The sequence below is a fragment of the Prionailurus bengalensis genome, chromosome D1 (genome assembly GCF_016509475.1).
Source record: "Prionailurus bengalensis isolate Pbe53 chromosome D1, Fcat_Pben_1.1_paternal_pri, whole genome shotgun sequence".
NCBI classification, from domain to species: domain Eukaryota; kingdom Metazoa; phylum Chordata; class Mammalia; order Carnivora; family Felidae; genus Prionailurus; species Prionailurus bengalensis.
Window position 1 is genome coordinate 10301662 of NC_057346.1, and position 71438 is coordinate 10373099.

The 71438-nt window shown below is 44.9% G+C and overlaps 1 protein-coding gene and 1 long non-coding RNA gene across 2 annotated transcripts; one reads left to right on the forward strand and one right to left on the reverse strand.

The window, feature by feature from the left end:
• Positions 1 to 6197: 6197 nt before the first annotated feature.
• Positions 6198 to 17913, reverse strand: PLET1 (placenta expressed transcript 1). Its single transcript, XM_043579340.1, has 4 exons — positions 17701 to 17913; positions 12016 to 12217; positions 9113 to 9174; positions 6198 to 7175 (listed from the first exon to the last, which is right to left on the reverse strand). The coding sequence occupies exons 1-4, from the start codon at positions 17879 to 17881 to the stop codon at positions 6883 to 6885; spliced, it is 738 nt and encodes a 245-aa protein (XP_043435275.1). The 5' UTR covers positions 17882 to 17913; the 3' UTR covers positions 6198 to 6882.
• A 10832-nt stretch (positions 17914 to 28745) lies between these two features.
• Positions 28746 to 55855, forward strand: LOC122482967. Its single transcript, XR_006297264.1, has 3 exons — positions 28746 to 28931; positions 29184 to 29281; positions 55728 to 55855. It is a non-coding gene; the product is annotated as an uncharacterized LOC122482967 (long non-coding RNA).
• Positions 55856 to 71438: the final 15583 nt, after the last annotated feature.

Below are 71438 nucleotides of genomic sequence, written 5' to 3' on the forward strand. Positions count from 1 at the left end.
TTTTGTTTTAGTCCTTGACTACTCTTTTAAGTAAAAACAAGCTAGACCATGCCCATGAAGGATCTTTTAATAAGCTGCTGTCCTCACGACCACACCATCGTTGGGTAGCAGCCCTTATACAGGTGTGCACCGACAAGTGCTCCCTTTATAATAAATTCAAGACTGGTGGGTAGTCATTGTCCCAGCTTTTGGAGAGTAGGTTTGCCCCAGGCAGAGAGAGCCTCAGCTAGTATTGCAAAGAATGCCTCTTATCTTTCCATCTGTTTGGCTCCTAAGAACAGGGTTTTTTGTAGAGCACAGAACTTAATAGATCTGTGGCAACACTGAGGCAATTACCTGTTTTTTAGCAAACAAGGGCCCAGTTTTGTTGCCATAATAACTTTGAGTAATTCCCAGAGTACTAGGGAGAAAGTTAAGGCTCCATTCTTTTTTTTCTTTTAAGTTTATTTATTTATTTTGAGAGAGCTAGTGGGGGAGAGGCAGAGAGAGAGAGAGAGAGAGAGAGAGAGAGAGAGAGAGGTGGAGAGAGAGAATCCCAAGCAGTCTCTGCACTGTCTGTGCAGAGCCCGATGCTGGGCTCAAACTCATGTAATGTGAGATCATGACCTGAGCAGAAACCAAGGGTCACACGCTTAACCGACTGAGCCACCCAGGTGTCCCACCATTCTTTTGTTTTGTTTTTTTTTAAGTTTATTTATTTATTTTGGGCAGGGGAGGGGCAGAGAGAGAGAATCCTAAGCAGGCTCCATGCTGTCAGCACAGAGCCCAACGCAGAGCTCTATTTCATAACCCTGAGATCATAATCTGAAGGCTCCATTCTTTTTTTTTTTTTAATTTTTTTTTTTATTGTTTATTTATTATTGAGAGAGAGAGACAGAGCTTGAGCAGGGGAGAGGCAGAGAGAGGAGGAGACACAGAATCAGAAGCAGGCTCCAGGCTCCAAGCTGTCAGCACAGAGCCTGATGCGGGGCTTGAACTCACAAACTGTGAGATTATGACCTGAGCCAAAGTCAGACACTTAACTGACTGAGCCACCTAGGCACCCCTGAAGGCTCTATTCTTGAAGGAGAAAACTGTGTTTAGAAGAGGAAACAAATGCAACCTGACCAGATTATGGCATATAATGTTTTCCACCCTCATTCGAGATTGGGTAGTTAACTAACTTAAGGTTCTTGGCATGTGTTGACTTATTGTGAATTAACATCATGCCTACTGCTATGTGTCCAGCATCTCCATCACTGGTGGCCCTTCAAGGCATGAGTCAGCTCAGCTCCAGTTCACTGTGAGAGATCTGGGATCTAAGGAGATTAAGGGACTCTTGTTCAGAGTCACTCATTAAGTGAAGGAGCTAGGATTTGAACCTAGGTTTGTTTGTCTTAAAAAAACAAAAAAGAAGGAAAAACATACTCAATTAAAATAACTATTCAAAAAATTTCCCAAGGTTTTTAAATGTGCTCTGTCTACATATTTTGTTAATTTAGCCAAATGCTTTTTGAGTTTGTTGGACTCAAGCATCTGAGTCTGAAGTTATTTTTATATACAGGTTATATGCATATGCATAGATAAATGTGTAGTTTTTGCATATGTTAAATTATTTCCTATTTCTACCAGGTATATATATTTAACCTCATTCTATCTATATACATAGATATAACTTACATAAAAGCAGGGCTGGGTGCAGGGTGAGTCCATATGTCCCAGTTTCACTGCTGGTCCAAAGTCAAAGAAATATATTCCAGCTATCAGAAGTAAAATAATTCTAATTTCCACTTTTTTTTCTTTAATGTTTATTTATTTTTGAGAGAGAGACAGACAGAGTGTGAGCAGGGGAGGGACAGAGAGAGAGGGAGACACAGAATCTGAAGCAGGCTCCAGGCTCTGAGCTATCAGCACAGAGCCCGACGTGGGGCTTGAACTCAGGGACTGCGAGATCATGAACTGAGCTGAAGTCAGACGCTTAACCGACTGAGCCACCCAGGCGCCCCTCTAATTTTCATTTGTATCTCTGGAAGGACATTAAGACAGAAATGGTTTGTAACCAAGAGCAGGTGTTGGGAAATCCCTTGGCCTCTCCGTTCAGCCTCCAGAAGCTCCTTTCTGTGCCAATCCTTATGATACTCTTGCTTTTTCTTCTCACCTTCCCTCCTAACTCTTTATTATGTGGAGTAATTCAATTCCTCACCCATTGTTTAGTTTCTCTAGAAGAAAGGAGCTGACCCAGTGCGCTAGGAGACATTTTACTTAGAAGCTTGAAGTGTGAAGGTGAAGGTGGGGCTGGAGGGAGAAAGATTGTGGGAAGTCAGACATTGGCCATTTCTTATAAGAATTACAAGTTAGTACTTTTAGTCCTTGTTATAGGTACCGTTTTATTTGTACAAATTTATATTGGAATAATACTTGGCTTTCTTGTACATCAGTGTATCATTTGTAATGCTTTTTCTAGGCATTAAATAATTATATAGTGCTTACTTTGTACCAGGTACTGTTCCAAATGCTTTGTATATGTTAACTGATTTAATCTCCACAACAGCTTATGGGTAGCTACTGTATTTCACCCTATTTTAACAGATGAAGAAACTGAGTCACATAGAAGGTGAGTAACTTGTACAGGGCCTCACAACTAACAAGGGGTAAAATTAAATGAAATTGAACCCAGGCAGTCTGGTCTCAGAAATTAGGCTTTAAGGGGTGCCTGGGTGGCTCAGTCGGTTAAGCGTCTGACTTCAGCTCAGGTCACGATCTCGCGGTCCGTGAGTTCGAGCCCCGCGTCGGGCTCTGGGCTGATGGCTCAGAGCCTGGAGCCTGCTTCCGATTCTGTGTCTCCCTCTCTCTCTGCCCCTTCCCCATTCATGCTCTGTCTCTCTCTGTCTCAAAAATAAATAAACGTTAAAAAAAAAAATTAAAAAAAAATAAAAGAAATTAGGCTTTAAGACAATTGCTGAACTACCTCTCGTGTGAAATAAAAATGTTTCAGTTAATTATGAATATTTTAAACATTTATTTTAAAAAGTAACGTGGAGGTTGATAGATAATAAGGTAATATCTGAATGTTCTGCCTGTTCTGAATTTTCTTCCCGCTCTGAATAGTTGCTGTGGTACCTGGACCACTGACCAGGCTCGGGACTTTTTCTGGTGTGTGAATGAATGTCTTTGAGGTAATGGGATTTGGAAGATAGCAGTTTTCTCACCTGCTTCCTCAGAAATGAATGATCACTTCCCTTAAATGGGTAGTCAGTTGCTGCTTCTAACACAGGATAAGAATGCTTTGAGGGGTGCCTAGGTGGCTCAGTCAGTTAAGCATCCGACTTCAACTCAGGTTATGATCTTGAGGTCTGTGAGTTCCAGCCCCGCGTTGGGCTCTGTGCTGACAGCTGGGTGCCTGGAGCCTGCTTCGGGTTCTGTGTCTCCCTCTCTCTTTGCCCCTCCCCTGCCCACACACACACACACACACTCTCTCTCTCTCTCAAAAATAAATAAGCATTAAAAAAAACTTAAAAAAAAAAAAGAATGCATCGAGTCCACAAAACACGAAGCCGCAAACAAGAAAACATAAAAGTGGAAGAACAAGGTTGGGCAAGTGAGTGTGGGAGTGAAAACAGTCTATCTTTTGTTCACCTCTTTATTCTCTGCTTGAGGTGCCACCTGTGGGCTTCCTTGGAGTTGCCTGTATGCCTTTGTTTTCCTTGTGTGAGTCACTTCCCTGGTAGTGACGATCAGAGTTAGCTGTTCCTAGACTGAATGTACGTACTTGATCATCCCTTTACTCTTGTTCTGTAGCCACTCACTGGATTCACTTTAGGGACTAAGGACGGCAGATACCTGGGTCCCCTGACACTCAGTCCTGCCTCCTGAGCCCAAGGAAGATAATACCTGTTGAATACGACACTATTTCTGAGCCTGGCTTTTGCTTCAGAATCCTCCTCAACAGTGCTCCCAGCAGTGTCTGCCAATCAGTCAGACGTGGCATAAAGCATCACTGACCTAGCACCAACTTACCATCTCCAGCTAGATAGACCCTTAGAACTAGGTCTGGATGTGACAGAGAAATCAAAATGGAGACCTACCTGCAAGAAGGCTCAGATACCACCTGGGCAACCCTGTGTGTAACAGATGCAGACCGAAGCAAACGAGGGTAAAGCCACTTACCTAAGGTCACTTTTTTACTTAGTAGCCGGACTAGAATTTAACAGGCTTCCTGCCTCCGAACCCAGTGCTCTCGCACAGCTACCTCTGTGTTGCGTGTCTGAGTTCAGCTCTTCCCAGACCTCTTCGAGTCTAAAAGTTTTCCAACTCAAGAGAATATTTTTGCTGAGCCTCCAGTTGTTGTCACACCTTCCACACCGAACCTGAGATGAGGCCAGGCTGGCCCACGACAGGTATATATGAAACTTGTTGGGTCTTGGGTCATCGCAGTTTATCTTACAGGTGGCAGCAGAGAGTGGGGCGTGGAAGACTGTGGGAACACGCAGCCTGCTTGTGTCCCTGAGAGACACACATACCTTCCATACCCTCTTCTTGTCATATGACCCTGGGGAACCAGGTGCCCTGGAGGATGCCAGGGCATGTAGAAGCCGCACAGGGGGCCCTTTGAGTGTCCTTGTTTACGGTGCAGGTTCCAAAATGGTAGAAACCCAGCTTCATTACTTATTCAGTGAGTGACTTTGGGCAAATTATTTCTCTCTCTCCGCCCGAGTGTCCTTATCTGTGAAACAGCTCTGTCTCATAGGGTTCTTGTGACGATTATCTGCGATGATGCTTTTAAGGTGCTTTAGCACAGCGCCTGGCATATACTAATGGTGGCTACCCAGTGATGTCATAGAAAGTGGCAGAATGGGGAGCTCCAGAAATTGGTCTATCCACTGCAGAAACCATTCTGCTGGCAAAAACTGTCAGCGAACTTTCTCTACAAACTCTAGGATCTAATATAAAAAAAACTTCCAGCTATTAGAGGAATGCTTAATGAAGAAAGAGGCTGCTAAATTTTGACATGTAAGAAAATCTATGAGGTTACTAGTTGACTGCTGAGATAATATAGCAGAGATGTCAGTGACCACACTCAACAAAGAGCACAGTCTGTGGGGTGCATGGGTGGCTCAGTCAGTTAGCATCTGACTCTTGACTTTGGCTCAGGTCATGATCTCATAGTTCGTGGGTTCAAGCCCCATGTCGGGCTCTGCACCAACAGCACAGACAGCCTAATAGCCTTCTTGGGATTTCTTTCTCTCCCTCTCTCTCCCAGCCCCTTCCTGGCTTTCTCCCCCTCCCCCCTCTGACTCTCAATAAACAAACAAACAAACAAACAAACATTAAAAAAAATTAAACGGGCGCCTGGGTGGCGCAGTCGGTTGAGCGTCCGACTTCAGCCAGGTCACGATCTTGCGGTCCGTGAGTTCGAGCCCCGCGTCGGGCTCTGGGCTGATGGCTCAGAGCCTGGAGCCTGTTTCCGATTCTGTGTCTCCCTCTCTCTCTGCCCTTCCCCCGTTCATGCTCTGTCTCTCTCTGTCCCCAAAATAAATAAACGTTGAAAAAAAAAAATTTAAAGGCCCTTCGCTCCTATTCTCGGGCCACAGCTTAAAAAAAAAAAAAAAAGAAAAAGAAAAAAAAAATTAAACAAGTAAAAGAGTGGAGTCTGCCCAGAGGAGTTGAGAGATCCCTCAACAGATGGACGGAGGCTCTCAACAAGCAGCAGCATGCCCTGGGAGGGGCAGGGGAGTCTGATTTCCAGAGGCCCTGTGTTATAACCTTCACCACGTCCAGATTTCAACAAAAGTTAAAAACCTACAAGTAGGAAAGTATGGCCTATTCTCAGGGAAGAGGAAGAAATTGACAGAAGCTGTCCCCAAGGAAGGCTAGGTGCTGGATGTTGGCATCCTGGAATTTAGGATAATTATTAAAAGAAAACTTTGTTGCTTATCATCAGGGTACTATGGGAAACCCTATGCTTTCTTTTGGTTTTACATTGTGTTATGAATACTGTAAATATTTTGCCCTTTTCTTAGTGGAAATTACCATTAGGGGAAAAATGACCAGTTTGTAACTTGAGGAAAATAACCTTGGGAAAATTTTACCCTTGGATCTGTCTTTGAAAACATAGACACTCCTACTGTTCTATTAATTTTTTTTTTAATGTTCACATACATGAGTAAAATCAGATAGTATTTTGTACTTTTAGAGTAACCACTCACTAAAGACTTGTATTTGGATTTAACACATTCATTATTCTTGTTTGAAATATAGCTTATTTGGTATGACAAAAAGATAATGTATTTTATACCATAGTAATTCCCCATTCTAGGTTGCTCAGACTTTGTACATTCCTTTTTTCTAGCCCTTCACATGCTACTGGTGTGGCCAATAGCATCAGGGCTATTCCTTTCTCCTTTCCTTGTTGAGTGACATGAGACATAGAACCTCAGTGTAACCTGAGTGGGTTTGGTCAGAAATCTGAGATCATCTTGAAAGTGAGGAAAGGTTTTTTCCCACAGAGACTGGGGCGTGGAGAAATCATTTGGCAGCGAACAAAAGTTTACATTGGTCATGGAATTGGCTGTCAACATGTGAAATCCAAAGCCAGAATTCCAGGTTACACCCAGACCAGGTCTAAGTAGTTAACAACAACAACAACCAAAAACCACAAAAAACCCTAATTTGTGTCCTGAGAGATCCAGTTGAACATCTGTGTGCTACACGTCCACCAGTGAGTGAACTAGCTACCCTCCACCAAGTGATCCCAAGTCTCTGTTTTTTTGTCCAAAGCAGTGGCAGTAGAGTTGTACATTTGAGAATGTAAAGTCTTCATTCGCACACCTGTCAGAGCCCTGGCTTGGAACTCAATGTAGGAGATGCAGAGGAGGCAGGAATAATTATTTTCCTAGCTTCCTTCTAGGAGAGGAGTTTGCTGGTGAGAAAGACTATCAGGATCTGAATGGCACTTGTGATGGGGCAGAGGAAGGTTTTGTTGGCCAAGCTGGTTGTCCTTGGAGTCAGGCGTGGGGTTGTCCTGGTTGTGGAGATATGTCTTGTCATTGGGCTTGGCCTTGGGGTTGTCCTGGTTGTGGAGATGTGTCCTGTCATTGGGTTTGGGCTTGGGGTTGTCCTGGTTGTAGAGATGTGTCCTGTCATTGGGTTTGGGCTTGGGGTTGTCCTGGTTGTGGATATCTGGGAGCTGGTCGTCTCTGGAAACAAACAAACAATAGCATCACAATCTCTTTGTTGGGGGGAGGTGGTGGTGGGCCATAGAGAAAGGAGGCTAATCTGATGGAATGCTGGAGCAAATTTCAGTAGACCCTTCTCAGTTACCAAGTATTTGTAGAGGATGAGGAAAAAACTAGGGGTACAGAATGTCAAGGAACAAAATGCAAGTAAGAAAGATTCTCTACCCTTAAGGTCTACACAATCCTAAATGGGAAGGAATTTATACAACTACTGAATTTGTTGTTGGGTGGGTAGTCTGTCCTCCTATGTCTTTATGTCCTTAATGTTATATTAGATCAACCAGTGCAAATATCCAGAATGGCATGATTTTCTTTTTTTCCTACTAATTTCAAAGGTTGCATGTAAAGCTTGTAAGAATAGATAATCATTCAGACCTGAGGATGGCTACCCCTGCCCTAAAGCAAGTGCAAAGAGGCCCTGTACAAACCCCTGAATCTCTTTCTGTGGTTTCAGAGGCACTGGTCATTCTCAGATGTGGGGGTCTGACCATCCATGGGTTCTCTGAGGTTGCCTTGCAGAGAAGCAGAGAACCAGGCCCTGGGGGTAGTCTGATCCTGGAAAACCTGGAGTATTATAATGATGCCTCCAGGGGTCTATGGATCAAAGAGGACTATATAGAAGAATAAGAAGGGAGAAATCCTGTGATTTGCTCGGGCCCAAGCACTGTCCCCAGCGGGAGGGTGTCTTCCAGTTAGGAGGCCTTGTCTTATCTCATTTAGTGTTTCTCCAGGGCAAATGTTTCTCTAGTATCCCACTGAGCCACAAAGTCTGAACACAACTACTTGAAGGAATCCTGATTAGAAACACACATTTTTTCTTTCTTTCTTAGCATTTACATGAGTGTTCATCTTGAAAATACCCTTCAGGAAGAAAATAATACCCTGGTCTTTCCACAGAGGGGAAGCACCAAAGGAAGCCATGAAGGCATTCATGTAATAGTTTCCTTAGGCAGAATCACTTTAAAATCTATTGCTGAAAACAGATATCCCTTGTGACCACATTTGCAATGTACAGTCAGCAGGAAAATGAGCATGATACTGCATGTTGGGGGGCTCCCAAGGAAGACTTGTTATCTGGACATTGAGAAAGACTAATGTTTATTGTTCTTGGTTGAGCTTTGCATTTTAAAACTTCATTCGTAGTAAAATGTTGTCTTTCTAGTTTTGATGTAAGTCTAAGAAAAGTGGAAAAAAGTATAAGATGTGGACTATGAGTCCTAGTTTTGCCATTTGCTTTCTGTGTGGCTTTGGGCAAGTTACCTATCTTTCTTGGACCTCAGTGTCTCGAATTTGTTTTAGCTCCATAGAAGGAGGTAGGAGAGAAGGAAGAGGACAGAGAAGGGAGGAGAAGGACCAGGAGCTCCAGGATGGTTTGAAGTTGGAGACGATAGCCTGTGAAAGGTCAGTGTAAATCTCTGGTGGTAGTGGTGGTGGCCAGAGGCCACTCTGAGAATGAAGGAAAGTATGAGTATTTCTACACTGTCAACCCTTCTTTATGCAAATCTCCCCCTCTTCCCTTCAGCTCCTTGGTTAGAGTCTGCTATACATATGAAGACTTTGTGTGAGTGGGAATTCTTTGTGGAGATTAAAGAAAGAGCTGACTTTCATATCCATCTATGTAGTATTAGACATAATGGCTCCTGAGGAAGCAGTAGTCTGGAGTCACAGGTGACTGAGAGTTAGCCCCTGGGAGTTGGCAGAAATGTTGGGAATGGCTTTTGTTTCCCAGAGGGCATCTGATAAGGGGTTGAGCCGTCTTCTGTAGGTCTCAGGTGTTGGGGGACTCAACTGACATCTGGACAATCATGACCAGAAGACTTTCTAGAACATCCACAAAGTAATTTTCCAGGCTGACTGAATCACTGCCAGATGTGTAAATAGGCCACAGAGGAACTTACCTTTTCTTCTTAGTTGCAGAGAAGAAAATGTAGCCATGTTGTAGAAATTGATAGCAAAGGCTCTGTGGAGGGCAAATCAATAAGAGATCGTGGTGAGGACCTCAGCTCTGGAATTCACGAGTCCTGCTCCCATTTCTTCCTTCCCAGAGGATCCCGACCTTAGTGTTCTCTACAGCATAATCAGCAGATCGTTAAATACTGATCTGGTCTATATTGTCTTGACTAAGATCCTCTGTGGTTTTGCTCCAGCCAAGTTCTTGTCCATCCCCCCCCCCACCAATTACAGCACCCCTGAACTCCTCACCGGCTGGTATGTACCTCTGCTCTTTGTTTGAACCACTCTGAACCTCTATTCTTTGTCCAAGCCAGCCCTGCCTGTGATCTCCGTCCTGGTCCCATCTGCCCATATACTCAATAGTAACCTCTATGAAGTCATTAACCCACACAGAGCTCCATTAGAGAGACATGCTCCTCGACTGCATTGCCTTGCTGTGAGCCTCTTCTGCCACAGGAGGGCAAGCTCCATGGGGACAGGTTCTGTTGTCAGCAATGCCTGACACATAGTAGGTGCTCAATGTTCATTAAATGATCTATACAGCTTGGTATGTTGTTCTTTTTTTTTTTTTTTAAACTTATTTATTTATTTTGAGAGAGAGGGAGAGGGGGAGGGAGAGGGGCAGAGAGAGAGAGAGAGGGACAGAGAGAATCCCAAGCAGGCTCCATGCTGACAGTGTGCAGCCCCACACAGGTCTCAAACCCACAAACTGTGAGATCATGACCTGAGCCGAAACCAAGAGTTGGATGCTTAACTGACTGAGCCTCCCAGGTGCCCCCTTGGTATGCTATTCTTATTATAGTGATTTCACTATCAACCCATTCTCTCGTTCATACATTCAACAGTTAATGAGTGTGCACCATATGCCGATCACTATGCTTGGTGCTGAGGGGACAGTGGTGGATGCGACAGACGTGGTTCTAATCCTTGTAGCACTTACAGTCTCTTCAGGGAGGCAGACTTTAAACAAAACAATCAGGGGCTCCTGGGTGGCTCAGTCGGTTTAGTATCTGACTTTGGCTCAGGTCATGATCTCACAGTCCACGGGTTTGAGCCTCCCATCAGGCTCTTTGCTGACAACTCAGAATCAGGAGCTGCTTCGGATTCTGTGTCTCCCTCTCCCTGCTCCTCCCCAACTCGCACTCTCTTTCTCTCAAAAATAAACATTTAAAAAATTTTTTAAAAAGTAAAACAATCAGTGGATGACTTAAGCAATGGATCCCAGGTGTGCTATGTGTTGTGAAGAAGCAGTGAAAGTTCTGAGGGTGAAAAGCAGGGAGCTGGAACTTGACCTGGGGGTTTAGGGAATGCTTTCTGGAGGAAGTGATGTTCACCCTCTGCAGTGATTTCTACAGAGGCCTTGCCTCCCCGGAACTCATTGTGGAGCCCCAGAGGCAGGGGCCTCTTCACATCTCCTTGTGCCCCACCCAGCACGGTGGAGCTCCCTGCCGTCTGTACCCCCATTATATGTGCCGGTCCCTCCCCTTGTCAGCCGCGTGGGCCAAGGAGGGGTCTGGAGACCGTACTGTCTGTGGGGATGTGCTGTTTCTGTGGCAGGTGGTCACCGTTGGGTCTTTCATCTGTTGTTGCATGGAGTGTAGAGGCTTTAATGATGTGACGTGTAAGCAGAGTCATTGCCCTGATTAGCTTTGGTTGGCATCTAGGAGACTGCTGTCATCAGGAGGCTGGGATGTAGCAGCTCCCTTGCATTTCCACTCTCAGAAGTCACCATGGGCAAAATGACTTCTCCAGAGCCAGCCATGTCCCATCAGGCCCCAGGCATGGCAGGAGAAGGCAGGATGGCTCAACAGCATCATCACCATCAGTGTCTGTAGAGACTTGGTGGCTATTGACCGGGGACATGGCTTCATGGTGAGACCTGCCCTTTTGGTACAGAGTGGCAGTCTGAAAGTGTGAGGGCCTCTCAATGTGGGCTCCTAAAGTAACCTGGGTAACATCTCTAGCTGAGAGGAAGGTCATTTTGGTAAAGTGGAATGTGAGCGCCGGCTGGCCTCGCCTCGGAATCTGAGTGTGTCCATTCGGTGTGACACTAGGAAGCCAGTGTTATTACGTGATCATCACACTTGCCATTTTCAAACGAATCTGTTTTAAAAAATGATCCTCTGGAATTTGATGCAAACATGTGCCCAGTGGCAAAGATTCTTTGCTTGACCAAACTTTAGTCAGGCTCCAGAACCTTCTCCCAGGCCTATCTGTGCACTTCCTTGTAAAATCTGGTTTCAGCAAGAACACTTCTAAGTCAGTTGAGCAATTACCTCTCACCCTTCACCCCTAACACCTGGTTCTTCCTCCTCTACCACCCCAGATAATATCTGCTCACCTTGGCCTGCCTTCTGCAAGAATCCTGTTAGGTCAGTTTAGCCAGAATCCCCCTTACAGGCCTTGTTGTTTCTTCTTAGTGACCCCCCCCCCAACCCCCCCACCTTGCTTCTTGGCTGTAAATTCCCACTTGCCCACATGGTATTCAGAATTGAGCCTTATTCTATCTTAGATTCTTCTGTTGCGACAGTCCTGAATAAATTCGGTTTTCATTTGTTAGCTTGGTTTGCTTTAACCACTGTCTAGCTCTGGATTTCTTCAAAACCAGATCTTTCTGTCTATGTTGAGCCTGCCCTGGGGGGAGGGGGGTGCGTGTGTGTGTGCGCATGAACTGTAGGTAAAATGTTGGACAGAATGGTGAAGCAGAAAAAGAGCACAGCTACTAAATTCTCCACTTTGTGTCTGGGGTGCATTTTGAGCCATCTCAGGTCAGTGTAAAACTGCATAAACCCCATCTGCAAAAAGCCCATAAAAGCCCAAAGCAAATCACATGGTGACAGGTTCTTACTGTAGCTCGATTGTGGTTATGTTTTCGGAGTTAGGAGATACCCAGTTTGCTGTGAAGAGCTTGTCATTCAAGTTCTCCAGGTGATACAGGGCGCTGCTGTTGCAAAGCTTGTCTGCTTTTTCCCAGAGGCCTAGTGAGGTGTTGTTCTCATCCACTGCTCGCAGGACCACAGAGCTGATATTGGCATTTACAGGAACCCATACTACGAGGGAATGACAAGGAAACAATCAGCTGCTATCTGTGGCATGTGACAGGGGGATGAAGGTCATGAAATCAAAATTTAGTGTGCAAAAAGAAAGTTACAAATAGGATGTGCATATAATACAATCCCATTTTATTTATTTATTTTTTTTTAATTTTTTTTTCTTTTTTCAACGTTTATTTATTTTTTTGGGGACAGAGAGAGACAGAGCATGAATGGGGGAGGGGCAGAGAGAGAGGGAGACACAGAATCGGAAACAGGCTCCAGGCTCTGAGCCATCAGCCCAGAGCCTGACGTGGGGCTTGAACTCCCGGACCGCGAGATCGTGACCTGGCTGAAGTCGGACGCTTAACTGACTGCGCCACCCAGGCGCCCCTACAATCCCATTTTAAAGGAAGTTGATGAAAAAGTCTGGAAGGAAATATGAGATATTAACTATGGTGCGGGGGTGCAAGCTGGTGCAGCCACTCTGGACAACAGTATGGAGGTTCCTCAAAAAATTAAAAATAGAACTACCCTACGAGCCAGCAATTGCACTACTAGGCATTTATCCAAGGGATACGGGTGTGCTGTTTCGAAGGGACACAGGCACCCCCATGTTTATAGCAGCACTATCGACAATAGCCAAAGTATGGTAAGAGCCCAAATGTCCATCGATGGATGAATGGATAAAGAAGATGTGGTATATATATATACAGTGGAGTATTACTCAGCAATCAAAAAGAATGAAATCTTGCCATTTGCAACTACGTGGATGGAACTGGAGGGTATTATGCTAAGTGAAAGTATCAGTCAGAGAAAGACAAAAATCATATGACTTCACTCATATGAGGACTTTAAGACACAGAACAGATGAACACAAGGGAAGGGAAAAAATAATATAAAAACAGGGAGGGGGACAAAACATAAGAGACTCATAAATATGGAGAACAAACTGAGGGTTACTGGAGGGGTTGTGGGTGGGGGGATGGGCTAAATGGGTAAGGGGCATTAAGAAATCTACTCCTGAAATCATTGTTGCACTACATGCTAACTAATTTGGATGTAAATTAAAAAAATAAAATAAAGTAAAAGATATTAAGTATGATTTCTTGGTAGTGGGATTATAGATTATTTTTATTTTCTTCCTAGTGCATTTTTGTGTTTTCCAAATTTTTTATAGTAAAAGGTAAAAGAAGACCAGTACTCTGGCCCTGGTTTTGCTATATAATAGGGGTGAGCTCGTGGATGGCTCTTAATCTGTGGAGCCAGGTTCCTATCAGCCAGTTGAAGGGGATGGCCTCTTTTCCCCTTCTGTCAGGGTGAGTGGAGAGTGGGGAGAGATGTGGTTGATGCATGAGAAAGGGTCAAGTGGGCCCCTTGGGAAGTCGGTCATGAAATAAGGGCCTGTTAGTGACAAGTCAAAGCAGAGCCCATTTCCTGGTCCTCTTGGTCTCTATTGTCAAGTGTGAGGGAAGGGATGGGGTCTCTGAGCCCCAGTACCTATCACATAACCCTAGGGTTTCTTGACCTTCCCCAATCAGGTGAGTCTTCCGTGTTGATCTAGCCTGGGGTGCACTCACAGGCTAGATTCCAGCATCCTGATGGGTAGTGGAGAGGGAATTTCAAGAGAATGTTTCAGTCTGTCCATTTTCTCCCTCAGAAGATCCCTTCTGAGGGGTGCCTGGGTGGCTCAGTTGGTTAAGTGCCCGACTCTTGATTTTAGCTCACGTCATGATCTTGCGGTTTGTGAGATCGAGCCCCGAGTCAGGCTCTGTGCTGCAGCAGATTCTCTCTCTCTGCAGATTCTCTCTCTCCCTCTCTCTGCCCCTCCCCAGCTAGCTCTCTCTCTCAAAATAAATATATTAACATTAAAAAAATAATAATAAGATCCCTTCTGAAAGAATTTCTCAATGCCAAAGGGCTGTTCTCCAGGTCCCTGTCAGCCACTCACATTCATTCAAAGACTTCTCCTTACAAAGCATAGAATATCCAGCCTGTAGCACAATAGGGTCAGACAATCCTAGATGAGAACTGTAGCTCTTACATTTAGGAGCAAGCCATTTCGTCTCTCAGCCCCGGTTTCCTTGTTCATCACTCACTCCACAAATATTTCTTGAATGCCCACTTTGCCCCAGGGCTGGTCCTAGTTCTGGGGATAATGATATTATCCCTTGTTACATGGAGATCATGATACCTTATCTTACAAGGTTCCTGGGAGTAGCACAGAGAATAGTGTTAAGACTTTAACACGTGATGGGTGTTGGATGAATGGCCATTGTTATTTATTTATTTATTTAAGCACAAAACATTTCTCTTTGTTTTTGCCAGTCATGGGGGTGGAGGGGGGGGAGGGGGATGGTGGTGCGCTGAGCCAAACCCCACAGGCCCCGACTTGCCCGGCAAGAACCTGGCTGCTGTTGTAGACATACGCAGGGTGGAGGGCTCTGCGATGCTGTCCGGCAGATTTCACCAAGTCTGTCAGTTCTCCTGGGGGCATGCTCTTGCCTGTGCTCTTGCTTCTGCTTGCTCTCTCTCTCTCCCTCTGGCTTCTTGCCTCCTTTCTTCCCTCCCAGGCATCTGTCAGTCTGGGTTTCTGGCCTCCACCTTCTCTCTTTAGACCGTAGCCAGATCAGATTCCACACACACTTCCTTCTGGATACAGTACTCTCCAAAACCGTCCAAGTGCCCTTCTTTCTAGAGGATCTAAACATTTCTGCTTTTATATTTTCACTTCTCTTGATTATAGGACCCGGCACATGGCTTTCATGGTCCTCCTAGCCTGGCTCACTGTGTTTTCTGCCCTCCTGCCCTCAGGGCAGCCGGCCTTCTTCTGGCTCTGCAGATGCACCCAGCCATCACCTGCCCTGGCCTTTGTTCGTGTCTGACCACCTATCTGGGATTCTGCCTTCTCATCACATATTCCATCCCCGCTTACCCTCCAGGACCGTGCCTATGTCCCACCTCCTGGCCAGTTCAGCCCTCTTTCCCTCTCTCTCCTGAAACATTTATGTTTATATTTATGGAATTGAGTCCTTAACTACATCCTGGCTTGTACTATATACTGTGGTTTCATCCATGTCAGTATCTGGCCCATCCAGTGCTGGGCACCTGGAGGGTACCAGATAACTACTCACTGATTGATTTAAAAAGTTGTGCACCCAAGGTGGTACAGTGCCCTTAAAGATGAAGGGTCAGGAAAAAGGCAAGCAAGTACATCCCTCTTGCCCACTGAAGGGAAAAATGGAGGCCGATGCTTACACAGCAAAATCTTAATATTGTCACTGCATCACAGGTTTCTTTCCCTGATACCAAGACAAACCTAGGAAACCTCTCCTAAGATAACACCTAGGCTGCCATTGTGCCATGGGACATGCCATGTGGTCTATATATGACCTGCCAATGTTGACACAAACCCTGAAATTAAAAAAATATTCAAAATGAAAATAAGGAGAAGCTGTTGCCCTTTGTGGGTATGTACCCAGTCTCCCCAAAGGTCCCGCATCCCAGAGGAGTCCTGCAATGACACCCTTACAAGGAGATCACAGAGCTTGTTGTGTAATCCTAGGTGTGGAGTCTGACACTTCACGTCTCCGTGAGCATAGGATTTTGACTCCCAACTTAAATCATTCACGTAGTGATTCAGTTTATCATAGAACTTTTAGCACATTTCTGTTCTGAGCTGAAGTCAGACGAAACTTGGAGAAGTGCCCGGCACATAGTAGGTGTTCGGTGAACCGGAGCTCCTCTCCTCCTTCCTCACCCCCCTGCTCTACCCAGCACCTATGTAAATGCCTAAGTTCCCTCTCACACAGTGTATTCCCCTGCGAGGGGTCTCATGGATCCTCTCCTGACTGTTCTTTCTCCTGCTTCCCTACTTTCAGAAGGCCCCCATGCTACATGTCTCTCCCCCAACATCTTCACAAGATAGATTTCTTTTTCTTTGATTTCAGCAGCAGAATCCCTCACCTTGAGATATGTTACCTTAAGTCCACGGTCTGTGATCTCTTTTGTAGCTGTTTCTCTGACCTGCCCCAGGTCCTTCTCTGTAGATAAAGTCATACATATGCCTTCCTGTCCTCATCTTGAATTATAAGATTATCTGCCCTGGCTTAGTAGGATAGGACCCACTGTCTGAAGGAGTGGGATACAGTGACCTGAGTCACAACGGAGGCCCTTAGTGACAATCCCGATGGAAAAAAAAAAAAAGGAAAAAGGACAAGACAGGATGAGCATGGGAAGGCAGACCATGGTCGTTCTCCTGCCAAAGTCTGGACTCTGTAGTTTATGGGTGTAATATCCACGCTGGTGCTCCCTGAAAAATTGGGGTCGAGTTCTAGGATAGTAGGATGACACAGTAATGAGACAGCAGTCCCCGAAGCTGGACAGCCTGGCTGAATGGAGCTGGACAGATCTCAGCTGTTAACTTGGGTTCAGATATTAACAGTGCTCCTTCCTGTGACCTTGGGTAAAAACTTTAACTCTCCTGTGCCACAGTTCTCATCTGGGAAGACAATAGCATTTACCCTTGGAACAGCACCCAGCACATAATGAGTGGTCTCAGTGCTCAGTACCGTAAGTGAGAGGCGTATGGTGCAGTGGTTAGGGGCCGGGTGTCTCAAGCTAGGCTGCTCGGGTTTCTATCCCAGTGCCACCATCTAAGTAGCTCTGTGACCTGAGCAAGTGACTATCACCTCTGCCTCTGTTTTCTCATCTGTGAAATGGGAATGACTGTGGTATGTATCTGCCTCACAGGCTATTGTGAGGAATAAATGCATGAATACCTGTAAACCACCATATTAAATGTTGTTATTATGAACGTAATTAGAAAGCACCTGCCTTGACTTATAAGGTTTGGCTGATCCAAAATGGGATATTTGGAGAATGTTCCTCGGCACCTCGAAGAGAAGCATCAGATTGGGAAGGAAAGACCAAGATTCAGGAGCCAGACAGTTCTGCCACTTACTTGCTGCAGTGGAACCCTGAGCCATCACCTCACTTCTCTCGGCTTCAGGCTGCTTGTGAACCAGGTGGGAGAGTAACACTTCCCCTGCCTAGCTCGCTCGAGTTTCCTCCCACAGACTGAAGGTGAACAGCGCCTCCCGGCATGCAACATGCCATCATCCACAGGGGCATTGTTCTCTCAAATGGATGTGAACAGACTACAGACTGTGATGCAGATACTACCCCTGAAAATAATAAAAATGCCCCTTTTCTTTAAGTGAGAGAATTTGCCTCAGGTGAGCTCTTGCTGGGGCTCAGTTAATCTGGGTGTCGGGACGTCATGGCCCCCTGGCTCAGGTTTGCGCAGAGAACAGGCAGAAACAGCCCCACCCAGCTAACTCTATCACATGTTCTCTTTCTTTCTGTTTCTGCCCCCACTTCCCATTTGGGTCAAAGACACATGTTTTATGTGATTGAGCGCAGGAATGGAGGGGTGTGCTCTGAAGTTCTGATGAACTCCCTATAGAAGGCAAAGGACGACAGAGAGAACGGCTTCTCACCTGTGTAGTTTCTGTTGCTGTCATAGACATCTGAATTGACCATGATGCCTGGGCCAGTGGTGGTGACCTCACTGAAGAACATGCATTTGTCAATTTCACCTGCAGAGCTGGCAGAAGAACACAGCAGTCCGAAGCATAGAAACAGCCCGAGTGGCAGCAGTGTGGAGCCAAGGGCTGCCATGGTCTTGACTGGTTTGGAGACAGCTGGGCCAGGTACTAGGAAATACCTGCGACTCACCTCTTTATATGCTCCGGGGTTGGAGCTTCTGCGTGAGGTCATAAATGCAAATCTCCTTCCCACTCCTCCCTAAAATGAACTGGTGTCTGGAATTCGGCCCAGAATCTCGCCACGAATGAATCTCCTGCTATTCGTCAGCATGACCCTTTACCAATTCCAGTTTTGCTCAAGAAGGGGAAGGTACTGATCATGGTTCTGTTCTGCACCTCATTCATCTCGGCGTCTGCTATTTGATGCAAGCTGTGGAGAATAGGCTGAGTGCTGGCAAAGTGAAATCCAGAATGGAGTGATCATCACATACCTGGCCCATTTAGAAGCTCCACTCTTCAGGCTCCTGGGTGGCTCAGTCGGGGAAGTGTCTGACTTTGGCTCAGGTCACGATCCCCCAGTTTGTGGGTTCAAGGCCAGCGTCGGGCTCTATGCTGACAGCTCAGAGCCTGGAGCCTGCTTTGGACTCTGTGTCTCCTTCTCTCTCTCCTCCTCCCCCACTCACGCTCTGTCTCTCTCTCTCTCTCAAAAATAAATAAACATTTAAAAAAATTAAATAGAAGCTCCACTCTTTTCCCTATAGGGAATCCAGGTGTAAAAGCTCTCTTTTCTTGGAATATTACATATCCTTTTCTAGCTTTCCTTTATCGAACATGTCTCCAATCCCCATCCATTTTGTGACTAGCATAGAATTAGGAAGACCATGCTTTTGGATTTATATTTATTTTCTGGAAAGAAACAGCTTTGGTCCACCTTGCTCCTGACATGTTCCTCCATAGCACCATAGCACAAGGGAAATACTAAAAAATCAGAAAATATGTTTTCTTATATCTCTCCTCTGATTTTTATGATTTATTTTCTGAAAGAGTACTATGTGAGTAGAAATGAAACCAAAAAATGTAGAATTGAATCAAGGTGATATTTATAAATGTTTCTTTGAGAGAAGCACTTACAGAATGGTAGAGCAAGGACCTCTGAAAAATCTACTCCTCCAGCAAAGCAATGAGAACACCAGCAAAAATGGTCAAAATCAAATTTTTCAGAACTCTAGAAATTGACCAAAGGCTTGCAAAAATATGAGGAGCATTTGTTTAAGAAAAATGGTGGAAGCACAGTGAGCACTGTGGCATTTTAGCTTGACTTATTCCCACCCCTCTCTCCACACCTCTGCAATAGCCTTAGAAACCAACAGCTTTGGGACACCTCGGTGGCTCAGTCAATTGAGTTTCCAACTTCAGCTCAGGTCATGATCTCACAGTTCATGAGTTCAATCCCTAGGTCAGGCTCTGTGCTGACAGCTCAGAGTCTGGGGTCTGCTTCGGATTCTGTGTCTCCCTCTCTCTCTGCCCATTCCGCACTCATGCTCTGTCTCTGTCTCTCTCTAAGTAAACATTAAAAAAACAAAACAAAACCCAACAGCTTTGCCATTATGGGAGCCATGGAAACCAGCAAACTAGCAGCCAGTGGAAGAGGGCAGAATGGGTTTGGAGTGTTCCAAAAGTCTCATTTCCAGAGAATTGTCACTGTGTGACCTATCTGGAAATTGCCTATAAATCAGAAATCTCAGGTTTCATTAGCTGACCACCAGGTGAACTGAGCAGAGACTTCAGTGATAAAGAAGACAGATGGGGCACCTGGGTGGCTCAGTCAGTTGAGCGTTTGACTCTTGATTTTGGCTCAGGTCATGGTCCCAGGATCATGGGCTCTGCAGGGCTGAGCTCCGCTCTGCTGATTGTGGAGCTTACTTGGGATTTTCTCTCTCTCCCTCTGCCCCTCTCCCCCACTTGCTTGCTCACTCTCTCTAAAATAAAAAATAATAATAATAAAAAGAAGATAGACCTCACAGAATTAATTTGTAAGTCACTAAACAGACAAAAGTAGCAGTAGCAACAATCAATAATACCAACAGAAACTACAACAAACCCTGGGAGGGAGGGGTATCACATATCCAGGATGACCACATTATATTTTTTAAATGTACAGTTTTCAACAAAAGATTACAAGACCTACAAAGGAACAAGAAAGTCTGGTCGGTGCACAGGAAAAAAAAACTGTCCTTAAGGAAGCCTATATATTAGACTTAGTAGACAAAGATGTTATCTCAAGTATTATAAATACGTTCAAAAAGTAAAAGAAACCATGTCTAGAGAGTGAAAGGAAAGTATGAGAATAATGTCTCTTCAAGTAAAGAATATTATTAAAGACATAAAAATGATTTAAAAGGAAACAAATAGAAATTCTGCCATGGAAAAGTATGACTGAAATGAAAATTTCAGTAGAAGCACTTAACAATAGATTTTAACTAGAAAGAGAAAGTATCATTTAACTTGAAGATATTCAATAAAAATACTGGAAAATTTAACCAAATAAATGTGGGACTTGTATACTGAAAACTATAACACAGGACCCAGAATAGCCAAAATGATCTTGGAAGAACAACAATAAAAACAAAGTTGGACTTAAACTGCCTACAATTTCAAAACTTAGTATTTAAGCTATAGTTATCAAGATAATGTGATAATGGGATAAGGATACACATATCTAAACCAATGGAAAAGAATTGAGAGTCCAGAAATAAACCCATACACTTATAATCAACTGATTTTTGATAAGGGTGCCAAGACAATCTGATGGGGGAAAGAATAGTCTTTTCAACAAATGGAATAACTGGATATCGACATCAAAAAAATGAAACTGAACCCATAACTCATACTATATAAAAAATTAGCTTAAAGTGGGTAAAAAATCTAAATGTAAGTGTTTATACAACCTGCCCCCCCCCCAAAAAAAACCACGTATAACATTTCATGGCCTTGGATTAGGCAACACTTTAATAGATACAATGCCTAAAGCATAAGCAACCAAAGAAAAAAATAGGTAAATTGGACTTCATCGAAACTAAAAGCTTTCATTCTACAAAGAACACTATCAAGAAAGTGCAAGGATAATCCAAATAATGGGAGAAAATATTGCAAATCATCTATCTGGTAAGGGCCTAGTATCCAGAGGATACTTACAACTCAACAATAAAAGAACACTTACAACCCAACAATAAAAAGACAAGTATCCCAACTTAAAAATGGGCAATGAGTACTTTCTCCATAGAATATACACAAAAGTGAAAGAGTATGTTAAAAGATGCTCAGCATCATTAGTTATTAGGATAATGCAAATAAAACCGCAAAGAGATACCACTTCACGGACAGCGGGATGGCTAAATGACATAACGAGTGTCCGCAAGGATATGGAAAATCTGTAACCCTTCTGCATTGCTGATCGGAATGTAGTCAATTTGGAAAAACAGTTTGGCAATTCTTCAAAAAAATTAAACAGAGAGTTACTATTACATGACCCAGCAACTCCACTCATAGTTATGCACTCAAGAGAATTCAGAACATATGTCCACACAAAAACTTGGACATGAGTGTTCATAGGAGTGTTATTCCTAAAGCCAAAAGGTGGGAAACAACCCAAGTGCCCATTTACTCTTGAATAGATGCAAGAATAAGGCATATACAACAATGAAATTTTACTCAACTACAAAAGGGAATGAAGTACTGATAGATGCTGCAACATGGATGAGCGTTGAAAACATTATGCTAAGTGAAAGAAGCCAGACACAAAAGACCACATATTGTATGATAGCACTTATATGAAATATCCAGGATAGGCAAACTGATAGAGACCAAGTATTTTCCAGGGACAGGGTGGGGGTGGATGGTGGGAGGGGTGGTAGGGAGGAACAGGGAGAATGAGAAGTGACTGCTAATTGGTTTGGGGGTTCTTTTTGGGGTGTTGGAAGTACTCTGGAATTAGTTATGATAGTTTCATCATTGTGTGAATATACTAAAATCCACTGAAATGAATTTTATGGTATGTGATTTAGATTTCAGTGAAAATATTTATTTATATAATATTATGTGTAAGCAAGTTAGGGGTAGTAGAAAGAATGCAGCAGAACTTTAGTATTAGATACTGTTTAGGAACCTGGCTTTGGGAGAGTTTTAATCTATCTTAACTTCAATTTCCATTTCTGAAAATTGGGGCATTAATACAAATCTTACATATTTTAATGTATGTTAAATGAGACATATATGTAAACTGTTTTGGGGGATGGATGGAGTGGGTCTGGTACACAGTAGGTGTATAACACATGTTGATTTGTTCTCTCCCTTCTTTCCGCTCTTTCTTTCTTCCTTCCAGCTTTCCGTCCTTCCTTCCTTCCTGCCTGTCTGCCTGCCTGCCTGCCAGATTAAGGTAGTGGGTCAGGAGAAAAGAAAATATAGGAGTTTTGCTGTTGATATGGAGACAGTAGTGTAAACCTCCTTGTGAATTGAGGGCAGACGATTGGGGCAGAGCGGGGAAACTGACAAGCAGAATTGTTCCATTCATTTAGTACATTGTGGAGCTCAGCCCAAGAGAGAGCCTGTATGAAGTCATCAACACTGCCTTTAGGGAGGAGGGAGCTGTTGGCTACAGAGACAGCTGTTGACAAAACAAAATTGATCTTTGATTCCTCCAGAAGGGACTTGAGTTTTCTTGAGGATAGACCACAAGAAAACTTGTTGAAAAAAAAAAATAGATGTATTTGGACTTCCCACTATTCCTTCACCCCTTTCTCTGTAATTTTGGATTCTAGTTCCTAGAAATTCATACCTTTTAAAAAGCTCCATAGATGATTCTAGAACAGTTCTTTTTATCTTGAATGTGCATTCAGATCACACGGAGCATCTTGCTAACATGCAGTTTCTGATTCAGTAGGTCTGGTGAGGGGCCTGGGACTCCTCATTTATAACAGGCTCCCAGGTAATGCCAAGACGTTGCTGATCCCTGGAGTTCACCTTACATAGCCAGGGTTTAGAAGCTGATGTAAGTAAACCAGGTTGGAACTGAATGTCAGACTAGTTGTTAAGGTCAGAAAAGCTGTGTTCTGTGACTGTACTGGGTACCCCAAAGTTTCTAGTTGGCCTAGAGCTTATATGCTGATACTTCATGCTGTAGAATGTGGTAGGCACTTCCATACCTCACTGGTCTCTTTAGAAAGGAGAGCTTTCAGAGAGCAGAGAAGCTAGTCTTCCTAAGGTTAGAGTCTAAAGAGAGCTTCCCTAAAATTCCCCAGGAGCAACCGCACTGGTGAATGCAGGGATCATCAGCCTGAGGCACCTTGGCTGGTTTTGATCTAGTCTCCTGGGTGTGTCAGAGGTGGGAGGGATGCAGCATTCCCACCAAGGAGAATAGAGCAGAGACTTTAGAGTCACAGAGGCCTCCGTTTGAATCCTGCCCCTCACGTTGTAACCTTGGACTGTACTGACCTGTTCTGAAAGTCAGTTCTTTAAGTCCTTTTATGGAGTTAATAAAACAAACCTTGCAGGATCACATCAAGGTGTAAGAGAGAATGCAGGTAACATGCCTGCCATAGTCTGCCTTTGGTACATGGTGGTTCTTAGCTACCCATGGAAGGGCAGGGTGCATATTTGAGAGGAAGGGCCACCAGGGAGAGGGAGGGGCCTGGAGAATGTTTATAATACTCTCATTTGTTTACCAACAATGGATGCTTCCGTCAGCACGTTGACTTAGGGATAATTGAGTTGTACCTTTTGGCTTTTTGGATCAGGGTAGTGGGTGTTGTGCTTTTGAGGATCCCATGGTGTGGTTCCTTATGCCTTAGAGTACGGTAATCTAGTGGTCAGCTGTTTAGAAGATACAACTCATCCTTCTCATTCCCCGAGGCTTACAAATTCTTAGAGAGAGAACACACTATTGTATATGATATTAAGAATTTTCAAGCTGATCAAGCCCTAAGAGACCATTTTAATCAAACTTCCTCATTTATGTCTGAGAAAACTGTACACAGAAAGATTAAACTTGCCTAAGGCTATAGCCATACTTAGTGGCAGTGTCAGGGTTAGGACCACATTGCCTACCTCCTTCCATCTAGCCAGGTGCTTTCTCCACTGTATAGATTTACCACCCTGTTAATACATGCCTGTTCCTACTTAGCCTTTGAGATTCAGATGGGCCAAAGTCAAGGTCTGGTACCTTTTAGTTTTAATATTTAATACATCATTATAATTCAATATACTATATGATTTAAAATTTTTAATTTAATATTTTATTTAAATATGTGTGTATACTTTGTGGTGTATTTGGGTCTCTTACTAGTCTATTTGCATTTTATAGAACTTGGAGAGAAATGTACTATTGCAATAATTATTATCTTTGCTTAGTACCTTTTGTTGGTCACAACGTTGGCTTCATATAAGCCTAAATTGTGTGTCGGGAGCATAGTTGGTTTGGCACAGTGCTTTACCCACATTGCCTCATTTGCATCTTTGGTCAGTGGACTAGGGTTGCTGGGCATTGAGTAAACTGCTCAAGGTCATACAGCTTTAGGGGAAAATAACTCCTGCCTCACAGTCAATTGTGGTCAGACTCCAGGCTGCCAGCAGTTTGTCTTTGTGGAATAAGAGGAATGAGAACAAAATGATGAGATTTTGAAAGACAATGTAAAAATTTATTTAACTTAAGGGCTTGCCTTTTATTCGAGCATTACAGCTTTTTGATATTTTCTTATAAAAATGTCTTTCCGGTTGTGAAATTATGGTCATTGTAGCTTGTAGGTAGGAGAGCCTCCTCTTTCATCTTTTCTTCTTCTTTTTTTTTTAATGTCCTTATTTGGCAAAATGAACAATTGGCATCTTTTCTAGGTCCCTGAAGTCCAGAGTCTGGAGACTGGGGATCTATGATGATTTACTTTGTATAGTAACATCTAGAAATGCCTTGTGTTATTGTGGCAAGAAGCAGGGATTGCTGGCATTTAAGTAGGAGCTGGAAAGTTGTTTCAGGAAGTGTTCAAAGACCACCTTCTCAATAAGTGGGAGATTGAATCCTTTTTTTTCCCCCCTGTTCTCTATATTAGGTTTCCTGGAAAGCACCATTCTAATCTGTGCTACTATTAACTTAATTTTTATTTTTAGGTTCCACACCACATATAAGTGACATCATGCAGTATTTGTTTTTCTGTGGGTGGCTTATTTCATTTAGCATTACGTCCTCCAGTTTTATTCATGTTACAGATGGTAGGATTTCCTTCTTTTGTAAAGCCTGAATAGTATTTCAGTGTGTGTGTGTGTGTGTGTGTGTGTGTGTGTGTGTATAATTCATATACTCATATATATGTATATATTTCACAATTTCTTTATCCGCTCATCTGTCAACAGACACTTTTGTTGTTTCCATGTCTTGGTGACTATGAATAATGAACATGGGAGTGCAAATATCTCCTAGAGAAAGTGATTTTATTTCCTATGGATATATACCCAGAAGTGGGACTGCTAGATCATATGGTAGCTGTATTTTTAATGTTTTTTCCTCCATATTGTTTCCCATAATGGTTATGTCAGCTTACCGTTAACTTTTAAATGTTGCCAGGAGGTATTTTCTATTTCCTTTCCTGAATTGAAGTGTAATTAACATGCAATGTTATATTAGTTTCAGGTATACAATATAATGATTCAGCAATTCTGTACATTACTGAGTGCTCACAGGGAAGTTGAACCTTTTAAGCTCCTATTTCTAACATTAACATATGTAGTCACCCCAAAATCAGAAGTTGGTTTCATTCATTTTTAGGCAGAAAAAGAAGCATTGGGGGCACTTGGTGGGTTGGTGGGTGAGGACGTGAAATAAGACAAGAAGAGAAGTTAGGGCTCAGTGCTTCCAAATCCCCAAACAGAAGAGGAAGTAGAAAAGGGATCCCCCGCAGAGGGAGGAAGCAGGTTTGGATGCCCCCTTTCTCTGGCCAGCCAGCGGGAGTTCCTGCCTGGAAAGACAAGGCTGTCTGTCTGCCTGGGAGGAAGTGCACTGCAGGGCGCCCAGGTCAGTTACCCCTGGAGAGAAATGGCTTTCCTTAGTTCCTCTGTGCTACACTTTGGCACATCTTTGGAGGGCACAGCATTTTACCAAGAAATTCAAATGTGTTGTTGTGACTGCGAAACTGGACAGTTCAGTAGTGAAAACATACAGGACAGTTTCATCAGTGGGCCATGAACCCAACTCTCAAGGAGGGGGGTGGGCCAGTGTGGAGATCTGAGAGAATGTGGTAGAGACAGCTCTCCAGAGGCAAAGTCAAGGAAACATGCTACTCACGGGAATCCCCTTACCTCCAGTTCTTTACAAGTGTGTTGATTTTCTCATATCCTACTTTGTTCCTGTAGGATTTAAGGTAACTTACAGAAATACAAGGTTTAATAAGTAAGGAATAAAAGATATATATAAGGAAAATAAGGGTAGAAACAACACGATAATAAGAGGAAGGTGGGGTTCGTTATTTCAGAAATGTTTGCTGGACGTCTCTACAGATGTGGTCCTGTTGTTGGCACGGAGAGAAGACAAGCCTCTGCCTCTGTGGAGTTGCTGATCTGCTGATGTAGCACACAGCAAGGCTACTGACACGCAGCCCTGAATCCAGCCCATAACTTTCCCTTTTCAACATCATTCCATTAATTGAGTCACGGGAGCATCCTTTAATACATTTAATTCCCTTAGATGCTACTGACTTCTGCCATTAATCATGAACTGTGATTTCTTTTTTTCTTCTGGTATTGATTTGATACTATGTATTAGCATTTAAATATCATAACTGTATACTATAGCATCTTATTTTTTTAAAAACAAAGCAAATGGCTCTCCTGATAACAGACTCTATTTCCAGCCTTGTGTACAAATGCAATTTTGTCACTTAAGTAATTTGTTAATATATTAATTTCAGAGTTCTCTGTAGCTGTTTCCTGAAACTTTGAGAAGCACTATCTTGAGAAATTAAAGTCTTGGGGCACCTGGGTGGCTCGGTTGGCTGAGTGTCTGACTCTTGGTTTCGGCTCAGGTCATGGTCTCGTGGTTCATTGGTTGGAGCCCCGCCTGTAGCACAGAGTCTGATGGGATCCTCTCTCCTTCTCACTCTCTGTCCCTCCCCCCTCACTCTCCCTGTCTCTCTCTCAAAATAAACTTAAAAAAAAAAGAAATTAAAGTCTTGTTCAATGAACATCTTTTTTTTTTTAATGTTTTTTTTTTTTTATTTTTGAGAGACAGAGGGAGACAGAGCACAAGCAGGGGAGGGTCAGAAAGAGAGAGGAAGACACAAAATCCAAAGCATGCTCCAGGCTCCAAGCTGCCAGCAAAGAGCCTGACGTGGGGCTTGAACGCATGAACCGTGAGATCATGACCTAAACCCATGAACCGTGAGATGATGACCTGAGCCAAAGTCAGATGCTCAATCAACTGAGCCACCCAGGCGCCCCAATGAGCATCTTTCAATTGAGAATTATCACTTCAAAGATTTTTAAAATAATATGGGTAAAGGTTATTTTTAAGTGATCATTGAAATTGAAACATAAAATCTAAAAATTCTAATGACACTTGTGGATCCTGAGAATACAATAGATGCCATTTGGAGATGTACTGATATATTTAAATTATTTATAATGTATTAATTATTAATGATTAATATATCATATTTTAAGAACTGATATAAATATTATCACTATTTTATTTTTTGGCGTCAACACAATTACATAAGAGGTGATGCAGATTACCTTTTCTATGAGTACATTTTTGGATCCTCACAATATATATTCTCAAACCAGAGATTATAATCTAGTTGGTGCACAGTAGGGGCAGACATCTGCATTTCAAAAGCTTTGTAGTTCTTGTCAGGTGGCCCGGGTTGAGAACTGCTCTGCTAGATGTTGTGGAGAAAACAAATCAGACATCAGGCTCTCAAGAGCCTGGTGACAAGTGGGAGCAGAGAAAGAAGTGACTATTTTTGAGCCCTCTTAAGCAGAACTTTGTGATAGAGTTGCTTTCTACAGGGAAACCTTACTTTCATTTTACAGCAACTAAGACCTGGCAGTTGACCAGAAGCTGATATGTAAAGGAGCTAAGATATAAAAATATTTGTTTGGGACTATGAGCAGGGATTTGAACCCAGGCCTTTTTTTTTTTTTTTTTTTTGGCTGTGGATTCCCTCCAGTGTATGACATCTACTATGAAAGATTCTATAAGCAGAAAGGGATTTGGTTCAGGTATAACAGGAACATTACCTTGATCTTCTGAAATTGGTGCTTGGTGCTTTTATTTTGTAAGTAATTCCTAGGAACTCTCATATTTATTAACTAGGATTATTAAGGGTGCTGTTTCATTGTAGGTAGAAATAAATTTTCTTGCTGTTTTACTCTGAGGGAAAATTTTTTTAAGTTTGTTTTTAAATTTATTTTGAGACAGAGAGAGAGAGAGGAAGGGAGACAATGAGCAAGGGAGGGGCAGAGAGAGAGAGGGGGACAAAGGACTTGAAGCAAGCTCTGTGCTGACAGCAGAGAGCCCGACGTGGAGCTTGAACTTACAAACCATGGGATCATGACCAGAGCCAAAGTCCACCGCTTAACCGACTGAGCCACCCAGGTGCCTCTGTACTATCATTTTTATTTGCTTAGTCTAGAGCAGTATTTCTCAACTGGGGGTGATTTTGCTGCCCAGGGGCATTTGGTCATGTCTGGAGGCATTTTTGGTTGTCACAGCTGGTGGTGGTGGGATTGCTCCTGACATCTAGTGAGTAGAAGCGAGAGGTGATATAACACATCCTGTAGTGCACCAGACAGCCCCCACCACAAGGGGATATCCAGCCCCAAATGTCAATAGTGCTGAGGTTGTGAAACCTTGCTTTAGAGGAACGGAAATTACCGGATATTTGGAGTATTAATGGTTTTAATAATAAGAAGTAAATTCTATTTATTAAACATCCATGGTGTTCTGAAACCTTTGATTTATGTTCTTGGTATCACTTCCAAAGGAACATTAAAAATGATTTCTAATCTCAGGAAGCTTCCACACCTATGGAAAACCGAGAGAGATCTGGGAATTTGAGCTTCTATCAAAAGGGAAAAATCACAGTCCATCCAAGGAGAAGGAGATACGCACAGCAGCAGGGAAGATGGCCCCTTCTGCATGGGTGGGTAAGAGCAGGGTATCTCAAGTCGGGAAGAAAAGGTCTGTGTTGTGTACCTACTTCTCCATTGGCTATCCATGTGACCTTGAACCAATATATTGAACTGCTCTATTCTCTGGTTTGTAAAATGGGGATAATGGTAGTACTTATTCATAAGGTTTTTGGGGAGCTTTTAATGAGATGATATGTGTAAGGTGCAATGTCTGGCATAGAGACAGCACTCATTAAATTCTTATTTTTCTTGTTATTTATTAGAGAGATTCCACTGAGGTGGTGCCTGGGAGCTGCTCATACCTCCTCCAGAGGGGAATTCCAAGGATCGCAGGCTTCACCCCAACCTTGAGCAATGAAAGGTGAGTCAGGGCTCCAGGACATGGCCTGTCCAGCTGGTAATGAGCCGTCTGTCACAGCTGAGTGGCGATGGAGCTGGGCTTGGTTGGCTAAGGGGAAAGCAGAAAGGAGGAGTAACAAATTCTTTTCTCTTGTGAAACTTTGTAAACTGAAGGCCTTTATCTCAGTCCACAGAGGAGCAGCAGAGTAGGGAGCAGGTGTGTGAATCTCTTCATTGGTAAATGAGAACTATGTTTTAGAGCTGAGGCTGCCCTAGCTTCCTTCCCCAGGCAGGAAGTGAGCTCCCTTGTTCCCACAATCCTTTAGGGGAGAGGATAGGTTGGCTTGGCCCCCCAGAGATTAGGGTGAGGACAGAGAACTGGGGGTGTTCTTGCCGTGGACACTTAGCAGATTCTCAGATTCTCTGCTGATGAGGTCATTTCTGCCTCTTCACCTTTGTTTGACATGGGGTTTACCAGAGAAGGGCACCCTATCCTTATCCTTTGTTACACACACCCTTGCTGCCTTTTCCTTTTGTCAACACAGGATGGTATTTTTAGTTTTCTTTCACTGATACCATTGCAACCTTATGTCCTTGTTCCTTCCTCATCCAGGGCCATGTATCTTCTAGACTAGGAGTTCCAGAGGGAGGTGTGTGGGGACGACCATGTTTGATATGTGCAGGCATGGGGCCATTAGCTGGATCTAACAGCCTCCTCTTTTGCTGTTGTGTGATTTCATGGGTTCCCGGACCTGGGCTTTCCTTGTCTTGTCTTGTGTCTATCTTGACTCCTTTCGTTGGCTGCGTTCTGTTTCAGGTTGTAGGAAAGGCTGTTGGAGGGTGGGTGGCTGAGAATAGGGACCTCCCAGGAGGGGTGAGGGACATGGCAGCTCTTTTCAACACAGATCCCTATTTATTTATCTTCTAACATCCTTTGGATATTCCATGTCTCGATCTATGCCAGGAACTTCCTGGAGGCTTGTTTCCAAGAGAGGGGTTTATTTCTAAGAGGGGACAGAGAAAATGGTTGCTAAGCATGGTTGTGAGTATTTGTGGGAGCATTAGCATTAGCATGTGGAATTATCTAGTGGGCAGCTCAGTCCTGGCACTGCCAGAAGTTTATAATATCAGGACTCTGCTTGGAACCAGCAATGCTAGGACTTTAAGCCCATATTCTTCTGATCCCCCAAATCTTGCCCACCTTCATTTCCTTAGATTGCTGGTATACACCATCACCCTTAGGTGGTGCACTAATATATCATTCTCATTTCCATTTCTGTGCTTAGCTTACGTTTTCCAAGTTATGTTTCTTCCTTCCTTCCTCCCTCTTTCCCTCCCTCCCTTCCTCCTTTCTTTCTTGCTTTCTTTTTTTTTATATCTTTTAAATTAAAAAATATTTAAGTTTATTTATTGATAAAGGGGCAGAGAGAGAGAGAGAGGAAGACAGAGAATCCCAAGCAGGCTCTGCACTGACAGTGCAGATTTCGAACTGTGAGATCATGACCTGAGCTGAAATTAAGAGTTGGACGCTCAACCGACTGAGCCACCCTGGCGACCCCCAGGTTGTGTTTCAAAGAGCAGAGGCCTTAGAGTTGGCTTAAATTACTGCTCCCCCAAGTACTAGTGTGTAACTTGCTTCTTCACTTGTAATAGCTGCCTCATTGCCCTACTGTGGCAATCAATTCAATAATTATTGTGTGAGTCTATGTGTCAGGCGATGTGCTTAGCACTGGGAGCTGGAGGAGGGGGCACAGAGACCAATACCCAGTACTTGATCCTTATTTTTGAATTTCATTTAATGTTGGGAGGTAGGCCCATAAACAGATAATTTCTTTTTTTTAATATGAATTCATTGTCAATTTGGTTTCCATACAACACCCAGTGCTCATTCCAACAGGTGCCCTCCTCAAAACAGTGGACAAATGCCAAGAGCTAAGCATAGGATGTCTTAGGAATACAAGGGAAAGGCAAGAGTGCTTCATGGAGAAAATGGGGGACAAGCTATTTTGAAGGATGCAGGTCAGTTGGGGGTGGGTGTTATTGGATGAGAGAAGTGTGGGGGTAGGAAACAGTGTGATCAGGGCATTACTGAAACATAATGTTTGAGACAAGAAGTGTTTTGGCTGATGCTGAAGAATGAATAGAGGCCAAAATCACTGAGGCCTTAGAGGTCATGTCAAAAATTTAAGACTCTATCGTACAGGCAATGAGGTTTTCAAGCAGGAGGGTGACATGACCAGGTCTGAGTTTAGATCAGTCATTTTAGTGATTATGTGGGGAGTGAATGTGAGATTGAAAAATCTGGAATCAGTCCAACTAGGAGGCTGTTGTAATAGTCCAGGTGAGTGATGATGAGCTATCACAAAATAATCATGAGGTGGAGGCTGTAGAAGGGAGGGGACAGAGTTTAAATATTAAGGCAATATAAAGGGCAGATTTTAGAGATAGATTGCTGGGGAGAGGGTGGAGTTAGGGTGACTCCAGGTGTCTGGCTTTACTGGATGGGAGGATGACGGTACCGTTGACTAAAATGGGGATCACAGAAGGAACAGTTTTGGGGCAAGGGTGGAGATGGTGAGTTAGGTCTCCTTGGAGATGCCTGTGAAGTATCTATCTCAGTGGTGATGTCTAGCATGCAGTTGTATTGATAAACCTGACGCTCAGGAATAAAACCCCGGCTAGGGTAGAGACTTGCGAGTTATCAGGGTATCGGTGATAGGGAAATCCCAACAATGGAAGCTTTTGTCCAGGTGCACTGTGTGGAATGTGAAAAGCAGTAGTTTAAGGACTGATTGGCAGGGAATCCCAATGATTAAATGGTGGGTGGAAGAGGAATCCAAGGTGGAGACCCACGCTGACAGAGAGAGAGTGGCATTGCAGTCACAGGGGAGTAGACAGTTTCAAGAAAGAGTAAGCACTAGGGTCAAATGCAACAGTAAGAAAAGTATAGAAATTATCCAGTGAATTTGACCATGGGAAGGTATTGATTTTTTACTAAGGGGCAGTGAATAGAGGATCTGAAGCTGCAATGGAATGAGTTGGGAGGGGAAGGGAGATGGTGGGGAGAGCAAGTATAGGTTTTAGTAGAGAAGGAAGGAGGGAGATAAGATGGGGCCAGGAGACCCAGCGGAAGGAAGGTTTTTGTTTGTTTTTAAATGTTGCAAAACTGGAACATATTTATAGGCTAAGAGACAGGAAACCCTAGAGAAGGGTGGGGAGGTTGCAAGCTAAGGGGAGAAACTGAGGAGTACAGTTTCTAAGGGTGGGGAACATAGATGGAGGGACTGGTCTAGGGCAAGGAGAAGAACCCTCATCCTGGGAGACTGTAGATAAGGAAAAGAAGGAGCACAGAGATTGATCAGAGCATAGTGGGGGCTGGAAAGTTCAGGCAGCTCTCATTTTATGGCTTCAATGTTCTCATAAAGATATGAAGAGACGTGTGGTGCCTGAGTGGCTCAGTGGGTTGAGCATCCAACTCTTGATTTTAGCTCAGGTCATGATTTCACAGTTTGTGGGACTGAGCCCCACATCAGGCTCTGTGCTGACAGTGTGGAGGCTGATTGGGATTCTCCCTCTCTTTCTCTCTCTCTCTCTGCCCTTCCCCACTTATTCTCTCTCTCAAAATAAATAAATAAATAAACATGAAAAAATATAAGAAGAGATGTTGTCTGTCAAGAACGACGGCCTTTGGGGTTGGGTGGGAGAGATTTGAAGGGGGCTCTAGAGATTGGAACAGTTCCTGACGGTGGGAGAGATAGCCTATAAAGCACATGTTAAAGTATCCTTGATCTGCAGCACTCACAACCCAGTTGAGTTTGGGGACCATGGTGCTATTGTAGAGTTGTGTTCTTTTCTTCAGCAGCACTTGGCCTGGGCAAGGGAAGGTAGAAGGCAGATCATGGGATTCTTTAGGGTTGGATTTTTTTTCCAGAAAAATGAGATTGAAGGTAGACGCTTGTGAGAGAATGGTTCAGGTGATCACCTATGTGGTCTAGGCTGAGCAGGCAGCAAATGAAGGACTCAGGGTATGCAGGGTCTCTGTGATGCTGAGGGGTAGGCAAGAGCGACACAGGAAATGGATTGCTGTTTGGGGCTGGACTGTTGGAATTTAAGATTGCCAATGAGGGGCAATTCTGACAAGGTTCCTGGATGTGGGGAATCTGAAGGGAATGAAGATGAGGAGGTTCGTGAGCTGTGAGACTACTGTGTTCGGCAAATTATGGACATCCAGCAAGGTGGTAGGGAGAGATGAAAAATCTCAGCCTTCACTGATGAGATTGGAAGCCGATATAACCATGGGGCCAAGTCTCAAAATGGCAGGGACTTTTATAGGAAGAGGAAGAGTAAAGGTTTGGAAATGGCACTGGGGAGTTAAGACAGCAACTCCGTTCTTGATCTTGATGCCAGTGGGGAGTGGGATGTTGACCAATCTCCATGGAACGTCACAAGGAAGCATTCAGGCTGGACTTGGTGTAGTTTGTGCTATGTCTGAGGAGGGATGGGGCTGAAATCCGAGCTTTCACCACACTTTGGGTCCTGGAGGGTAACTTTTAACCAGTGTGACCTCCATCCCCAGAAAGGCCACTTCTTTCTAATTTGCCCAAGGTGCCATAGAGGCTAGTGGTGACCCTGGGGAGTGGTGTCCTCAGCAAAGTTGGATTTCTTCTGAGATCACAGGGTAAGGTCACAGGAAAAAGGTAAAAAATGTAGGAGAGTTTATTAGGCTTTGGGGGCTTTGAATGGCACACAGGAAATGTTGCTGAGAGAGGGAAAGAGAGAGACAGGGAGAGGAAGGGTAGAGGAGCACTGAGGTGTCCCGAGGAGGAGGGGTGACTGGGGGGACTTTCACTGGGGACAGTGACTGGGTCAGCTGCCTCTGAGGCATTAATAGACCGGTGATTCCAAGGATCCAAAGAGACCGGTGATTCCTGGGGCCAGGCTGGAGCTCCACAATGATCCCATCTCGATAGACCACTGTGGTCTGTGGACATCTACATCATGTCACAGGATACTTATTAAAATGCATGTTCCTGTCTTTTTTCTCAGCCCCAAAGTGATTCTTAAGCACCCTCAAGTTTGAAAACCCTAACTGGGAGTCTTGGTGGTCTTGGGTACAGAGTGCCTACTGGTATTCAGTGACGACTCATAGATATGACACCTAATGCAGGGCCTGTCTGGTCAATGGTTGTCATACACACTGTGACCCCTTGGTTCTATTGGTGACCTCTGGGAGGGCATGAAGGCACAGCACCTTAGTGGTCTTTATTATTGGCCAATACCCATGCCAGTACACGTGGGGTGCGGGGGGCAAATATGGCTTCACTTTTCCCTTCTAGTACCTCAGTCACACTTCTGGGAACCCCCTTTTTTCTCTCATCTCCTCCTTTCCTCTTCCACAAGCCTCTCAGTCTTTCCTGTCTGCCAGGGCCTTGCCGTGTGTCCAAGGGCCAGCATTGTCCTGGAGGCCAGTGTGTGGATGATGGGCAGAGGCCAGTGCTGAAGGCCCCCGCTACTTCCTTCAATCTACACCTTTTCTCTCTATTGCCCAAGGCTCCTCAGAAGTGGGTGGAGGGGAAAAGGAAAGAGAGGTGCAGGGGGACCAAGGACCCTGGCCACCTAGTCACCTGAGTCTTACACTCCAGGTCCATCCCAGCCCCACTATGGCGGCCATTTCTCTCCAACCCTCCAAGCCCTCACTAATCTGAAACACTCCTGAAATTTGAATCAGAATTAAAATTAATTCCATGAAGTGAATGTTTATTTAGCTGAGCCGGCCTTAGATGTTTGGGCAATGCAGATAAAATGCATCAGTGCACAGTAAAGGGGAAACTCAGGGACATGGTGGTATTGTGAGATGTGCCTTAGAGAAAAGAGAAGGGAGACCCAGCATGGGCTTCATGTGCACCTGCAGCAAGTGGAGCCAAGGGGAAGAGGGCCCAGAGGGCCTAGGAATAGGATAGCCTGTGGGAGGGGAAAAGAGAAGCCAAGTATATGAAATGAGTCTTGTTCTGCCTCCATGTGGGGGGCCGGTTTCCTGAGCCAGACCCTCAGGTGGGGTGGTGGGAGATGATCATGAGGTTTGCGAGGTCCCGGAAGGGCAGGAAGGGCATGTGAACATCGGTAAGGCATGAGAAAGTGAAAAACAAACAAACCTCAAATGCTTGAGCCTCCCTGCATGTTCGGCCATGTGAACGAACTGGCAGATGGAAAGCCTAGGATTCTGACCGTTGAAGGTAGTGAGGTGGTTTATTTAATCAAACCAATAAGTTAATACCATTCATTTAAATTTAATACATAGTCCTACAAGCTTGTATGTGGGTTTTTGTGTTTCTGATGCTGTTAGGCATGCAGTGGACTAATATGGGGGTAGGGGTGGGCAGTGGGTAGAGGACTTGGCGGCCGGCCACTGTTTTACAACACTGGATAATTGTGAAGGAAGTATGAAATCATTCACCGACAAGACGTGACGAGCATATGAGTAATAATACACCATCCCTGCCCTCTGGGGCTCTCAGGTGATCCAGGAAATAAGGCTTGTGGACAACTCGCAATAGTTTAAGACTGGCCCAAAAAGCCATAGTGGATGTGGGGAGGCAGTCCCAAGAAAGAACAGGGGAGGGAGGAATTAAATCCAAACATTTTGGGTGTTGGTTTGCTCCCTCTACAACTGGATTGCAAAGTCTCAGAGGGCAAATACTGTACCTTCCTTTTGTGTCTCCCGTGATACTCTGCATCAGTATCTGTTCAATATCTGTTCACGCTTCTTCATTTTAACACCTGTAGGGCATACCACGTGCTCTGTGTATGTTAGGTGCGTGGTTTTTGTTAAGTGAGTAAAATTAATTTTTCCTGTCTTTTCTCCCATTCTTTCACTTCCCTCCCATCTCCCAAGGATTTATATAGTAAATACTTGTTAAAATGAGTCATGAAGGGTGCCTGGGGGGTTCAGGCTGGTTGAGCATCCAACTCCTGATTTTGGATCAGGTCATGATCTCACAGTTTGTGAGATCGAGCCCCATGTTGGGCTCTGTGCTGATGGTGCAGAGACTGCTTGGGATTCTCTCCCTCTCCCTCTCTCTCTGCCCCTCCCTTGCTCACACACACACTCTCTCTGTCTCTCAGAATAAATAAATAAACAATAAAATAAAATAATATAAAATAAAATGAATCATGAAATTGTCAATGACATTAGAAGTTCAACTTCACTGATAAGAAATTTCATGTATTACATCATCAGAGATTAATAGAACTAAGATAATTTTCCACATTAATGAGGTTGCAGGTAGACTGAACTTTTATACATGATTAGAGGGAGAACAATCGTTCAGCTTTTTGGGGGAAGGCAACCTGACACTATTTGTCAATAGCTTTAAGAAGGCAGATCTCCTTCCATCTAGGTGTTCAGCCTCTCTGAATTTACCCTAAGGAAATAATTACTGCTGAGGGCAAAGAAGATAATCACAGCATTGTTCCTGAGAGTGAATGCTGAAAACATCTTAGATGCTAACCAATGGGGGACTGTGTGATTAGTGCCTTGAAGCAACTTATAATAATGTGGTAGAAAAGTATTTGAAAAATGAAATGAGAACATGTTAAAGCAGAATTAAGTAAAAAAAAAAAAAAAAAAAAAAAAATATATATATATATATATATATATATATATATATTATAAAAAATCCAGGTCAGAAAGCTAGTGTGGTAGGAATTTTGTGTTTTTTCTAGCTATATGGCCTCCAGCAGGTCACTTGACCTCTTTGGGCTTTAGCTTCTTTTCTGTAAAAGAGGGACATTGCTCTCTGCCCTATAAGGTTGCCATGAGGATTGGTGATATGGACGTGGAACACTTGGTCTTAGCCTGTGTATCAATCAGGTGCTCAGTTCGTGATGGATATTATTACTCAATTTTTGTAAAAAAAAAAAATGTGTATTTGTACAGTAAAAGGAAAACCAGTAGAAGTTATAGTGAAATGTTAGCAGTGTTGTCTCCAGCTTGTGATATTGTAGTGATTTTTTGCTGCTTCTTTAGGCTTTGCCCTTTTCCCAAATTTTCTACAATGAACACTATGGGAATTATATTAATATTATAATTGGAAGCAAAGTACTTAGAAAAGAAATGGTCGTAACCTTGTATTTAAAACATTAGAATTAAAGAGGGGCTCAGTCGGTTAAGTGTCTGACTGCAGCTCGGATCGTGATGCCAGGGTTAGTGAGTTGGAGCCCCGCACCGGGCTCTCAGCTGCCAGCACGGAGCCTGCTTCAGACCTTCCACCTGTTCCCTCCATCTCTCTCTCCCTCCTCCGCTCTCTCTGAAAAATAAATAAACATTAAAAAAAAAATTAGAGTCAAAGAGATGAATTACTGATCCCATCTATGTTAGAATTATAAGAGACCTAGCAGTTTTTTGTTTAACTTCATTTTACAGTAGAGGAAACGGAGGCACGTCGCAAGGGATTTCACATTTCCTGAGCCAGGGCTTTTTAAACTACACTAGTCTGTCTTTGAGGACACGGGGCTCAAGAGAGGGGCTGCTGTAGGCCTGGCTGTTCCCCCAAACCATTGGTGCCCCCAGTAGAATCCTGCATCTTCCAAATCCCTTCTTGGATCTCCCAGTGAGAGACTTGTGCCTCCTTTCCTCTCCCCAGGCAGTGTACTATCAGACAGAATTCATTACTGCAATCTACTTTTTCCTACCAGACAGGTTTGACCAAGTTCCTTCTCCAAATTTCATTTTTTTCTCAAGTGGAAACAGCGATGTCACTGGACATCCTTCGCATTGTTTCCAGCCTAGACGCCTCTTCTGGGTGCTATTCATTCTCACGTGGATGTCCTACAGGCACTTTCAGCTCCTCGTGCCTAAAACGGAATTACTGTCTTCCTTCCCAAACCCGGTTCTCCTCCCATTTTGTGCCATAGAAAAGAGCAGACCCAGAATCCTGGATGACATTCTCTACACCTCCTCCTTCTCACCCCTTATTGATTAGACCCCTTACTGATTAGTTGTTAAGGCTCCCTGATGCAGCCCACATCGCTCAATCAGTATTGATTAGCCCGAGGCATGCTCTGTCCAGATAGTGGGTCGGTAGGAGGAAAGACCTATGATGAATCAGACCTATCCTTACGAAGCTAATCCTTTGCTTCACCATAAGCAAAGAAGAGATAGTGGGCTTTGAGATAAAGGGGAAGCTATTTCTAGGGGTCCTTGGGGGAAGAGAAGAGGAGGCATTTTATCCGGACCTTGAGGCTAGTGTAAGATTTGGACACGTGGAAAAGAGGAAGAGAATTTCAGACAGGAGAGCAGGGAAAAGGCCCAGGAAATGTGCAGGAAGCAGTTGAGCTCTCTTGAAGGATGATGTGAAGGCAAGAGGAAAGGAGGGCTGGTGTGGGTCTGTGGAAGGACTTGACTTACATATATAGGCTTCTGAACTACAGAGCCCAGGGCCACAGGGGCCAAAGGTCAGAGTAGCCAGCAGAGGGCACTCCAAGGACATCCTTTTCACTCCTAGGGGCTGGTGATGCTGTACAGTTGACCCTTGAACAGCATGGGTTTGAACTGTGTGGTTCTACTCATACACAGATTTTGTTTTTTTTTTTTTAATTTTTTTTTTCAACGTTTATTTATTTTTGGGACAGAGAGAGACAGAGCATGAACGGGGGAGGGGCAGAGAGAGAGAGGGAGACACAGAATCAGAAACAGGCTCAAGGCTCTGAGCCATCAGCCCAGAGCCTGACGCGGGGCTCGAACTCACGGACCGCGAGATCGTGACCTGGCTGAAGTCGGACGTTCAACCGACTGCGCCACCCAGGCGCCCCAGATTTTGTTTCTTTTTGATAAACACAGGACTGTATATGTATTTTCTCTTCCTCATGATTTTATTCATAACATTTTCTTTTCTCTTGTTTACTTTGTGTGTGTGTGTGAGAGAGAGAATACAGTATATGATGTATATAACCTACAAAATGTGTTACTCAACTTTATATTATTGGTAAGGCTCTGGTCAACAGTAGGCTCTTAGTTAAGTTTTAGGGGGAGTCAGAAGTTATATGTGGATTTTTGACTGTGCAGTGGATTGGCACCCCTCCCCACTGACAACTGTACTTGGAATTACCAAGATTTGATTTTTTGCAAATCTGGTGTGAATCATTATCTCATTGTTTCACATATATTTCCTTTATATTGATGAATATAAGCTTTTGATGTGTTCTTTCTCACATTTATAGTGTGGTCATTTTGGCTTTCTGTTCTGTGAAGTGCCTCTTTCTATCCTCTGCTCATTTCTCCAGTTGTTTGTCATTTTCTCATTGATTTGTAGTTTTTTTTTATAGTACTGGACACTGAACATTTATTGGTTGTCTGTGTTATATCTTTCTTCAAAAATGGCTTGTCTTTTACCTTTCATTGTGGTGTGTTTTGCTGAGCATACATCTTTAATTTTAAAATAGTCATATTTGTAATCTTTCCTTTTATGAGCAGGGTTTTTTTTAGTTGTTTTTTTTTTAAGAAGTCCTCTCCTTTTGTGAGATTTTAAAAAGGTGTCCCCTTATATTTTCTTCTAAAGTTTGGAAGTTTTACATGTCACATTTTGGTCTTGAATTGACCAGGGATTAATTTTTGTGATTGTGGGAGATAAAAATCCATTTTTTTTTCACGTATGGATAACCAGTTACACCAACACCATTTACTGAAGAGGCCATTCTATCTCCAGGAACCTGTAATGCCAGTTATGGGGATGGGGTGGGGTATTTAGGGAGAAGGCTAGAGAAATTCTCCGATGACCGATGCTTTAGTAGAGAGATGAATGAATGGAGGAGTGAATGAACCATGCAGTTATCTGGGGGATGCTTCCCCTGGGCAGAGGGGAAAGCAAGTGCAAATGCCCTGTGGTGGAGTGCCTTCGGTGTTGGAGGAAAGGAAGGGGGGTCAGTGCAGTGGAAGAGAGCGAGAGTGGAGGCTGGCATGGGAGGTGGCAATGGCATGCTTGCTGTGACCAGATCAGGAAGGAGCTTGTAGAACATAGTGCTTTGGAGTTTGCTCTAAATGTGATTGGCAGCCACAGGAGGACTGTGAGCAAGGGATGGCTTGACCAGATTTATGTTTTACAGTGATCACATTGGCCCCTGCATGGAGACTCAGCTGTGAGGGGGCTCACGATCAGTTAGATTGGTGGTGGTGGCTTGGATCATGGTGGCAGGGACAGGGAGGGCGGACGCTCAGGTTCAAAGTATTCTTTGAAGGTTGAGCCAAGAGAATCTGCTGATGGATTAGATGTGGGGTGTGAAAGAAAGGAAGGAACAAGGTAAGACTTCCTCACCGTTTCCTTCATTCTCTTCTGAAACTCCTCCTGGGTGTTTGTTAGAGTCTCTTAATCCATCTGCCATCTTAACTCATCGTTCCTATCCTTGATCTCTTGGTGCTCTGGCTACGTTGTGGGTGAATTCTACAGTGCCTTCTTTCAGTTTACTCATTCCCTCTCTGTGCCCAGCAGAGGATTTTTGGTGGCTGTTTGAGTTTTAAATTCAATTACTGTGTTTTTTACTTCTGTGATTAAAAATAGTTTTTCGGGGCGCCTGGGTGGCGCAGTCGGTTAAGCGTCCGACTTCAGCCAGGTCACGATCTCGCAGTCCGTGAGTTCGAGCCCCGCGTCAGGCTCTGGGCTGATGGCTCAGAGCCTGGAGCCTGTTTCCGATTCTGTGTTTCCCTCTCTCTCTGCCCCTCCCCCGTTCATGCTCTGTCTCTCTCTGTCCCAAAAATAAATAAACGTTGAAAAAAAAATTATTTAAAAATAGTTTTTCATGTCCACCTGTTTTGGTTTCATATTTTTTTTTTTCTTTTTGAAGTAGATATTGAGAGGTAGAGGTGGATGTGTCTCGGGCTGAACCCTAGGGATCTACAGGAATGGCCCAGTGCTTATGTCTGTCAGTCCTGACAAGAGCAAGGACTGGGTGCCAGCCCTTTGCCCTCCCTCCCCCATCGTGCCTGGAGAGGGGTGCTGGTGCCTCCCCAACTGTGAATCCCGCCACAGGTTGCTAGGTAGTAGAGCTGCAGCCACCGGGCTCGGACCTCCCACTAAGAACACAGCCCAGGCTCTGCCGCATCATTCTGCCGTTGAATCCCAGCCTCTCCTCCAGGAAGAGGTGGATGCTTCTCTGGTCGGCAACCTCAAAGCCCCTCAGTCTGAGAGTCCAGGTCCTTCTAGAGTCTGATGTCTGGCCTCTGGCCGGGCTAGACCTCCTTGTGCCCCCAGGGGAGAAGAGGGCCATGGGGACCTGCGCACACACTCCTGCTCCTCCCTGTGAGTTTTCCCCAGCGAGGGCTGCTCCAGAAGGCCAGCTGCATGTGCTGCCTGGCCGTTTGCTCTTTCCCGTGGTGGACGTTAACGCCTACGTTCATCTCTCAGCCATCCTCCACATGCTTATGTATGCCTGCTATGCTGTTTCCTAAAACTGATTTCACGTGGCTTGGTTTATGTTCAGGTTGTTGCTGGTTTTGGCTGTTAAGCTTTAGCATTTGATTTCTGCATGTATTTTGTAATTTTGGATTTGCAGGCTCATTTGGAATGGGAAGCTTTCAGATTTTTTTTCTTTCTCTTCCTATGTGTTCTCTAGGCCTAGAAGTGTTGTAGCTTCCTGCTGGCTTCCTGAAACGCTGGTCCAAAAAAATAAAAAAAAATTAAATTAAATTAAAAAAAGGCCTCCATGCTGGTAGCAGGTGAATGGGAAAGGTGGGGATGGCACAGGGGGTGGCCTGGCTCAGTTCCTGGAAGGAATGCTTTGTCCTCCAGCTTCCCAGGCCCATGGCTCCCTAGGAAGCTGTCACCCCAGGCAGCACTCAGCAGCAGTTTTTTCCAGCTTCCTTTTTGATTGGGGGTAACCTCAACCCAAAGTTGACTTGAAGCAGGGGAACACTTGTAGTTCTTCTTCTTCTTTTGTTGTTGTTGTTGTTGTTGACCAAGGCAGGGTAAGAGCCCATTTGGCTCCTGAGAGGATGCTGCCTAAAAGAGGAAGAATGCAAAGTGGTCCTTCCACAAAATCTGGTAAGAATCCCCCCTGGTAGGGGACTGGCCAGGACATGTTTCGTAAGGAAGTGTCTCCCTCTAGTGGCCGCAAGGGTATATTTCAAGATGCTGTCCTCTGTTCTTTGCTCTTGGGGAGTTTCCTTGAAGCTCTAGAAGATCCACCAACATGGGGGTGGGAGAGCCATAGATTACAAAGCCCTCCATCTGGTCATCTGATTAAAATGAATGGATTCTATCGTCACTGATGAGAGAGAGAGAGCTCCCCATCAATTTCCATGTTTCTCCTCATTTTTCCAAGCCAAAATTTGCAAATGGTTACACGTATGTTAATTAGTGTTATTCCTGGAAACTCCAGAACAGTTGTCGTCCTTTCTGGTAGCTTCCTTATTAAGTGGTCCCTTTCATGGTCTTCTCTAAGAGGTTTAGCAGAGCTGTTCTTTCGGTTGTTGTAAACAGGCTACTCCACAGCACTTGGCGGGAAGTAGGGGAGGAGGAGGTTGACAGGACAGCAGAGCAACAGAGGGAACCTATGTTCCAGAGCCCGCTTTCTGGGTCTAAGCTCACACTGGAGCAATAGTCTGGTTTTTGCCCTGGTTCTACCCAGTAAGGTGGCCTGCCTTCTCTCACTATCTGCTGCTGACCTTGCCCTGAGTTCTGCTCTAGGGCTAGTTCCCCCACCCCATCGTGGTCCCTCTGACATCTCTCCACTCTCTGCACCGTATGGCGTTTCAGTCTTAGCACACACCGCCAGCTAACTTATTCCCTTGGTATTTCCCAGTTCTGTTTCCTGAGACAGAACCCTAATTGATGCCCCCCACCTTTTTTTTGGTGCTTGGGCGCATCAAAGGTCTCTGGCCAGCCAGCGAATTGGCCCTTTGGGAGTTTGCTTCCATTGCAATCAGCTGGGCCAGGGAGGGTGTGATACAAAACAGAACTGGCTGGAGTTGACTTTGTAGCCAGGCCGTTTCCTTTAAAAGGGCATGGCTGTAGCACACCATAGGACTGTCCCATTTGGAAACTCACCTGCGGCTGCAGTGAGTTGGAGCCCCGGTCTGGGAACTGAGTGATTTGGTCTGCCTTGTCGGGGGCTGGGAGCTTCCACAGAATGGAAGCTTCAGGATATCTCTTGGTGGGATTCATCTTCTCCATTTGTCCTGCTCTGTTTCCCGTTCTCATTGTGTGGTCAGTGTTAAGGAGGGGCACAAAGAATGGCTTGTGTGTCCCTGAGGTGGGCATGATCACGACATACTTTATGGGCAGGTTGATTGGTCGCCTGATGAGGGGCGATGTCACATTGGGGCATAGGGGATAGGGAATGTGGATGGCACTGTGCAATTTGTTCAAACTTAAAGGGTACTTCTTCCTCAAGACACTTCACTGACATTTTCCAGAAAGCTGTTGAAGTAACCAAACCTATGATGAGCACAGGGTGAGAGGGGTCCTCACGAGTTGTGCATTGCAAAACTTGTCGTACTGTTAGTGGCTGCCTTGCTCTGCCCACATTGAGCAGTGTCTACATCTCCCTTGCCTTGAATTTCAGGTATGCTTGCAAAGGTCTCACATGGCTGTGGCACAGGGGCCCCCGTCACTCAGGGGACACAAAGGTATAGGTTTGGGATGTGGAAAACTTTTGGGGGGAAAGTAGGGGAGAGTTAACATTCATTGAGCACTTCCTGCATGCTAGGTGCTATGCTGTATTGTGTCCTTGTTCATACTTTTGTATCATATCTGTGTTGTGGCTCTCATTAGTCCTGTTTTACCGCTAAGGAAACTGGGCTCAGAGGTTCAGCCAGAGCTGCTACAAGTTGTATGTTTGCACTGCTCCTGGAGATGCTTTTCACTTTGTACTTAAAGTGGCCACATTGGTTATGGCCAAATTATAGAAAGAGCTCAAGGGGCGCCTGGGTGGCGCAGTCGGTTAAGCGTCCGACTTCAGCCAGGTCACGATCTCGCGGTCCGTGAGTTCGAGCCCCGCGTCAGGCTCTGGGCTGATGGCTCAGAGCCTGGAGCCTGTTTCCGATTCTGTGTCTCCCTCTCTCTCTGCCCCTCCCCCGTTCATGCTCTGTCTCTCTCTGTCCCAAAAATAAATAAACGTTGAAAAAAAAAAAAGAAAGAGCTCAAATGCCCATCAGCTGATGAATCGATAAAGAAGCTGTGGTACACACACACACACACACACACACACACACACACACACTGGGATGCTGCTCGGCAATGAAAAAGAATGCAACATTCTTGCCATTTGCAACAACCTGGATGGAACTGGAGGGTATTACGCTGAGTGAAATAAGTCAGTCAGAGAAAGAAAGATATCATATGTTCTGGCTCCTATGTGGAATTTGAGAAACTTAACAGAAGATCGTGGGGGAAGGGAAGGAAAAAAATAGTTACAAACTGAGAGAGAGTCAAATGTAAGAGACTCTTAAATACAGAGAACCTACTTGGGGGTTGATGGGGAGGTGGTTGGGGAGGCAGGGAAAATGGGTGATGGACGTTGAGGTTGGTGCTTGTTGGGGTGTTGTACGTAAGTGATGAATCATCAACGAGACACAGAGCCCACTGCAGGCTGTGTTGGGCTGGATCGTGACCAGAACAACATGGCTCTGGGGTGTGATGCAGTCAATATGAAAACTGGATAGAGTTCTGAGTTAGAGGTTCTGTATCCTACAGAACTTTGGTGTTAATTGGCCTGGCATGGACCTCTGCATCTCAGTTTTTAAAAGCTCCCAGGTGGATTCTGATGAGCAGCCAGGGTTGAGAAGCGCCAGTTAAGACTAGTCCTTCATTGTACAGAAGAAGAGGACAGGTGCTCTGGGAAGGCAGGTACTAGCTCACACTGCTCAGCTGAGGGGCAGGGAAACGGGGAGGCAAAATGAAGGAGGAAAGAGGTGCATGGCCTATTGGATGAAAGGAGGCTGTACTTGTCTCTTGGCACAGGTGGTGCAGGGAGGTACTTTGTTATTCACCGGGAGGCTCAGGACTGACTCTTAACCAGCGCGTTCTGTGAGACTGATCCTTAGAGGGTATTGTCACTATTGTGTGAGGAAACCAGATGTGACTCACGCCAGGAAATTGCCTGCTCTTGTTATCGTTAACGGGAAAGGCAAAGCCATTGTAAGAAAAACATCCAGGAATACAGTGTCTTGAAGAATACCGAGGTTTATTTCTCTCACATTTAATAGTCCACAGTGAGTAGATGGGTTCATTTATGCCATCAGAGGATTCAGGAACCCGGCACCACCCCAGGGCATTAGCACTGCTGACTGAAGCTGGGATGCTGGCTCTTCTGGGTTCCAGAAAGAATGTGGAGGAACCCGCGGAGGTATTTTAAGTGGCAGGTGTCACTTTTGCTCATGTTCCAGTGGTGAGAACTTAGTCTCATGGAAGCAAGGGGCATTGGGAAATGTGGTCCCTTCTTGGTAGCCAGCACCCAGCTCTACATCTATTCCTATAAAAGGAGAAGGCAGATTTTGGTGACCAACGAATGTCTCCATGGAAGACCTCAAGGGAATTTATTCCTGGTGCCCTCTTGTAACCACTCTTCCAGGGAGTGGAACTATTTTCTTGCCACGAAATAGTTTCAAGCACCTCCAGTGAATCGGGCAGGTATGGGAGCAGGAACACAGCCCAGGGGGCCCTGGGTGAGATGTTTTCCATCAGGGAACATTCCCCAGAGGTGGCAACATCTGGACTGAGTTTTGAACACGAGTAGGACACGGTAGGCAGAAGACACAGCCATGAAGAGGGTCAGTGGCCAAGGGGGCAAGGGATGGCTTGAATGTGACAGAGTGGTGGAGGTGGGCTGGAGAGAAGAGCAGAGCTGGACCACACAGACTCTGAGCAAGTGAAATAACACAAACTTTCAGCTGGTGGTTTCGAGGAGAGAATCCGTTGGCATCTCCCTGTGAAAGGGCACTTTGGTGGGATTGGGCCCCCCAGTTTTAACCTTTATTAAAAAGACAGTAAGAAAAATCTGGACTGAGCTTTTTACCTCACCTGAACTGCACTTCTGACTTCCCCCCACATGAGGTTAGTTAAGAACGGATCAGCCAGGCCTTGGGAGATGCACCGTTGTGTGATGTTATGAGATGGTTTTGCTTGAGCCCATCTGGACTGTGCCGTAGTAGAAGTGGTGTCCTCTGGAAGGGAGGGGTTGTGGAAGGGAGCGATGCACAGCATTGTGGTTATGGGAGGTAGGCCAGGTGAGGTACCATCTCTGACTCAGCCGGGAGCATGTAGGTGCCTGGCACATTCCTGGTGGTGGGAGAGGAGAGGTTCCTGGCCGTGAAGGTGGGTGGTGTGACATGGGATGCAGGTGGTAAGGGGCCTTTGGCTGCACTGAGGTCTACGTAGGTTCCTCTAGTCCTTCGGGAAATTCATGAAATGTAGCTGGTCTCAGACATGCCATGTGGTATTGGACGAGGGTGGATTCCATAGTTAGGGCTGAGAAGGAAACATCTGAGGAGGGCCCTTTCTCTGGTGGCCAGAGTGGTAGTTATGGTGGTGGCCCTGGTTGGGGGCCGCCATGCTTTGCAGAGCAATGAGCTCAGGGGCACCATGGTAGAGGCCTGGTAGGGAGGCCAGCCTGGAAGGTCTTCCACTGCAGGGGCCTATTCTCAAGTTCCCATGAGGCAGCCCTGGCCCCTCTCAGAGACCCCTGCTGGACGTGCTGACAGGTTGGTTGGTGGGAGCTTAGAACCTAAGCCCCAGGTGGTCACAGTTTGGGGATTGAAAGTAAGTTTGATCTGGCTTTGTAGTTACTGGTGATGAGGTCTAGAATATCCCGCTTGTGCTCTTGTTAACCACCACCCCCTCACGCCCTCATGCCCCTCTTGGATTGTAAAAACTCATTCTTCTATAAGTTCTCGCCTTTCTGTTTCTCAACTTTGTGTCTCTTTGTGTCTTCCTCCCTGCTTGTTCTCTCTGTGTCTCTGTTTCTCTCTCATTTCTCCCCATGACGTTGCCCGTGGGCAGACAGTCAGTCACCCCATGCTTCCAGTGTTTGTTCTCTCTCCGGCCTCTCCGGCCTCTGCTACAGACAAGGCACCATTTCTCCACAAGCAGCGGGGAGACTGTCTGCCTTTCTTGTGAGCTGCTGCCTCTCCCTCTCATTGCTGGCTTCAGGAGGTCTCTGTAGGCCCTCACACCAGACCAGCTTCCGGCTCATGATGAAAAGGGGGTGCTCTGCTCTTCTGAGATAAAGCGTCAGGGGCAGAGCCTAATGACTAATGCCTGAAGCCCAGGGTCTCTGGTGCTGGCTTCCCAGGGCAGGCAATTGGAAACTTTGCTATTAAGAGCCATCTCCTTTGTTCCTACACGTTGCTGCTTTCTTGTTACCTGGTCCATGTTAATTGCTTTTCTGACGATTTTTCTGGCAAGCTATTTTTGCTGTAAAGGAGTCTGGGGTTGCTGCTGCATGTGGAGGTAGTGTCATAAGCCCCAGAGGGTGCAGTCATGGTGACCTGATGCAGAGCCCGGGAGGCTCCACACAGGATAGAAGATAATGAAGTTGAGTCACGAAGAGTTTGTTTTAAGCCATCAGTGATGTAGGCTCAGAGCCTTAAGAAATGATAGCAGCCTGTAGCCAAGCCTTTCTCAGGGTGTCATTCTTATGGTGTGTGTGGTTTTAGCAGGCCACTCTTCCAGGGAAGGGGCCTCAGGAGGCAGGCGCCTGTGTGCTGGACTAGATGACTTCTAGGTTTCCCAAGAGCCCATGGATACCAGCGCAGCACAGAGAATACCACTGTGGTGTCCCGTCTCCTCAACCCCACATCAGAGTGTGTGGGTGGGGGACTCAGTAACTCGGTGATCACAAATATTAAGCAACATCCTTCTCTGTGCCAGGCATGGTGTGGAGGACTGAGGACACCACTGTGAGCAAGTCACAGCTGCCACCTCAGAACAGCCTCCAGTCTGGCTGCAGGCACAGACCCACACACATGCAATTAGAAGGCAGTGTGGTCAGCCCCAGTTACACTGAGCACAGAGGAGAGGTACTTACCCAGTGAGGGCCAGGGCAGGCTTCCTGGAGGAGGAATCAAGGGAACTGAGTCTAGAAGAATAAGCAGGCATGAGCTAGGCCAGGTAAAAGGGGGTGTAAAGGCAAGGAGAGGAAAGGTGAATTGTTTTCTTGCCTGCACCAACCAGTTTAAGAATAATATGGTAGAAGCCAGCCATAGAAGAAGGGAAAATGACAAAGCGCTGGTCTTTTGACTTTACAGACCAAAGTTTAATCTCCTGTCCTTTGTACAAGGGCCTCAGACTCTGTGTCCAGCTGCCCAGTGTCTGACCTGTGTGCCCCTTTCATAGTTCTTTTCACGTTGTGGCAACCTGAAATTTCTGGCACTGCAGGTGAGCAGGTCCTGATAATCCCTGCCTCACTCAGAGACTGTCTAAACCGTGTGCCCTGTGGTACCCAGTGCAGTGCCCATCAAATCCTTTCCTGCGGCTGTGTGTTAGCCCCCTACCTGTCAGGGTGATCAACGGGAACTTGGCAGTTAGAGGCAGCCACCAGTCACACGTGTCATTAAGTTTACAGCAGAACACGGGCCTGGCCACAAGATGAGGCTGCAGGAGGCCTCCCTGTGTCAGCTCCCAGCTGGGGAATCAGAGAGGCACGACCTTCCTGGGGAAGAGGGACATCTCTCCTGGTCTCTCCTGGGTGTGGGGGGACTGGAACCTCTAGAGGGTGAATTCCACTGTGGGCCACTTTCTCTTCTAAGGACTCTGGGAACTAGTCCTGAGGGTCCGTTTCCTTTGCTGCTGGCCTCAGCTTTTCTGGGCAAATAATGGCAAGTCCACGGGAGGTGGTGTGGTTTTATGAAAAGTCAACTGGACCTGAATTTGAAACTTAGCTCTGCCATTCAGCTATGCAGCCTTGAACATGTCTCTGAATCTTTTTTTTTTTTAATTAAAAAAAAGTTTATTCATTTTGAGAGACAGAGAGAGAGAGAGACAGAGAGCATGAGCGGGGAAGGGGCAGAGAGAGAGGGAGAGAGAGAGAGAATGCCAAGCAGGCTCTGCACTGTCAGTGGGGAGCCCAACCAAGGGCTTGAACTCACAAACCACGAGATCATGGCCTGAGCTGTAACCAAGAGCCAGACACTTGACTGACTGAGCCACTCAGGTGCCCCACACTTCTCTGAATCTTGATTTCCTGGGGGTTAATCACATCTATTTTTTTTAACAGCTGTTGTGAAGATCAAAGCATAGCACATCTAAAGCACATTCTTCAAACCTTTATCTCCCTGGGCTCAGTGTAGTGGCTGCATTCATTCATTAAACAATTATCGATCGTCTACTTATTGCTACGCATTATTCTAGGTTCTGGGGAAACAGTAACGAACAATATTCCCTGCTTTCATAAAGCTCACTTGATTCCGATAAGGAAGCTAGAAAGTAAATAAACTAATAAATAAACAGGATATCTTCAGCTAGTGATAAGAGCTAGAAAGACAAGGAAACAGGCTGGCAGAGCAGAGAGGGATTTGGTAGGAAGCCTGAGAAGGCTTCAGGGAATGGGTGCTTTTAAACCAAGATATGAAGGCTGAGAAGGAGTCTACCTCTTGGCAGGACCTGGGGAAGAGCGTTCTGGACAGAGAAAATAGTGAGGAGGAATGTGTGCTGAGAAGGGAAGGTGCCTGGTGTATAACAAGCGTCATGAACTCTGAGGAGCATGGCATGAGATGAGGTGGTGACCTGGAGCTAAGTCCTTGCATGTTTCCAGACTGTGCTGAGATGTCCCGGGGCCCTGCAGTGAATTCAAGGGCTCCACAGGATATGTTAAATGTTTAAGGCGACACTTAACATCTGTTGGATCCCATGTAAACTACCAACGAGTCAGGATAATTTGCGGTTTCACCATTAGATTGCTTTACATGCTTTTTGATGATATATCTTCATGAAGCTGTCTTTTTACTGGTGGCTGTGGTCAAATGCAAGCACCATGCATCTATAGAATATAGATATTCTATAACATCTATATTAATATATTAATCCTAATATAGATTAGGATATTAATATATTAATATATTAATCCTAATATAGATTATATAATATATTAATCCTAATATAGAATAGGAAATAAGGGTGGCAGTGTCTAATCTGATTCCAAGGTTTGAGGTGCTGTGTAGTACCCAGCCAGCACACACATCCCATTAGTAAGTAGTTGGTTATTTAAGAATGCAATAAAAATAATTTTTCCAACTTATATGTATTTTTTCTAATGGCTATTCAGTTATTAGGACATAAAGACTTATTACATTGTTTGGGCTTAACTACTTAAGAACCGACCCTTAGGTATTTCTTTTGGCCTAGGAGGACTGTGAAAATAATTACTGAGCCACTAAGGCCTTATGAACAGAGAAGTTTGGAAACCCACCCTGGGCTAGGTCAGAGGCACTCTCAGGGAAATCCATTTCAGGCACTGGGCCTGATGTTAGGTGTGTGTCTTTGCACAGACTCAGGAGTGTGTGTTTGTGAGTGTGCAAGCATCTGGAAAAGGTTATGTAAGTTTTCTCACTCGGTGGGTCCCTGGCCTACCTGTGGGGACCATTAGGATCACCTGGGGAACTCTGCCAAATAACAGTTTACTGTTCTCAGCCCTGGATATTCTAATTCTGTGTGTTTGGCAGAGGGGTCTGAGTTTAGAAAAACCTGTGCTCTCATTCGCATTCCTTTAGGCAGCCAGGATGGCCCAGATTTGGGGGTCTGGTTGTTATCAGGTGCACCTGCGGGCCAGGCTGTGGTGAGGCGTGGAGGGAACTGTGGGGCCCCGCAGAACCTTAGAGGAGGTCGGCGCTGGCAGCACCCATCCCCATATCCGTCCTATGTGCACAGCGGCAGTGACCCGAAAGGAAGGCGCTTCCTCCGTAGGAAGTTCCAGTGGGGGAAAGTCCTCGCTCTCCCATGCCCACTGATCAGGCACCTCCCCCGGCCGAGCGCCCACAGACCCAGATGCCTGGGGACGGTTTTGGGGTAGGGTGGCAGGGGAGGGTCGGGATGGCTGGGTGCGGCTGGGAGAGGGCGGCCGAGAGGTGGCAGCAGCCGCCCAGCGGAGCCTCCGGGCCTGGCGCGGACGCGCGGGCGGCTCGGGGACGCGCAAGTGGCTCGGGGACGCCGCTGCTCGGGGACGCGCGGGTGGTTCTGGGAGAGGGCGGCTCCGGGACTCCGCAGAGGAGGAGGCACGGAGCGCGCAGACCGAGTCTGAGTTCTCTGAGTGCGGCGGCCTGTTGACGTCAGAGCCCAGCCTGGTCTCTACACACGGTTTGTGGGGGAACCACACATTGAGTTAGGTAACACGTAGATGAGCCAAGGCCCTCGGTACACAGATGAAGAACCACGGTCTCAATATAGTGTGACGTGAATTTTTTTTTTTTTTTTTTTGTGTGGCAGTGGTTGGGCGGGGGGAGGGAGATTTAAAAATAACTCCATTGCTGGTGTCTAAAATTTTGCTATTACAGGTGCATTCTCATGTCTTAAGTATTGTTCTCTAAGCTATGGGAAGGAGCAGTGCATTAGACCTGACCTCTTTAGGGTCAATCAGCGACTTAATGTAATCTTTCCTGGCAAGAGAAGGGTTACCCCAGAGTACTCAAGAAACAAAGAAGACTGAGGGCTCAAAGGTACTTGCCAGTCAAACCTGGGAGACCAGGGCAGTCTCTGGGAATGTCTCAGCACCTTTTATGTTGGAGAAAGAGCAGCCCCATATCCATTTTGTGAATGTTTTAGGGAGGATTAATGAGGTACTAGCACAGGGTGGTTAGTCCAGTGCACTGCATTATTATTATTATTATTATTATTATTATTATTATTTTGTAAAAGAGAAAGCACCTATACTAATCCTTTATACATTATGAAATCAATCCCTCCACTCCCTTTTTTTCCTTTAAAATATATTTTATTGTCAAGTTAGCCGACATACAATGTGGTCTTGGCTCCGGAAGTAGATTCCTGTGATACATCACTTACGTATAACACCCAGTGCTCATCCCAACAAGTGCCCTCCTCCATGCCCATCACCCATTTTTCCTGTACTCCCATCCCCTACCCCCATCAACCCTCAGTTTGTTCTATTTGAGAGTCTCTTGTGGTTTGCCTCCCTCTCAATGTGTAACTTTTTCCCCCCTTACTACCCCCATGGTCTTCTGTTAAGTTTCTCCAATTCCACATATGAGTGAGAACATATGATATCTGTCTTTCTCTGACTGACTTATTTCACTTAGCATAATACCCTCCAGTTCCATCCATATTGCTGCAAATGCCAAGATTTCATTCTTCTTCGTTGCCGAGTAGTATTCCATTGTATATATAAACCACAGCTTTTTTATCCATTTATCAGTCACTGGGCTCTTTCCATAATTTGATAACACTGCTATATACATTGGAGTACATGTGCCCCTATGAGTTAGCACTCCTGTATCCTCTGGATAAATTCCTCGTAGTGCTACTGCTGGGTCATAGGATAATTCTATTTTTAATTTTTTGAGGAACCTCCACACTGTTTTCCAGACCTCCACTCTCTTTCTTTCTATCTTCTCTCTTTGAATTAGGGAAATGGTGTGGTATGGCACAATGAACTTTTAAGCCAGAAGTTCCTGGCTTGGAGACCTCTCTCTGCCACCCCTTCACTGGCTGTGTAATTCTAGAAAACAGTCTTTTAATTCTGGGAAAAAAAGCCTCAGTATTCTCACCTGTAACATTGGAAAAATGGTGCCCGTTGGATGTGTGTCCCGAGCGTCAAGTTAAATAGTGGATGGAAAACACTTGGTGTATGTATTGACCTCAGGCCTAGGTCCTGTGTGTGTAACAATAGTATCTTGGAGAGCTTCCTCCGCTCCACCCCGGTTGAATTTTCGTGTGTTTCTCAGTGACACCAGCGACTCTGTTGAACAAGGCTGTCTGGCCTGAGGATTCTCCCATCTTACACTGACCTCAGGTATAGAGGGCGCCACCTTGAGGCAGAATTCAGCACCTTTTCGTGCCAGATTGTAGGAATCTTTTACCAGAAGAAATAGAAAGTATTAGTAGGCAGTAAGATCTAAACATCATTTGAAGCCTGGTTCTCCACAGGCTTCTTCAAGGAATTTAACATTTGTTTATCCTTATAACAAATTAAAATGTTTCCAGAGGTCTTCAAACCAAATATGCAGAAGCTGGGAAGAAGCTTCATTTGTCTTTTTAAGGAAAGTCCCCTACTGTCTTCTGTAATGTGTTTCTAAAAATGTATGTGAACACCAATCAATATTTCTCTGATTGTTTAATTGAGAATGAAATGGCACTTGTAGGCTCGCAAGTGTGTAGGACAAAGACTTTTGTATATTTTTATTTCCCTCTGTTCTCCCTTCCTACCTGAAAGTTTATTAGTTATATATGGGTTTGGGATCTGGGTTATTATTAAATATTTGTTGTTGTTGTATATGTCCTGGCTCTATTTTGACATATATTCTTTCTTGTAACTGTATTTAAACAATCATTTTAGACCCATCTCTATGTTTAATAATTGGTTTCACTGCTCACTGCTAGTCCTTTTATATTCTGATATTTTCATTTTTGAGCTCCTAATGTTAATTCATCACTTGTGCAGTTGGAATATATTTCAAAGTGATTGAAAGAGGAATATTTGAGTGGCAGACATTTTGAGCTCTTACCAATGTCTTTCTGTTGTTCCCTCTCAAAAACTGAAACTTATCCATGAATAAAATTCTTGAGTCTAAGTCTTTTTCTTGTCCAGACTGTAGACATTGCTCTATCATTGTAGAAGAGAAAACCAAGGGCAGCATGGTTTTTATTCCTTTATAGACATTTACCTCTTTTTTTTTTTTTGGTTTGGATGTATATGGAAAAATATGTTTTTTATTAGTTTATAATTTTAAAACTTGTCAGAATATCCTGGATTACTTTTACCTGGATCCTGGTGAGCCCATTTCATCCCAGTCAGCTTCCCCTCTTCCCATTTTTCAGAAAGTTTTCTTTAATTATATCTTGAATGATTCCTTCTCTTTTGATTGTTCTGGATTTTTCTTCAACAGTACAATTTTTCAGCTGAATCTCTATTCCTGGTCTTCCATAGCAAAGATTTTCTTTCTTTCTTTCTTTCTTTCTTTCTTTTTTTCTTTCTTTCTTTCTTTCTTTCTTTCTTTCTTTCTTTCTTTCTACGTTTGTTTATTTTTGAGACAGAGAGAGACAGAGCATGAACGGGGGAGGGTCAGAGAGAGAGGGAGACACAGAATCTGAAACAGGCGCCAGGCTCTGAGCTGTCAGCCCAGAGCCCAATGCGGGGCTTGAACCCACGGACCGCGAGATCATGACCTGAGCCGAAGTTGGCCGCCCAACCGACTGAGCCACCCAGGCGCCCCAAGATTTTCTTTTTTAAATTTCTATATATTATTGAATCTAAGATGGTATTGACTATTAGAAGCACTATTTTATGTACAACTAGAAGAAAGAAAAAATGCTGCCAATAAGCTATGCCATCATGCCATAATTACAGTCCTGTGAAATCAGTAAATTGATCACACACAAGCCCTTCCTTGTTTTCAAATGTTTCATCTATTTTGGGGGATTTATTAGTTTCTCCTGCCTTCAACTGCATTGTTTGGCATGTCATAGACAGTCCATTTTGCATGTGTCTCAGTGACAAAACCTAGTTTGTACTTCAAGAAAACTTCTCTCTTTCTTGGATCCTATCAAGTGCTTGGTTTTTCTTTAAAAACAAAAAAGCAATTGCTGTTATTGCTCCAATAATATACTTGCTTCAGTCATATCAGATTATCTCCTGCTGGTCTAATTCCATGCCTTTCTGCATACACAATAACTTCTTGTTTCAATGCCAAATCATAGTGTAATTCTTTTAGAAGACATTTCAAATGGCAATTAAACTCACATGTAATCACAACAATGTACATAACTCAATTAAAGTGCTTACAACATGAATAGCTGAGACTAAAGTTTGCCCATGGCCAGGACTTGCTAGCCTCACCGTGACAGCTCCCCGGTCCAAATGATTGTAAGATGTCACTGATAGTAAGACTTAACCTGATTTCCAAAGTGTTAGCATGTGGGAAAATGGATGTCTTTAGGATCAGTGAAACAGGATAGTTCAATTCTTTGTTCCCTTCTCTGCATTTTGAAAGCATTTCTTGAGTTTGCCATCCATAATACTTATTTGACCTTCTGCCATGTAAATTCCACTCATTTACTGCTTTATATATGGCTTTTAATTTTTATTCAATACTTTTATTTTATTGGAAAAATTTTTTAAGTCAAAAGCAGCTTCCTTTCCATCTGTTCTTGGCCTCCATCAGTCAAATTCTCCTTTATAAGCCTGAAGCCCCATGATATTTACCAGGCATCTGGGTTCCCCAGTGATGTGTGTGATTTATAGGACTTACCCATAAGAGTGCTCATTGAACTCTCATCCATGCTTTACCCCTTTCCCTACCCCTCCCCTTCCAGATAAGTGCCAGGAAATGACAAGGACAACCTTGGAGGCCACATGATGAAGACAGCAGAACTTTTGTTAGCCTGGGTGCCCCTGGGTGGAGAGCTGCTCTTGAAAACTGGGAACATTTGCCTTGGGCTGTTTTGTAAGTAACAGATCAACTTTTATTATATTTCGTCTGGTATACAACTATTGAATGTATGTGTACAGCAGCTGAAGTTACTGTGATAACACATATTCTGAAATCACCAGGTATCTTTTCTAAAAGATTTCTTTAAGAATGGCTCTGAATTTGCTTTCTTAAAAAATTTTTTTATTGTTGCTGGTAAAAGAAGAATAATTTTACAGTGAAACTGTCTCAAACAAGGTAATGAAGTTATTATTGGATTTTAACACTCCCATCATTTCTGCCAAAAAAAAAAAAGTTTCAGGATACAGTTTTTCCCCAGTGGGTGTGTGGTCTTCTGATTGGCTCAGACATTTGATAAAAGAGATCTCTCACAAAGGGCTGAAACTTGGGTGGATAATAACTGAATATTGTTTTAATATTGTTTTGGATGAACTATTTTAAAAACTCTACTCTTAAAATTTTTTTTTAATTTTTTTTTTAACGTTTATTTATTTTTGAGACGGAGAGAGACAGAGCATGAACGGGGGAGGGTTAGAGAGAGGGAGACACAGAATCTGAAATAGGCTCCAGGCTCTGAGCTCTCAGCACAGAGCCCGACGCGGGGCTCGAACTCACGGACCGTGAGATCATGACCTGAGCCAAAGTCGGCCGCTTAACCGACTGAGCCACCCAGGTGCCCCTCTACTCTTAAAATTTTATTTATTTATTTTTAAAATTTTTTTTTTCAACGTTTATTTATTTTTGGGACAGAGAGAGACAGAGCATGAATGGGAGATGGGCAGAGAGAGAGGGAGACACAGAATCGGAAATAGGCTCCAGGCTCTGAGCCATCAGCCCAGAGCCTGACGCGGGGCTCGAACTCACGGACCGCGAGATCGTGACCTGGCTGAAGTTGGACGCTTAATCGACTGCGCCACCCAGGCGCCCCTACTCTTAAAATTTTAAACTAACTTCTACCTCTTGTGTCCTAAAAGTTCTGTCTCATTGTTTATTTGATTTTTATTTTTTATTAAAAAATTTTTTTTAATGTTTATTTATATCTTGAGAGAGAGAGCAAGACAGAGTGTGAGCAGGGGAGGGGCAGAGAGAGAGGAGAACAGAAACTGAAGCAGGCTCCAGGCTCCGAGCTGTCAGCACAGAGCTCAATGCAAGGCTTCAACCCACAAACCACTAGATCATGAACTGAGCCAAAGTTGGATGCTTAACCAACTGAGCCACCCAGGTGCCCCTCATTGTTTATTTTATTTTTTTTAATTTTTTTTAACGTTTATTAATTTTTTTGAGACAGAGAGAGACAGAGCATGAACGGGAAAGGGTCAGAGAGAGGGAGACACAGAATCCGAAACAGACTCCAGGCTCTGAGCTGTCAGCACAGAGCCCGACGCGGGGCTCAAACTCACGGACCGCGAGATCATGACCTGAGCCGAAGTTGGCCGCTTAACTGACTGAGCCACCCAGGCGCCCCCCCTCATTGTTTATTTTAAAAGAATCACATTTAGGCTTAGCATAGCAAAAGAGCCCTCCCCTGTCATTGCATTTTTGTAAGAACCTAAAATATCATCTCTCATGGAAGTCTGTGAAAGTTATCCTCATCTCTCTTTATTTCAGCTTGTTTTCCATATGGTTTTCAGTTTAACTTCACAGGGCCACATTATGTTTTTCATATTATAGATGCCAATTTCCCCAAATTTTCTTCTGGTTTCTATAGCAAATCATCTTCAGAGGTGTGCTCTTTTTCTTAGTTTTCTGGGTGATGCTCTCTTTCTCAAATGTGGCACTGTCTTTCTGTAGACCCCATGAGGATCTCCCCTCGACCCTGACCCCCTTCACTTTACTTACCTTTAAGCAGGTAGTGCTCTATGGAGACTTGGTGCTTGCTAACACAGAGGAAGTGTGGGTTGTCCTTGGCTTTGCTCATTACCCTACTTTTTAGGTCTGTAGCTAGAGGGCCAGTTGAGGTGCACAGCTCCCCTGTAGCTCCCAGAACTGATAGGATTCATCTTGATGAATGATGAACTGATGAACTGTTGTGGGATCTCCTCCTACTTCTGCCTGTAACATTCAGAACTGACGGAGTATGCACAAATCTTTCTCACCAGCACAGACTGCCTTCATCCTGCCTGCAAAGCATCATATGTGGTAATAAATACGTTCCACAGTGTGATGAGGCATTGCTAGTCCTCTTCTACTTCCTGCTCCATGCCTTCCCGGGAATTGTATTCTGTGAATGGATGTAGTTATATTGGGCAAGATGCAAAAGTTTGCTGGCCCAGGCCCAAAGTAGCACCCGGAGTAAAAAACCAGATTTTTGGTTGCTTTGGCCCTGGGTCTTTTAACTGGGGGTGGAAAGTAGGAGAAAGGCAAAGTCTTCCCATAATTTTTTAGGTGGATGAGACTACCCTGTTTACAAGGTGAAACATGAATTGGGGCTCCTGGGTGGCTCAGTCGAATAAGCATCTGACTCTTGGTTTCACCTCAGGTTATGATTTTATGGTTCATGGGTTTGAGCCCCACATTGGGCTCTGCGCTGGCAGACTGGAGCCTGCTTGAGATTCTCTCTCCCTCTCTCTGCACCTCCCCTGCTCTCTCTCTCTCTCAAAATAAATAAACATTAAAAAAAATCGAGTAGAAACATGGATTATTTGTCTCAATGCAGCTCAGCTTCATTAGCTTTATTTAATTAACAGAAACTCCTTCTAGATTCTGGTTAACAGGTTGTTGATTAGTCTTCATTTTCAGTGTTGTGAATTTTGTCTTTTTTCTATGTCATAAGTAATTTAGGGAGAAGTTTAGAGACACATCCTCAGGAGTATCTAGCCAGATGCCATTTTAAGCTCTAAGTGGACCTGGTTTTATTATTATTATTTTTTTAAATTAGGTCTAGAGGCTACTTCAGTTTACTTATTTATCATGTTCCGCTTAACTTAAAGCACTTCATGTAGCTTCCAGTGGGTCCAAAGTTGTCTTCAGATACTTCTCTAAATTCTGTTGCGGGGGCCTTTGGAGGAAGCAGGGGTGAACTTCTTTCAGTAGCATGTAGCCATGTCAAACAATCATCAAAGTGGGGGTTATTTCTCTGACCTGAGGTCTTTTTCAAAGTTCTTTTGGCTGTTAATAACAGAAACCAACTACAGCCAATTGTAGGATGGTGGGGGACAGGTCAGAAAGAAAGAAAAGAAAAGGGGAAAAACAGAGTATATTGGGACGCAGGAAGATGTTGCAGAATCTAAGGACAGTTGGGCCTCTTAAGAGTTGGGACTAGGAGCTCTGAAGCTGTTAGGGACACAGACCCTTCATTCCCTTTCTTCCTCCACTTCCCTCCAAAAGAAACATTAACTGTAAACAAAGTCCTGTTCAGGATGTACCTGTGACTTCACTTCTCTGTGTGTGTGGGATGAAATGGGTGCCCTATAGCTCCTGAGTTTTCCTTGTCTCCATTCAAGTAACCCAGTTCAGATGGATGGATGCTACTTCCTGGAGCCTGCTCTCACTCCAGACTCCAGGGAGGGAGAGAAATTGATGGGCCTGGCCCGGGTCAGGTGACCACTTTGACCACCCAGTCAACAGTGGTTGGGTGTGTGAAGGCACCTGCATATGTATTGTGAAGGTACCAGCCTGACTGCTGGCTCCACCTAAGGGTGGGGGGCAGTTCCCAAAGAAAGAGGCCCATTGTGATCTGGGCAGATGCCTGAAAGGTGCCTACCACTCTTGATGTTTGGAATAAAGCCCATTAGGTCCTGTCCTGAGGGGAGCTGGGATGGCGGCTGTGATCCTCCTCTCAGGACTGTGGGTTACTTGGGTGGAAAGGAGCACTGGTCTTCCCACTAAGCTGTGGGTCTTGGGGCTCTCGTGAAGAGTTTGCTCTTGTGAGTAATTTACAAGGCTGCACACCTGCATCTCCAGCTGTCTGCCATTGCGTTCTCCCTGGCATTGTTCCCACCCCCCTCCAGTCAGGAAGATTGTTAATATGAGATCTACATTTTGCAAACTTTCTTTCTAGAAATGACTTTATTTGGAAACTAAATCTTCCTTTGATGCTAAAGCAGGACCAGTCACAACTGGACGTGGCACACCTGCTACCATTTGTTTTTTTCTGTGGAGGTAGAAGTGGGGATACGTTTCTCATGGCTACACTCAGTGGAATTCAGCCACAGTTAGCAGTGTAGGCGAACATGAGGCTAAGGGCCAGCAGTCATGGATTTTATTCCTGAACACAGCCTTTTACATAAAACTTCAAGACTTTGGGCAATCTTATCAATGGGCCCAAATCTCACTTTTTAAAAGTAAAAAAAAAAAAAATTTAATGTTTATTCTTGAGAGAGAGACAGAGTGTGAGCAGGCAAGGGGCAGAGAAAGAGGGAGACACCGAATCCAAAGCAGGCTCCAGGCTTCAAGCTGTCAGCACAGAGCCTGACGTGGGGCTCATACTTACAAACTGGAAGATCATGACCTGAGCCAAAGTTGTATGCTCAACTGACTGAGCCACCCAGGCACATCTCACTTTTTAAAAGTTTTAAAATGGAGATAACAACGCTTTGTTTATCATTTAGCAAGTGTTTTATTTTATTTATTTATTTATTTATTTTTTAATTTTTTTTTTCAACGTTTATTTATTTTTGGGACAGAGAGAGACAGAGCATGAACGGGCGAGGGGCAGAGAGAGAGGGAGACACAGAATCGGAAACAGGCTCCAGGCTCCGAGGCATCAGCCCAGAGCCTGATGCGGGGCTCGAACTCACGAACCGCGAGATCGTGACCTGGCTGAAGTCGGACGCTTAACCGACTGCGCCACCCAGGCGCCCTAGCAAGTGTTTTAAATAAAGCATAATGCATTCTTTATTAATTGACATCATATGGACCATTCATAACTTTCCAACAACATTCCAGTGGTTAATAGAGATTTGTAGCATGACCTCATGAAGAGAGGTGGGACCTTATAACAGTTAAACAATTCATCTGATGATGTAAGTAAGTTAGAGGTAGAGCTGGAGTGAAGCATAAAATTCTGGACCTGACCCTTCCCCACCTGAAGTCCCGCACTTGAACACAGGTCTTTTCTCCATGTCCCTGTTCTTTCTAGCAGACCCTCCTCATTTAGCCTGCAGTTGACTACCCTGTTGTGACCAGAAGGGAGAGACTCCATGTTGAGACTGAGGTGGTCTTCCTGACCCCAGCACCCAGGACACGTGCATCCTGGATGAGACTTTGGAGCTAAAAGGGCCAATGGGTTTATCAGACTGTATGGAGGTCAGACCTGGCTGTCTTCCTTAAGAGTGCACCTATCACAGAGCGTTGTGAGGGAGATGGGGACCGGGGTAGGCAGGGGACCCAGTAAACACTAAGTGAGTCATCCAGTAGGTGATTCTCTTTTTCTGTGCCTTCTAGGGACTTTGTGAGGATGAATTAGGATTAAATGAAACAACAAAACCAAAAGAAAGGAGGCCTCCCTTCCTGTCCTTGGTTTTGTGCTTCAGAAGAAATGCGACATGAAAAGTAAAGCAGTAGATACTACCATTGTAGCACTTTACAGTTTGCAAGGTCATTTGCGATTCCTGGGTCACAGATCCATACAAGCAGCCCTGTAGGCTGGATATTGTTATTGTCATTGCTATACAATTGAGGACTCTGAAGCTCAGAGATGTGGGGTGATATGCCCAAGGTGACATGGTTAGTAAATGGAGTCAGAATTTGGATCTGACTCCAGATTTCTTTCTCTTTTTTTAAAAGAATTTTTTAACATTTATTCATTTTTTGAGAGACAGAGAGTGAGCGGGGGAGGGGCAGAGAGTGAGTAGGAGACACAGAATCCGAAGCAGACTCCAGGCTCTGAGCTGTCAGCACAGAGCGTGATGTGGGGCTCAAACTCATGAACTTCGAGATCATGACCCGAGCCAAAGTCAGACGCTCAACCGATTGAGCCACCCAGGTGCCCCCACATTTCTTCCTCTTAACAAGCAAAATCTCATGCTTACCTGGGGAGTTTTAAAACACTGATACCTCCATCCTGCCACTGCCCCCCCGAATCTGACTTAAGTGATCTGGAGTTGGCCCTGGCTTTGGGATTTTTTAGAAGCTCCTTGGGTGAATGAATGTCTAGTCAAGGTTGAGAACCACCATTGTGTGCTTTCCCCAATTTAGTGGCTGAGGACCAGCTACTTTCTGACCCCATGCTTCTCAGACTTTACTGTACGTAAGAAAAACCTGTGACTGTTGTTGCATATCTGATCCAGGAGAGCCTGAGGTTCTGCATTTCTAGCAAGCTCCCAGGTGCTCCTGCTGGTTCCAGAACCACAAGGTAATCTGCTGGGCATACCTCCCTCATACCAACCACAACAGTGCAGTACTCTGATGCATCAGACCCCAGTTCCCAGTAGTGCACAGTCAGCCAGGTTGACTTGTTGGCTACCCAGCCCTCCCCTGCCCCCCTCCACCAAGCTGTTATGAGACTCCATCACTTTGATTGTACTTGGGGCTGTGGTCCTCCTTTCTTTCCACCACGGGGTCTGCTGCTGTGCGTCCTTTGGTTCTGGGATCTGGTCCCTCCCAGTTGCCCCTTGTGTTGGTGTCAGCTCAGTCCTGATGTATGACAAAGTGGGGTGGCGGGGGAGGATGCCCATGCTGTGAAGACCAGAAAGCCTGGTATTTGGGATAACAAGGATTGAGTCCTGGTTCTGCCACTTCCTGCCTGTATGACCTTGAGCAAGTTGCTTGACCTGTGTAAGGGCATGAAAAACACTGCCTCATGGGTTTATGACGAGCTCACGTGAGATGACGCAGGTGATATGTAGGCCCACACCAGAGACTGGTATGCTCAATCAACAATAACTGTATTATTAAAGTGGTTGGAACTGAACATTCACTGTCTGGTGTGTGCCGTACCCTGCACTAGGTGTTTTGTAGACATCAGAACAACCCTGCAAGGTACATATTGTTTTCTCTATTGTGCAGATGAGGTGATTGAAATCAGAAAAGGTAGTGACTCAGCCCAGAATGCACAGCCATTAACTCTAGGACCAGAACTTGCATCTCGATTTGTCTGACATTGAAGACTCTTGCAGATTGCTTTTGACAGTTGTGGCTTATCTGACAGGCAGCAGAGGCTCCATAAACACTTGTTGACTTAGCTGTTTGGGGAGAGGGAGAATAGCACCCAGAGAGCTGGGAAGCAGCCTCCCACCCTCTGTTTGCTCTTGGAGGATGGGCTGGGATAGGAGCAGGGGAGACACGGGCTGGGATAGGAACAGGAGATAAGAGATAGGATGCCTGGGTCAGACAGTGACTTTGATGGACAGACACCTCCAAATGTTGCCTGGCTGGCCCTTGCCTTGTGAAGCAGGCAGTGCAGGCTCTGGAGGAGCTGTAGGCTTCTGTGCTGTCCTCAAGAATGGAAAGTAAGCTTTCTGCACTCCAGGAGGTTGAGAATGGGCGGGAGGCAGCAGGTATGGGTACAGTGGATGGGGAGTGAATGAGATCTCTTCATGGTGGGGGTGGAATGAGGGCTCCCACCCCAGGCTCCATGAAAAAGGGCTTGGTGGGACCCAAGCCCACCAGTCTCCTTGCCTCATCCCAGGCCCAGGCACCCTCCTGCCTTGAATCTCTGCCTTTGCCACATGTTGATGTGAAACGTAACTCACGCCTTTAACACAGCAGCCTGGAAGTGGGCAGCAGGCTGGTGAGAAGGTAGTATGGACTGGGGAGGCTGCAGGGAGCTGGCCCGAAATCCCAAATGACATGACTTCGGTGACGACATGAGTGTGGGGCTCGTCCCCTCCCTTGCCGAAGACCCTCACCATCCCAGGCCTTGCTCAGCAGGGTGAGGAAACCCTAGAGGAGGTGTGAATACTGAAGCCAGAGACTTTAAATACAGCTGTTCCAGAGTGAGGCTGGCTCCTTTGGCCGCTGTCCCTTCCAGCCAGGTGAGCTGCAGTGCCGTGGCCCAGGATGCTCCCAGCTCAGTGGTGGCACTGCCATGCCCTGCACTGCAGTGACACTCCGTTTGCACCCTTCTGTCTCTCAGCACGGGCGCTAAGATGGGTCCTTTTTATGGAGGAGGAGATGGAGTCAGCCAAACTCTGCCGACGCGCCCTGTCTCCACGCAGCAGCGCTGGCTGGCTTTGTTTTGCTCTGTAGGAAAACAGCCGTGCTCCCTCACTTCACACTGGCTCTTCTAGCTTCAGAGCCCCGTTGTCCATCTTGATGAAAGATGTGCAGATTTTACACAATTAGAGGAAAGAAGAAACCCATGACATATGCCTCATTGTTTATATAGCCGGTTTCCTATATTTTGGATAGTATTACTATGTTTTCAACAGTTACCAAAACCCTTTTCTCTCTTTTTCTCCAAGACGGGGGAGAAGGCCTTTACAGAGCGAGCATTCCTTTGTCCTATCTTTGTAATTGTTTAATTGAGATCCTTTAATTCACTTAAAGTTTTATTTATTGTTAACTTTGATTTTTAATTCATTTTAGGCTTAAGAAAAAAAGTTGCAAAAGCAGTACAAAGAATTCCTATACACCCCCACCGAGCTTTCCCCAAATACTACCATCATATATCACCAAGACTATGATGATCAAAAGCAGGAAGTTGAGGGGCATGTGGGTGGCTCAGCTGGCCAAGCATTTGACTTCAGCTCAGGTCATGATTTCACAGTTCGTGAGTTTGAGCCCCACGTTGGGCTCTGCCGACAGCTCAGAGCCTGGAGCCTGTTTCGGATTCTGTGTCTCCCTCTCTCTCTGCCCTTCCCCCACTCATGCTCTTTCCCTCTCTCAAAAATAAATATTAAAAAATAAAAAAAAAAGAAAAACAATTTTTAAATAAAAAAAATAAAAGTGTGGGAAGCTGATACAATACTGTAATTTACAGATCCAATTCAAATTTTGCCATTTTTCCCACTCAAGACCTCTTTAGTGGCCCAGGACTCAATCCAGGGTCACACATTGCATGTATTGTCCTGCTTCAATCTCCTTTCATCTGTGCCAGTTCTTCAGTTTTGTCCCTCATAACCTTTTCACTGTTTAAAAGTTCTTGCTAGTTATCTTCCAGAATGGTCTTAATTTGGGCTTCTATGATGTTTTCTTGCAATTTAAACCCAGGTTATGCATTTCTGGCAAAAGTATCATGAAAGTGATGTGTCCTCAGAGCATCCTACAGGGAGGCACATGACCTCTCTTTGTTTTCATAACAGTGACATTAACTGTGATCTCTCAATCCTGGTTTCTCCACTGTAAAGTTGCTGTTTTTACCTTTGTAATTAGTAAGTATTTTGTGGGGGGAGATTCTTTAAATATCCTGTTTCTCATCATATCTTGCCCGCTGATTTTGGGATTTAGCCATGATCCAGCCTGAAACAATTATTGCTGGAGTGTTTAATTCACTTATAAATGTAAAGGCAGTACAATTAAAAAGCAAAAAAAATAAAAGAGCCTTCTAGGCATATGGGCAGGATTGTATCACTTCTTACACCTCTGTTTGCTTGCCTGTCTTCATAGTTTCGTCTCATCTGGTATAGCTTAGTCAGTTGTTAAGTACATAAACTGTTGAATGTCACATCCACACCACTGTGTTTGCTTTTAGGAATGACAATATTTCAACAGATGCTTCATCCTTCTATCTGATTCATTCTTGTGTTTCAGAGCAAACAGTCCCTTTGGAGCTCAGAGTTACCTTCTAAATTTGATCTGAACTTAAGCTCCGTCTCCCTCTATTTAGACGGAAGATATGTGGTATTACTCTATATGCCCCAGTGATTCTAATTTCTACTTAGGACCCAGCCTTTTCTTGGTGAATGACTCAGCATTTTACAATCTGACATTTTAAGAGAACCACTTTGCTATTCACTGAAGCCATATATTAAAGTTAAACCCTGAAGCCAGCATGGGTCCAACAAAGGTTAGACAAAGATAAGACAATTTGTCATACCTACCAGCCTGCGAAGTGCACAGCAGAAATGAAATGAGATTCTAGAACCAGAGCAGACTGGGGCCTTTGACTACAAATTCTAATGGAGAGAAATGTTTCTTGGTGCTGTCTGTGCTCTGGCTTCCAACACAGCATCTCTTGGCTGTGTTGATGGACGACGTGCCAGGATGCTGTGCTCCAGACCCTAGCCCTGAGTTAGGGCAGCGTATGTAAAGGAGGCTTAAAAGTTGAACTTCCAAATTGGGAAAGTTGTACATTTGCAGTGAGTTATTGATTTTTGTTTTGTACCAAAGAAGAATTGACGAAATAGAAAAGAAAGCCTTCCTGTATGAGCATCTAGCAGCCAGGTTGTCAATCGAGTGATTGTACTTCCCTCATCATTTATTTCAGACCGCACAGAAGTGCTGATGCCTTTTCTGCCCACAGAAATACCAGCCAGGAGGGGCGGCTGAATGCAGCTGCAGGAAGATATTAGTGCACGCCCTTTCTGTCTGTGATCGACCTACACAGTAGTAATGACCCAGCCCGCTTTCCTTGTTAGCCTTGCTATATATCTTGCTCTTCCTGAGGATGGGAGAGGAGGAGGAGGTAAGGAGGTGGAGAAAAGGGAAAAGAGAAGAGAGGGACATGAATGCAGAGAGCAGGAGGGAAGGGCAAGAGAAAGGCAGCTCTTTCTGTCTCCGTCCCTTCCCAGTGGCCTACCATCTTAATCCCGAGACCTTCTGGCCTGTAATACCAGCAGCGAGGCCCTGGCACCCCTGGAGATTCTTCCCCACCTCGTCTAGCCCACTGCACACTTGTTTGCCCCTTACCAAGCAGTGTTCAAGCTGACTCAACCTCTCTCCCTCAGGGCCCTCTCTTCCACAGGCTTCCAGAGGACCGCACTCTGACTTACAATCTATATCATTCATTCATTCATTCATGCATGCATCCATCAGTCATTTATTGATGCCTAAGCTAAGCTAGGCCAGGAGTTGTGCTAAGTACTGAATATATAAAAATAAACACAGCTCTTACCCTCAGGGAGCTCCTGATTATTGGGGAGAGATGTTTTTAAGTAGATAATCATAATGCAGTCATTATATATCATTTACTACAGGCCATGTATCCTTCTAAATACTTTACATGCTCTACTCATTTATCCCTCCCAAGAGCCCGATGGAGTACGGTGTTATTATATCCCTTTTATGGTAGAGGAAGCACAGAGAGGTTAAATAATTTCTCTAAGGTCACACAGTTAATAAGTGGCAGAACTAGGATTTGAATTCAGAAGCGCCGGCTCCAGAGCCAGGGCTTCTGACCAGTACATTTCACTGCCCTGCTGTGAGTCAGGTAGGGTAGTGGGTTCTTTTGAGTGTGACAGGCAGGCACACAGGGCAGGGCCTGATGGAAGTAGCTGGGTTGGAGGGCTGGGACCGGGCTTGGTTTGCTAATGTGTTGGAGGTAGCCTAGTGACCTGGGCAGCCTGACGTTCCTTCCTTCCCTTTTTTTTCCCTGCCTTCCGTATTTAGTGAGCATGTGCTGAGTGCTAGGCCTTGTGCTAGGTACTGGGGGTACAGAAATAGGCCTCGTCTAGCCTGGGATATGCCAGCACACTATGTGGTTGGCACTCTCTCAGCAGAATGGACATGAGGCTGTGGTGGGAGCAGTGGGGGAAGGCTTCACGGAGGGATGGGGAGCACTTTGTGTGGGCAGAGGGGGCAGGCGGGTCTGGTATGAGCTGCTCAGTGATATGTAAGTACAAGTGTCTAATCATCCCAGTTCTGCTTCTGAGTCCCTGCTAGGCAGGTTGACCAGACATCAGACCTCCAGTCATCGTTTGTGGCAACACTGCCCTTCCAGGACCTCCAGAACTGATGTGGGTCTCAGTGTGTGTTTTCCCCTCTGCAGGGACCTGAGGCTCCTCTCACAGCCCGTCCTCCACCATCAGTCTGGCACTGTCCCAGCCTCCCGTCCTCCGCCATCAGTCTGGCACTGTCTCAGCCTCCCACCCTCCACCATCTGTCTGGCACTGTCTCAGCCTCCTGTCCAGGACAGCCTGCTCCCTTGGGGGATGAGCAGCATTGCAGGTGGCAGCATTCTTGTCACATCACACTGTGGCTCCCAAGGCTGCGGCTTGGTGCCCGAATTTCCCCCTGGCACCATGTGGCCACCAGCTGCCAAATCTCAGCCCTCACCAACAGGCTGCAACTGAGTGGACTCCTCCTGTTGCCTCCTTTGAACTGAAATATAAAAGCCTTTTGACTGCCCCCTGGTGGTAGGGGAGCCCTAGACTTTAGGAACAATGGCTTAACTCTCAGAAGGGGAGAATTTCTCTCTTCCTTGATAGTGACTCTGGAGCAGCATGACTATCAAGTAATTTCCCAATAACAGTTAAAGGAGCATTCGAGGCAGGGCAGACGATGTGAGCCAAGACACAGAGATGTCATTGTGTTGTGTCTATTGAGAGTCTGCACCAAGGCTCGGGCTGTCAGGGGGAGACAGGGGTTGGGGGATGGAGGTTGGGTTAGGTGGTGAGGGGCCGTGAAGACCCAGCTAGCAAGAAAAACCCAGCTTTCACCTGAAGTGAAGTAACAATGTGACCAGGGCTGGAGTTTAGAAAGATCATGGTGGGGGGCGGGGGGTGGCACCTGGGTGGCTCAGTGGTTAACCGTCTGACTCTTAATCTTGGTTTAGGTCATGGTCTCACGGATCCTGAGATTGAGGCCCGTGTTGGGCTCTGCCCTGACAGCTTGGAACCTGCTTGGGATTCTCTCTCTCCCTCTCTCTGTGCCCCTCCCCTGCTCACATGCGTGCTTTCTCTCTCTCTCTCAAAATAAATAAACTGAAAAAAGAAAGATCATGGTAACTCAGTGCATGTGCACACATGTGCGTGCGCGGGCAATAAAAGGCTCCTAAGAGCAACTTAACCTACTGCATAATCCTTCCAGGGTGGCCTGGGGCTAGTGCTGTCCTGTCCTCTCGCTGGATTATGTGCCCTGTGGGGTGATATCACTCACAGGCACACAGCCGGATGCTTGTCCCATTTCACCTTGCCTCTTAATCCAAACAAAGTAGGAGCAGGGTGGGGGAGATGATAGCCCATGTCCCATGGGATAACGTGGGTAGTGAACACCAGAGTGGTGACAAAATTAATTTTGTATCCTGTCCCTGGGAAATCAAAGAATGGGCCGTAGAATACTCTTCTGACCAGATTCATTGGCAGAAGTGAGTGAGAGATTAGACCAAAGGTTTTTCATTTCTTCATGATCCCAGCCAGATCCAGTTTCAAGGACTCAGAGCTTCCTCTCTGAGCCGAGGAGATGCTCCACTCCCTCTAGTCCTCAAATGACTCCAAGACCAGAGGGACTGCAAAATGACTCTAGCGTCAGAAAACCCAGAGCCAGGTAATGAGGTGCGAGGGAAAAGTGCCTAGCCGTGACATTAAGTGGGATTTATTTTCATCATCTCAGGTTCCCTATTGTATGGCACACTCCTTCCCCACCTGCAAACACAGCCATATTTTAGGATACAACTCGGAGGGTTTCAGGGCTGTCTGAGAAATAATGGCTCCGTGTGCTGTCACTGCATAGATGTGCCCTTTCCAAATATACAAAACAGGAAGGTGACCTCCCGATTCAGTGGAAGGCAATAAACCACACATTCAATTAGAATGACATATATTTAATCACAATTGTCTAATGGTATTTGAGATTTCTTATTTAATCAGTAATGAGACGACCCAGCAATTAATGTTCCTGGAATCACGACCGCCCTTACCAGTGCAGTGTTGATTTTAAACTAATCTTTCTATTTTATATCCTCTTTCTATTTCTGGAGCCAATAAAGGTTGCTCTAATGAGTTGTATTAAAACATCAAGTTCTTCTTTTGTTGCACCCACAAGTTTATAATGATTTTTAATCAAAATACTGAGTTAATTTGCAGGAGGGAGTTTGGGATGTCAAGGTTTGCCTGGATGGGGAATCCGCGGTGGGCTTTGCTCATTTCCCTCCGACTGTTGCAGCTGTTTTTGGCCCTCTCTGGAGAGGTGTGAGGACTGGGATAGCTTCACGGGTGTGTGACCTATGTGGTCACACAGGGCCCCCTGCTCAGAAGGGCCCTGTGCTTGGTTTAATGTTATGCTGTCACTGTCTTGAAAATCTTAATACCTTTTGCAAAAGGGGACCTACATTTTCATATTGCACTGGGTCCTGAAAATTATGTCACCAGTCCTGTCTGAGGACCTGTCAGATTAGCCTCTCATTGGGTTAGTATTTCAGATTCCAGGCTAGAAAGGCAATGTGTGGAGTGGGTAAGGATTGAATATGCAGGTGCATTGAAATCTTCCCTTGGGTTTCCCACATGGCTTTTCATGTTACTGAAACTTCCTTCTTCTTGCAGTCCTAAAGCTCAGGCTGTAGGAATATTAGATAAAATCAGGTGTCAATGAAAGATGTATTAATAAAAATTCCTTTTTGGAAGGGAAAATGTATTTTTTTCTGAAATCCATTAAAATTTTTTTAAATGTTTATTTATTTTTGAGAGAGAGAGAGAGAGGGGCAGAGTGTGAGCAGGGGAGGGGTAGAGAAACAGGGAGGCACAGAATCCGAAGCAGGCTCTAGGCTCTGAGCTATCAGCACAGAGCCTGATGTAGGGCTCAAACATGTGAACCATGAGATCATGACCTGAGCCAAAGTCGGATGCTTAACCAACTGAGCCACCCAGGCACCCCTGAAATCCATTTTTTAAAAAATGTAAAATTATATTAGTGGCTTTTGAGTACCCACCAGGTAGTGTTTTAAGCACTTTACATATGCTATCTCATTTGATAGTCACAACAACCCTGTGAGGCAGGTACTATGATTAATCCCAACTTTAGAAACTGAGGCAAGAGAGGTTAAGCAGATTGCCTAAGTCATATAGTCAATACATGGTGCAATGAAGCTTAAATCCAAATTTATGTTCTGGCATGGTAGAAAGAGATGGGTTTTGGAGAAAGGCAGATCTGGTTTGTTGTTACTTGTGCGATTTGTTAGCTCTGTGAACTTGAATCACTTACCCTCTCTGAGCCTGTTTCCTCATTTGCAAAGTGGGGATAATAGCACCTGCCAGGTAGGGCTGATAGAAGGTTAAACAAAATAACACATGCATAGCATTTAGCCTGGTGCCTGGCACGGTACCTAATTAAATGCGAGGTCATTTCTCTGCTTCCTTACAAATTCCTGTCCAAACTCTCCTGCAGAAAGCCTTTCTTGTCTGCTCTCAACTTACACTCCTCACTCATTTGCTCTATTATATCCTTTAGAATTTTATTCATACCATTGTATGGTATCATACCATTGTATATATATGCTTATTTTATATTAGTTTATTTATCAGTTATTTGTTGAGCATGTGGTATATTATTAATTTAGCAGCTACTGTGTTCCAACCATGAGCAAGGCACTGTGCTAGGCGTTACACTAGGTTTAAGGCATACTGTGTTATGACTGCAAAGTGTACTGGCCACCTGAAGGGCATGATTCATGTTGAAGGGACTCATAATCTACTTGGGAGATATATTCCATAAGCAAGTCAGACGTGAAAATAACTAGCAAAACATTCTATGATTGTGTCAAAATGAGTCTACAGAGGAGGATATGAGTGTATGAATTCATTCACTCCTTCATTCATTTAAATATTAAATGTTTGTAGGG

Coding starts and splice junctions, on each gene's coding strand:
- PLET1 (XM_043579340.1), bottom strand. CDS start 17,881: ATGGCAGCCCTTGGCTCCACACTGCTGCCACTCGGGCTGTTTCTATGC. Junction 9,175..12,015: donor ATAACCACAATCGAGCTACA/GTAAGAACCTGT, acceptor TGCCCTCCACAG/AGCCTTTGCTATCAATTTCT. Junction 7,176..9,112: donor TCTGCAACTAAGAAGAAAAG/GTAAGTTCCTCT, acceptor GTTTGTTTCCAG/AGACGACCAGCTCCCAGATA.